Source organism: Leucoraja erinacea, chromosome 25 (assembly GCF_028641065.1).
Source record: "Leucoraja erinacea ecotype New England chromosome 25, Leri_hhj_1, whole genome shotgun sequence".
Lineage (NCBI taxonomy): Eukaryota > Metazoa > Chordata > Chondrichthyes > Rajiformes > Rajidae > Leucoraja > Leucoraja erinaceus.
In genome coordinates, this window is record NC_073401.1 from 28,191,980 (window position 1) to 28,263,303 (window position 71,324).

At 50.8% G+C, this 71,324-nt stretch overlaps 2 protein-coding genes across 3 annotated transcripts in view; both read right to left on the bottom strand.

Moving 5' to 3' along the window:
• Positions 1-1,421: 1,421 nt before the first annotated feature.
• On the bottom strand, positions 1,422-47,217 carry sgsm1a (small G protein signaling modulator 1a). Its single transcript, XM_055655666.1, has 25 exons — positions 47,178-47,217; positions 37,122-37,197; positions 33,706-33,868; positions 32,268-32,420; positions 30,816-30,883; positions 27,993-28,138; positions 26,537-26,668; positions 24,924-25,048; positions 23,783-23,850; positions 21,598-21,761; positions 19,617-19,746; positions 18,636-18,774; positions 16,826-16,890; positions 15,062-15,207; positions 14,016-14,144; positions 12,406-12,588; positions 11,424-11,495; positions 10,386-10,810; positions 9,594-10,332; positions 8,788-8,912; positions 6,788-6,870; positions 4,674-4,783; positions 3,981-4,077; positions 2,979-3,146; positions 1,422-1,880 (listed from the first exon to the last, which is right to left on the bottom strand). The coding sequence occupies exons 1-25, from the start codon at positions 47,211-47,213 to the stop codon at positions 1,792-1,794; spliced, it is 3,831 nt and encodes a 1,276-aa protein (XP_055511641.1). The 5' UTR covers positions 47,214-47,217; the 3' UTR covers positions 1,422-1,791.
• A 15,647-nt stretch (positions 47,218-62,864) lies between these two features.
• Positions 62,865-71,324, bottom strand: part of kctd10 (potassium channel tetramerization domain containing 10) — a 17,333-nt gene continuing 8,873 nt past the window's right edge. The window contains exons 3-7 of one of the 2 annotated variants that reach the window (XM_055655386.1): positions 68,395-68,564; positions 67,432-67,515; positions 66,140-66,192; positions 63,898-64,093; positions 62,865-63,551 (exon numbers count right to left, since the gene is read on the bottom strand). In XM_055655386.1, coding sequence (XP_055511361.1) covers positions 63,333-63,551; positions 63,898-64,093; positions 66,140-66,192; positions 67,432-67,515; positions 68,395-68,564 — 722 coding nt within the window. In that variant the 3' untranslated portion in view covers positions 62,865-63,332. Of the gene's footprint in view, positions 63,552-63,897; positions 64,094-66,139; positions 66,193-67,431; positions 67,519-68,394; positions 68,565-71,324 lie in introns of both variants that reach the window. The other variant, XM_055655384.1, reaches the window with a different exon arrangement.

The following is a 71,324-nucleotide window of genomic DNA, read 5'->3' on the forward strand; positions in this document are numbered from 1 at the left end:
CGGGAACATGTTTCCTGCCTCTAGCGTGTCCAAACCCCTTAACAATCTTATATATTTCAATGAGATATCCTCTCATCCTCTCAGCATATGATGGTCCCGCCATCCCGGGAGTTAACCTTGTAAGGAAGGAATTCCCAGCCCAACAAGAATTCTATTTCCCGACAACCTCCGAACTTGAAGACTTTCGTTGTAACTTTGCACCGCTGGAGTCTATTTATTTCTGTGTTTCTTTATATAAACTGAGCTTTTCTTGTTGTTCATTACAGGATTTACGGAGTACTAGGTTGTGCTGCAGCAAGTATTCAGGAGATCTGACAATGAAACACTCTAGATTCTAACAGGAACCCAAGGGGCACCTAGTTCCAAACAGAGGGTGGTGGGTGCATGGAACGAGCTGTCGGACAAATCTTTAGTCGGAGGATAGTTAATGTGTGGAAATCATTGGCACAGAGGCCTGCGGATATTTTTCAAGGCAAATTCTTGATTGGAATGGGGGGGGGGGGGGGGGGGGGGGGGGGGGCGTGGGTCTAGGGTTATGGGGAGAAGGCAGGAGAATGGGATTCGCCATGATTGAATGGCAGAGTGGACTCGATGGGCTGAATGGCCTAATTTTACTCCAATTACTTGTGAAGAGGCAGTCACTATTGCAACATTGAAGAATCAAGGGCCGGTGGGGCTAGTGTAGATGGGGCATGTTGGCCGGCATGGACAAGTCGGGCCGAAGGGCCTGTTTCCACGCTGTATCACCCTGTAATGTCGCCCGTCCACGTTGTCCAGAGATGCTGCCCGACCCGCTGAGTTACTCCGGCACTTTGTGCTGTTTTTCTTTTCCTGGTTTGTAAACCAGCATCTGCAGTTCCTCGCCCCTCCGCTCTCGAGCTTAATCCAGCGAAGGCCTGGGGCTGACTACCGTCCACGCGGCCTCTCACAAACTGCTCCAGGTCCCCGAACATTCCAGCCCTTCCACGTGGACGGTCAGACCCTGGTGGGGCGCAATAACACACGCACGCGCACGCACGCACGTACACACACCCGCGCTCGCACAAGCACACACACACACCCGCGCGCTCAGATACGCACACATGCACGTACACACACCCGCGCACACGCAGACACACACACACACACACACAGACACACACGCAAACACACACACACACATACACAGACACACACACACACACACACATACACACACACACACATACACACACGCAGACACATACACGCACACACACACACACGCAGACACACACACACACACACTCGCACACAGACACACACGCAGACACACACACACACACACACACACACACACACACACACACACACACACACACACACGCACACACACACACACACGCAGACACACACACACATACACACACACATACACAGACACACACACGCACAGACCGCCACGTGACAAATCTCGGGAGAGTACAACCTCCTCTCATGATAACCCAGGGACTGGTCGCCCGGCGGGAATCCTTCATCGGAGCGCAAAACGCGCGTCACGAGAAACGGAGCCGGCAGAAACAGCGGGCTCAGGAGAGGGAGGTGGGGGCGGGGAGAACGACAGGGGTGTTTAAGCTAGTCTGCGAGCGACAGGGGAGGGGAGTCGTGTACATCGTTGGCCTGCGACAAGGCGAGGCCGCAAGGTGTCAGCACAAACGCAACACGAGGAACAACGACGTAGAGATCGCCCGATAGCTTCACTCACAACGTGGCCCGCCGCGGGGGGAAGAGTCGGGGGTGACCCGTCTCACTGCCCCCCCCTGCTCCCCTTCCTCACTTATTCTCGATCAGCTTCTGGACTTTGTACACGAGGTCGCGGGCCAGCTTCAGAACCTGCTTGGTGTCGTGGTGTTCCGCCATCTCTGAAAGGCAGCAACAGGAGACAAGAATGACCCCAGGGTTCAGTGGGTTGGCACATGGCCAGCGGTTGCCGGCGCTCGGACTGTACTCGCTGGAGTTTAGGACGTTGAGGGGGAACCTCATTGAAACGTACGGACTAATGAAAGGCCTGGGTAGGGTGGATGTGGAGAGGATGTTTCCACTGAGTGGATGCGGAGAGTCTAGGACCAGAGGTCACAGCCTCAGAATTAAAGGGCGCTCTTTTAGAAAGGAGATGAGGAGGAATTTCTTCAGCCAGAGGGCGGTGAATCTGTGGAATTCATTGCCAGAGAGGGCTGTGGAGGCCAAGTCAGGGGATATTTTTAAGGCAGGTTCTTGATTAGAACGGGTGTCATGGGTTATGGGGAGAAGGCAGGAGAATGGGGTTAGGAGGGAGAGATAGATTGGCCATGATCGAATGGTGGAGTAGACTCGATGGGCCGAATGGCCTGATTCTACTATAGCTTGTGAACGTGTGTATTACTGTCACGTGCAGAAGTCCAGCGCACGACTTTGTCTCCCGCGGCCCAGCCCGGCCCTGACCGCACGCACGGTGGCGCAGTGCTTGAGTTGCTGCCTCACAGCGCCAGAGATATCGATTCTCTTGGATGTCCCCTACCCCCACCCACCTCCCCATCTCCCCTCCCAGCCTCTGAGCCTCTCTGCATCTCTTCTCTTCCATCGCCAATCCTGGCCCCCTGGCTTGGTCCTGTCCCCGTCCCTCCTTCCCCTCCCCACCCAACCCCCCCTCCCAACCTAACCCCCCCCCACCCAACCCAACAACCCCAACCTAACCCCTCCCCCACCCAACCCCTCCCCTCCCCTCCCCTCCCATCTAACCCCGCCTCCCAACCCCTCCCCCACCCAACCCCTCCCCTCCCAATCTAACCCCCCCCCACCCAACCCCTCCCCTCCCAATCTAACCCCTCCCCCCACACCCCCTCCCCTCCCAACCCCACCCCCCAACCCAACCCCTCCCCACCCAACCCAACCCCCACCCTCTCTCACCCAATCCCTTCCCACCTCTCCCACCCACCCTCTTTGTGAGGTTACCCCCCCCCCCCCCCCCCCCCCCCACTCACCGTTGAAGAACTTGATGATGTCGGTGAAGTCCATGTTATTCTCCAGGATGATGTCCCGGTACAGCTCCACTATGGACAAGGCGATGAACAGGACAAAGTGCGGGGACGAGGCATAGCTGGCCGCCCAGATGGTCTCCCAGACGGAGAACACGTCACCGTAGACCAGCTCTGCACGGGGGAGGAGGGGACAAGCGGGCGGGCTGCTGGGAACTGCGCGGGCACGGAGAGAGACCACCCCCCCCCATCCTCCCTCATGGTCCCACCACAGCGAGACCACCCACCCCCCCACCCACCCACACTAAGACACAACAACCAGTCCGCATCAACCAACCTGATCTCCCGGTGGCTCAGCACTTCAACTCCCCCTCCCATTCCAAATCCGACCTCTCTGTCCTGGGCCTCCTCCATGGCCAGAGTGAGTCCCACCGCAAATTAGAGGAGCAGCACCTCATATTTCTCTTGGGTAGTTTACACCCCAGCGGTATGAACATTGACTTCTCCAATTTCAGGTAGTCCCTGCTTTCTCCCTCCTTCCCCTCCCCTCCCAGCTCCCCCACAGCCCACTGTCTCCGCCTCTTCCTTTCTTCTTCCCGCCCCCCTCCCCACCCCCACATCAGTCTGAAGAAGGGTCTCGACCCCAAATGTCACCTATTCCTTCTCTCCATCGGTGCTGTCTCACCCGCTGAGTTTCTCCAGCATTTTTTGTCTACCTTTAATTCTGAGGCTGCGACCTCTGGTCCTAGACTCTCCCACTGGTGGAAACATCCTGCCAGTTATTGGGCAACCAAACCATCCTACCACAACCGGAGAACAATGCTGAACTACTATCTACCTCATTGGTGACCCTCGGACTATCCTTGATCGGACTTCACTGCCCTAAACGTTATTCCATGTGAGAGGGGAGGAGGTGGGTGGAGAGGAGTGGAAAGTGGGGAGGGTGGGGGAGATGGGATGGGGGGAGATGGGATGGGGGGGATCGGGGGGGGGAAGAGAAACACTGACCTCGCTTGAAATCCAACAGGAACCATCGGTAACTGAAGTAGAAGTGGGTGTAGTCTCCGTTCTGGTGCATTAACTCAAAGAGTTCGGAGTCGAGGATCTGCAAAGACGTACTTTGTTAGACAGCTCACCCTCGCTGCAAGAACAAGCTCAGCTCCCTCTCCCCCCCGATCCCCGTCCAGTCACTCACTCACTGCCCCCCGGATAGAGAGCGGGTACGGGGAGGGGGAGGGGGGGGAGGGAGGGGGGGGGGAGGGGGAGGGAGGGGGAGGGGGAGTGGGTGGGGGAGAGAGAGGGAGAGGGAGAGGGGGAGGGGGAGGGAGAGGGGGAGGGAGAGGGGGGGGGAGAGAGGGGGATGGAGAAAGGGGGTGAGGGAGAGGGGGAGGGAGAGGGAGGGGGAGAGGGAGGGAGGGGGGGGAGAGGAGAGGGAGAGGGGGAGGGTAGGGAGAGGGGGAGAGGGGGAGGGTACGGAGAGGGGGAGAGGGAGAGGGGAGGGGACGGGGAGGGGGAGAGGGGAGAGGGGGAGAGGGAGAGGGAGAGGGAGAGGGAGAGAGGGAGGGAGGGAGAGGGAGAGGGGGAGGGAGGGAGAGAGAGGGAGAGGGAGAGAGAGAGGGGGAGGGGAGAGTGAGAGAGGGAGGGGGAGAGGGAGAGGGAGGGGGAGAGGGAGAGGGAGGGGGAGTGGGAGCAGGGACGTACCTGGATGAGGGAACGCATGTTGGCAAAGTGAGTGTCCATGGCGCCTCCATGCGGGAAGTTCTGGTTCATCCTCTTCATCAGCTGCGTGAAGCAACTGAACGCCATCCACTCTGCAGGGGGCAGGGAGACACAAGCATCACCTTCCTGCAGTCACCGCTCCCCCCAGATGCCCTCAGCCACAGGCGTTGGGGAACTCACAGTTTCCTTTAGCCCAGCTCAGCTTAGAATAGTTTAGGTTAGTATAGTTTAATTTAATTTATCGTTGTTTAGTTTAGGTTGGTTTTGGTTTAGATTAGTTTATTTTATCAGTTTAATTTAATTCAGTTTAGCATTGCATAGTTCTTAGTACAGCATAGTTCATCTTAACTGCCGTAGAGGGAGTACAGAGAAGGTTCACCAGACTGATTCCTGGGATGGCAGGACTTTCATATGAAGAAAGACTGGATAGACTCGGCTTGTACTCGCTAGAATTTAGAAGATTGAGGGGGGATCTTATAGAAACGTACAAAATTCTTAAGGGGTTGGACAGGCTAGATGCAGGAAGATTGTTCCCGATGTTGGGGAAGTCCAGAACAAGGAGTCACAGTTTAAGGATAAAGGGGAAATCGTTTAGGACCGAGATGAGAAAAAAAAATTCACACAGAGAGTGGTGAATCTGTGGAATTCTCTGCCACAGAAAGTAGTTGAGGCCAGTTCATTGGCTATATTTAAGAGGGAGTTAGATGTGGCCCTTGTGGCTAAAGGGATCAGGGGGTATGGAGAGAAGGCAGGTACAGGATACCGAGTTGGATGATCAGCCATGATCATATTGAATGGTGGTGCAGGCTCGAAGGGCCCAATGGCCGACTCCTGCACCTTGTTTCTATGTTAACACAGCATAGTTCAACTTAACACAGCATAGGTTAGCTTTTGCTCAGCTCAGGACAGAATGAACGGGTGACGTTTTGGGTCAAGACCCTTCTTCATGGGAGCGGGAAACGAGGGATATGGAAAGGTGCCAAGAGCATGTGCAAGGTGTGAAAAGGACAGATCAAAGCAGACGATGATCAGGAAATGTGGAAGGTAGACAAAAATGCTGGAGAAACTCAGCGGGTGCGGCAGCATCTATGGAGCGAAGGAAATAGGCGACGCTTTGGGCCGAGACGCTTCTTCAAATGTAGAAGGGTTTGTTGTTGGCTGAGGGGAAAGGTGACAACGAAGGCAGACAAAGGGTACAATGAATCAGGAGGACAGTGAGTTCCGTCGGTGAACTAGGGTGGGGGGGGAGGGACGGAGAGAGAGGGAAATCAAGGGCGGCTTGAAGCTAGAGAAGTCAATGTTCATGCCGCTGGGGTGTTAGCTGCCCAAGTGAAATACGAGGTGCTGTTCCTCCCATTTGCGCTGGGCCTCATGGATGGATATGGACCATGTACGGGCAGATGGGGTGGGTATAACTTGGCGTCATGTACAGCATAAACGTTGTGGGCTGAAGGGCCCGTTCCTGTGCAGCGTTGTTCTGGGTTTTTTTAGTTCAGAGATAGAGCTCAAAACAGGCCCACCAAGTCCGCGCCATCCAGCGATCCCCGCACGCTAACCCTATGCCTCAGTGCAGAGGGAGACCAAGGAGGGAAGAGATACTTAAAAATTTTGGCCTTCCATCACAGTGAGGAGGTGCCTGGTGAACTCACTGTGGTGGATGTTAAATTTGTGTTTATTGTGTGTTCAGTTATTTTTATTATATGGATGACTGCAGGCACGAAATCTCGTTCAGGCCGAAAGGTCTGAATGACAATAAAGGCTACTTTGACTTTGATTTTTTTTGACAATTTACATCATCCCATAGGCCTAGTCAGTGATAAGATGTGTTTGTAATCTAACTCTACCGATGTGTTTGGGCTTGGAGGATCTCTCTAGTTCCTGAGGGTATAAGAATAGAACAAATTTTCCGACATAAATGAGTTAGTCTGGAGTCAGGAAACAGGAAATTCATGACAATGCACTCAATGTTAATTCAGAAATCAGATTTGGAATTATTACGGGCAATTCGAACCGATTTTAAGAAATGACCTTGGACATCAGTGGGCCCATCGCGGGGCGGGTGGGCGAGGATAATGGCGAATAAATAAACAACTTGCCGTTGTCCAGAACTACGAGGAGAGGAGCCAGCAGGTCGCACATCCCCTGCACATAACCAATCTCCAAATGCTGCCAGATGTAACTGCAAAATGAACATGCAGCTGTCATAGTCACATAATGATACAGTGTGGAGACAGGCCCTTCGGCCCAACTTGCCCGTACCGGCCAACACTTCCCTGCTGGTCTGAAGCTAGACTCTCAGTCTGGAGAAGGGTCTCGACCCGAAACGTCACCCATTCCTTCTCTCCACTTGTCATGCTGAGTGACTCCAGCAATAGGTGCAGGAGTAGGCCATTCAACCCTTCGAGCCAGCACCGCCATTCAATGTGATCATGACTGATCATCCCCAATCAGTTCCCCGTTCCTGCCTTCTCCCCATATCCCCTGACTCCGCTATCTTTAAGAGCCCTATCTAGCTCTCCCTTGAAAGTATCCAGAGAACCGGCCTCCACCGCCCTCCGTGGCAGAGAATTCCACGGCGAACATACAAACTCTGCGCCGATAGCGCCCGTGGTCAGGATCGAACCCGGGTCTAGCTGAGATATTTACTGGGGTGACTTATAAACCATATAACCATATAACACATTACAGCACGGAAACAGGCCATCTCGACCCTTCTAGTCCGTGCCGAACACATAATCTCCCCTAGTCCCATATACCTGCGCTCAGACCATAACCCTCCATTCCCTTCCCATCCATATAACTATCCAATTTATTTTTAAATGATAAAAACGAACCTGCCTCCACCACCTTCACTGGAAGCTCATTCCACACAGCTACCACTCTCTGAGTAAAGAAGTTCCCCCTCATGTTACCCCTAAACTTCAGTCCCTTAATTCTCATGTCATGTCCCCTTGTCGACTTCCCGAGAGATCGAAGGAGAAAGCTGGGGGGGGCTGTTCACTTTGACACAGAGAGGGGCTGTGAATGGACGGGCTGGTCAAGTGTGAAACCTTACAGGCATGGGCCTGGCGAGACAGAAATTGTTCCCATGGCAAAAACCATGGCAACGGAGTGAAGGTGATTAGAGAAAGAACACAAGGCGATTTGAGGACACACACATCTTAATGCAGCGAACACAGAGATCTCTGAAAGTGGCATCGCAAGTAGATATTGAGTGGTAAGGAAGGGTGTGTGATATCTGTAGGAAGGAACTGCAGGTGCTGGTTTGCACCGAAGATAAGACACCAAATGCTGGAGTAACTCAGCGGGACAGGCAGCCATCTCTGGAGAGAAGGAATGGGTGACGTTTCTGAGACCGAGAAAGGGTTCAGACCTCGAAACGTCGCCTGCTCCAGAGATGCTGCTCCACCCGCAGAGTTACTCCAGCACTTTGAGTCTTTCTAAGGTGTGTGGTGCGCTTGCCTTCATCTGTCGGGGCATCAGGCCACGTAGTTGGGTGTTTTTAAGGCGGAGATTGGTAAGATTCTTGATTAGTCCGGGTGTCAGGGGGGGGGGTTATGGGGGGAAGGCAGGAGAATGGGGATGAGAAGGGAAGATAGGTCAGCCAGGATTGAATGGCAGAGTAGACGCAATGACCCTGTCAGCCCATGACACCAGGGCTCGACAGCTCCAACACCCTGAGTCTCTGACCACACCGTGACCCTATGATCCCATTGACTCCTGACCCTATGACCCCCTGACACTATGACCCATGACATAACTCCATGAGTTATGACCCCATGACCCTGATATTATGACCCCATGACATGATGACCCCATGACCCTGATATTATGACCCCATGACGACCCCATGACACTATGACCCATGACATAACTCCATGAATTATGACCCCATGACCCTGACATTATGACCCCATGACATTATGACCCCATGACACTATGACCCATGACATATGACTCCATGAATTATGACCCCATGACCCTGATATTATGACCCCATGACACTGACCCATGACACGATGACCCCATGATACCACCACTCCAGGCCAGGGTGGGTGGGTGGGATTAGCGGGAGAGAGCAGTGCAGCCCACCTACCTACACATGACGTTGCGCAGCTTCTCCAGGTTGCTGGGGGTGAAGTAGCAGTAGTTGCGGTCGCAGCGCTGCACGTCCTTGTCGATGCGGTGCAGGTTCACCGTGTACATGTCCAGCAGCTCTTGCTGAAAGCACACACGCTCATCAGTGGCAGCAACACAACCAGGCCACTCGGCCCATCACGTCCACTCTGCCATTCTATCGTGGCTGATCTATCTCTCCCTCTCAACCCCAGTCTCCTGCCTTCCCCCCATAACCCCCGACACCCGTACTAATCAAGAATCTACCAATCTCCGCCTTAAAAATATCCACACTTGGCCTCCACAGCCGTCTGTGGCAATGAATTCCACTGATTCACTGTCCTCTGACTAAAGAAATTCCTCCTCTGCTTTCTGAGGAGGCAGAGATTTCCACAGACTCACAACTAACTGGGTGAAAACGTTTTTCCTCATCTCCGTTCCAAATGGCCAACCCCATATTCTTCAACTGTGTGGCCCCTGGTTCTGGACTCCCCAAACATCAAGAATATGTTGAAGAAGTCGAAGAAGAAGGGACTGAAGAGGGGTTTCGGCCCGAAACGTTACCTAGCTCCTTCGCTCCATAGATGCTGCCGCACCCGCTGAGTTTCTCCAGCACTTTTGTGTACCATCAAGAATGTTTCCTGCCTCTAGTGTGTCCAAATCCTTAATAATCTTATATGTTTCAATGAGATATCCTCTCATCCTTCTAAATTCCAGAGTGTACAAGCCCAGCCGCTCCATTCTATCAGTACATGATGGGGGGGAGGTTGAGACCAGGGTACTCACGTTGTAGGTGATACCAGTGGAAGAGGCCGGTGATGTTAGGGCGATGCCGGTCTCTGCTGCGGTCTGGTGCGGCCCCAAGCCCCTCTCCGCCCCTCTCTCTCCTCCGGGCAGCTCGTCCTCCATCAGCTCCCCTCGAGCCCCCTGGGGCCCCTCCACGCCGACCTTCACCGGCCCCGCGACGGGAACTACTTGCTGCCTGTCCTCAGCAGCCGCTGCCTCCGATCCCTCCGCCCCCAGGACTACTTCCGGACCGAATGACGCCCAACGGTCGCCCTCATATCCCTCCGCCCCCAGGACTACTTGCAAGCCGTCTGACGCCAATGGTCGCAATCCTTCCGCCATTGGAACTACTTCCAAGCCTTCTAACACCATGGGAACGAGTTCAGATCCATCCGCCATTGGAACTACTTCCGAGCCGTCTGTCGCCAATGGTCGCAATCCTTCCGCCGCCGGGACTACTTCTGAGCCTTCTGACCTCGGGACAACTACGTCCGATCCATCCACCATTGGAACGACATCCAACGCTTCCGACACAACGGGAACTATTTCCAATCCATCTGATGCCAGGGGAACTTCGTCCAAGCCCCCTGATGCCACTGGAATTAGCTCAGATCCATCCGCCGCCAGGACTACTTCCAAGCCCTTTGACCCCACGGCGACAACTTCCGATCCTTCCGCCGTTGAAAATGCTTCCAAGCCGCCTGACGCCAAGGGAACTGCATCAGATCCATCACCGGAACTCCGCCAGCGGAAGATCCATCCGCCACCGGAACTACTTCTGAGCCCGCTGACGCCCAGGGCAGATCTCCAAACCCATCCGCCACAGGAACTACTTCTGCTCCAACCGCAGCACAGTGCAAGTCTTCAGATCCCTCCGCCACCGGGACTACTTCCGGCCCCTTCGCCACGGGCGGATCTCTTCGCGATCCCTCCGCCCCAGGGACTACTTGCGTGGCGGGATCCGCCCCTTCCTCACCGCGCAGAGCGAGTCCTGCTGGCACCGCCTCTTCGCCCGGGGCCGGCGCCGCTTCACGCGCCCCTCCCTGCGCGCTCAGGCCCGGCTCCCAGTCGGCGGGGGCCGGGGGGAAGCCGCAGGAGGTCGGGGGTCGAAGGTCGGGGGAGCAGGGTCCCCGGGTCACGGGCTTCTCGCCGCCGCTGCCGCTGCCGCCATCTTTCTCCATTTGTTCCCCATCACCGTCTTCCACCGAGTCAAAGACCTGAGAGGAAAGGGGGTTCGGTGAAAGTTATTCCGGGGATAGTGGGGGGCTTGGCAGAACGCTGCCCGGATTGGGGGGGGGGAAACAGACGGATTGTTTTCTCCGGGAACATCAGAGATTGAGGGGAAATCTGATGGCCGTATATGGAATAACTTGACTTCACATTACTCAGTCCAACCTGTCCCAGCTGCTGAAGCCCTTTGACCCAGGCAATACTCTTGTAAACCTCCTCCACACCCTGTCCTGTAATGGGGGCGACCATAACTGCACGCAATACTCCAAATACCGCCTGACCAAAGTCTTAGAGAGGTGCGTCATGTCTCGTGCCTATAAGAGTCATTATTGATGTGGATTAGTATTGGGGTTGATATTGGTCCTGATGTCTCTCTCTCTCTCTCTCTGGGCGGTCACGGTGGCGCAGCGGTAGAGTTGCTGCCGTCCAGTCTTATTTTGTGTCTGTCTTCGATTCCCGCTCTACCTTGCGGCCACCTTCGCTCCGCCGGCCGCCGCGGCTGTTTGGGGGGGGGGGGGGGGTCTTGCGGCACGGGCGGAGACACGGGATCGGGGGAGGGGGACGGGGAATGGCGGGCGGGACGGAGCGAGCGGGGCTCACCTGCGTGCTCGAGCTGGAGTCACTCTGCAACCGGGCATGGTCCTGCCTCCCAGAGCTGCAACTCTGAGAAGACTGGAGCGAGAGAGAGGAGAGGGGGAGAGAAGGAGAAGGAGAGGGAGAAGGAGAGGAAAGAGGGAGAGAGAGGGAGGGGGGAGGGGGGGAGTGGGGAGGGAGGGAGAGAGGAGGGGAAGAGAGGGAGGAAGAGAGGGGGGGGGAGGGGGGGAGGGAGAGGGAGAGGGAGAGGGGAGGGAGAGAGGGGAGGGAGAGAGGGGGAGAGAGGGGGGGAAAAAGAGAGAGAGAGAGAGAGAGAGAGAGAGAGAGCGAGAGAGAGCGAGAGAGAGAGGGGGGGAGAGAGGGGGGAGAGGGGGGGGGAGGGTGAGGAAGGGAGGAGGGGAAAAGAGGGAGAGAGAGGAGAGAGGGGGTGGAGTGAGAGGGGGGAGAGAGAGGGGGAGAGAGAGGGGAGAGAGAGAGGGAGAGGGGGAGAGGGAGGTGGTGACAGGGAGAGAGGGAAAGGGGGAGGGGGGAAGGCACAGTAGAGAAGACATGAGAAGGCGGGTAATGAAGGGAGAGAGAGAGGGGGAGAGAGAGGGGAGTGGGGTGAGGGGGAGGGGGAGGGGGAGAGGGAGGAAGGGAGAGAAGGGGAAAGAGGGAGAGGGGAGGTGAGAGGAGAGAGAGAGGATGGGAGAGATAGTGTGTGAGACAGGGTTATAGAGAGAGAGAGGACAAGGGGGGAGATAGAGAGAGGGAGTGGAAGAGAGGGAGAGAGGGGGGAGGGAGGGGTGGAGAGAGGAGGGGAGAGGGGGGGAAGGGGAAGGGGGGGGGGGGGGGAGAGATATCAGTACCAATATCGACACCTGTACCAATCAACACCAATATCAGTAGCTTAGTTGCCTCTGGCCACCAGCCCCTTGTCCGCTGTTCACTCAGTAGCCCCCCCCCCCCCTCCTCCCCCCCCCCCCCCCCCCCCCGCCCCGGTCAATACCTCGGTGCTGACGGTGGAGTCCCGGTGCATCATGCGCTGGACCTGGGCGTCCAGGCTGACGGCTGAAGAGCACTTGGCCAGGGCGGCAGCGTGAGACTCCCGCTCCCTCTGCCGCACCACCGCCTCGCACGCCATCCACTCCCCCAGCGTCTGCTCGTAGCCGCTCCGCACACCCTGGTCCACCTGCGGGCGGCAGAGAGCGGCAGGCCCCCGTTAGACAACATGTACGTCCGACACCATCCGCAGGTAGGCAAAAGCGCTGGAGAAACTCAGCGGGTGCAGCAGCATCGACGGAGCGAAGGAAATAGGCGACGTTTCGGGACGAAACCCTTCCGGGTTTCGGCCCGAAACGTCGCCTATTTCCTTCCCGAAACGTCGCCTATTTCCTTCCCGAAACGTCGCCTATTTCCTTCCCGAAACGTCGCCTATTTCCTTCCCGAAACGTTGCCCATTTCCTTCGCTCCATCGATGCTGCTGCACCCGCTGAGTTTCTCCAGCACTTTTGTCTACCTTCGATTTTCCAGCATCTGCAGTTCCTTCTTAAACACTATGTCTGACACCCGTTCCCAAAGAGACCCACCCTTACACACCGCCACGAGGGTTGAAACACAGGCAATAGGCCATTCGGCCCTTCCAGCCAGCACCGCCATTCAATACGATCATGGCTGATCATCCACAATCAGTACCCCGTACCTGCTTTCTCCCCATATCCGATTCAGATTCAATTTTAATTGTCATTGTCAGTGTACAGTACAGAGACAACGGAATGCATTAGAGACAACGAAATCCCCTGATTCCGTTATCCCCAAGAGCTAAATCTCTCTCCCTCTATAAAACATCCAGTGAATTAGCCTCCACTGCCTTCTGTGGCAGAAAATCCCACAGATACACAACTCTGGGTGAAAAGGGTTTTTCCTCATCTCAGTGCTAAATGGCCGACCCCTTATTCTTAAACTGTGTGACCCCTGGTTCTGGACTCCCCCAAAATCGGGAACATTTTTCCTGCATCCAGCTTGTCCAATCCCTTAAGAATTTTATACATTTCCATAAGATCCACTCTTATCCTAAATTCCAGTGAGTATACAATAGGTGCACGAGTAGGCCATTCGGCCCGTCGATCTAGCACAGCCACTCAATGTGAACATGGCTGATCATCCACAATCAGTACCCCGTTCCTGCCTTCTCCCCATATCCCCTGACTCCACTATCTTTAAGAGCCCTATCTAGCTCTCTCTTGAAAGCATCCAGAGAACCTGCCTCCACCGCCCTCTGAGGCAGACAATTCCACAGACTCACCATTCTCTGTGAGAATTCCACAGACTCACCACTCTCTGTGAGAATTCCACAGACTCACCACTCTCTGTGAGAATTCCCCATATCCCGACTCCGCTACATTTACAAGCCGAGTCGATCCATTTTTTCATCGTACGCTAGTCCCGCCATCCCGGGAATCAACCTGGTGAACCTACGCTGCACTCCCTCAACAGCAAGAATGTCCTTCCTCAAATTAGGAGACCAAAATTCCTTCAGGATGTTCCCACAAGATCCCTTCTCATCCTTCCAAATTCCAGTGGATCCGAGCCCAGTCGGTGCGGTGAAGGCCAACGCACCTCCTCCCTCTCCGCCTCGCTCATGCCGAACTGGTAGTGTCCCAGCAGGAAGGGCCACACTTCCCGCCGGATCTCCGGATCGATCCCTCCGTAGTAAATCAGTCGGAGCAGCTCCACTTCCTCGTAGCCCTGAGACCGGAACACAAAACACGGCCGGTTAATTAGAGTCACGGAGTGATACAGCGTGGAAACAGGCCCTTCGGCCCAACTCGCCCACGCCGGCCGACTATGTCCCAGTCCCACCTGCCAACGTCCCGTTTGGCCCATGGCTCTCCAAACCCGGCCTATCCATCTTAGCCAATAGACAATAGGTGCAGGAGTAGGCCATTCGGCCCTTCGAGCCAGCACCGCCATTCAATGTGATCATGGCTGATCATCCCCAATCAGTACCCCGTTCCTGCCGTCTCCCCATATCCCCTGACTCCGCTATTTTTAAGAGTTCTTTTCTAGCTCTCCCTTGAAAGTATCCAGAGAACCTGCCTCCAGCGTCCTCTGAGGCAGAGAATTCCATGGACTCACAACTCTCTGTGTGGAAAAAGTGCTTCCTCATCTCTGTTCTAAATGGCTTACCCCTTATTCATCCTGTCTAACTGCATCTTAAACGTTGGGATAGTCCCAGCCTCAACTACCTCCTCTGGCAGCTCGTTCCTTAAGGATAAGGGGGAAATCCTTTAAAACCGAGATGAGGAGAACTTTTTTCACACAGAGAGTGGTGAATCTCTGGAACACTCTGCCACAGAGGGTAGTTGAGGCCAGTTCATTGGCTATATTTAAGAGGGAGTTAGATGTGGCCCTTGTGGCTAAGGGGATCAGGGGGTATGGAGAGAAGGCAGGTACGGGATACTGAGTTGGATGATCAGCCATGATCATATTGAATGGCGGTGCAGGCTCGAAGGGCCGAATGGCCTACTCCTGCACCTAATTTCTATGTTTCCGTACACCCACCACCCTTTGTGTGAAAACGTTACCCCTCAGATTCCTCTACCGCTGCGCCCCCCCCCCCCCTTAAGTGAAGGGTATTTCAGGGACGGTCTGATCTCACTCACCAGTCGGTCGTGGAGGAAGCGGCGCCAGATGTCGCGGGTGAGACCAGAGGCGGCGGTGGACGGCGCAGCCGGGCTGACGATGGTGTGGTTGACCAGCGCCGACAGGTGCTTCCTGACCGTCGACAGGTGCCTGCAGTACGCCAGCCCTGGAAACAGACCGAGGAACAGCGGCTGACGCAAGGGTCTCGACTCGAAACGCCACACAATCCTTCTCCCCAGAGGGAGAGATAGATCAGCCACGATTGAATGGTGACGCAAAACGCCGGAGTAACTCAGCGGGACAGGCAGCATCTCAGGAGAGAAGGAATGGCCGATGTTTCGGGTCGAGTTTGAACAAGGGTCTCCACCCGAAACGTCACCCATTCCTTCTCTCCAGAGATGCTGCCTGTCCCGCCTGCCCACATTTGGTTCACATCCCTCCAAACCTGTCCTATCCATGTACCTGTCTTAACTGTTTCTTAAACGTTGGGATAGTCCTCCCAGTCTCAACTACCTCCTCTGGCAGCTCGTTCCATACACCCACCGCCCTCTGTGTGGAAAAGTTACCCCTAAGATTCCTATTAAATCTTTTCCCCTTCACCTTGAACCTATGTCCTCTGGTCCTCGATTCCCCTACTCTGGGCAAAAGACTCTGTGCATCCACCTCTCTATTTCCTCTCATGATTCCATGTCATGTTTTTCTGTCCCCATTTTGGTCTATTCCTCTCGTGGTTTTATACGCCTCTACAAGATCGCCCCTCATCCTCCTGCGCTCCAGGGAATAGAGACCCAGCCTGCTCAACCTCTCCCTGTAGCTCACACCCCTCGAGTCCTGGCAACATCCTCGTAAATCTTCTCTGCTCCCTTTCCGGCTTGACAACATCTATCCTATAACACGGTGCACGATACTCTGAAGGGTCAGTCCCACTTGGCGATTCTTTTCGTCGACTGCCAGCATCATATCAAGGTCGCCAAAAGGTTTAGAACATTTTGAAAATCCAGAGGCGACAAAAATAATGTCGCGACACTTGAAAAAACACCGCGGGCCTGCACGTCGTCACGCCTAGAGAATTTTTCAGTGACCTGATACAGTCGGCGAAAAAAAAAAAAATCGGCAAATGGGACAGGCCCTTCAATGTCTTGTAGAACTGCAACATGGCCGCTCAACGTCCCGACTCAATACGTTTAAGAAGGAACTGCAGATGCTGGAAAATCGAAGGTAATAATATAATAATAATAATCTTATTTATATAGCACATTTTTAGTCAACTTGCATTGACCCCAAAGTGCTTCACATAATTACATTACATTTACACACAGGCAAAGGTGGGTGAAGTGTCTTGCCCCAAGGACACAACGACAGTATGCACTCCAAGCGGGATTCGAACCGGCTACCTTCCGGTCGCCAGCCGAACACTTAGCCCATTGCGCCATCTGTCGTCCCTGAAGGTACACAAAAAAGCTTTTTGTGTACATCTGAAGGTACACAAAAAAGCTGGAGAAACTCAGCGGGTGCAGCAGCATCTATGGAGCGAAGGAAATAGGCAACGTTTCGGGACGAAACCCAAAGGAAATAGGCAACGTTTCGGGTCGAAACCCGAAGGGTTTCGGGACGAAACGTTGCCTATTTCCTTCGCTCCATAGATGCTGCTGCACCCGCTGAGTTTCTCCAGCTTTTTTGTGTCCCTACTCAATACTCTGGCTGATGAGGGCCAACGTGCCAAATGGTGGCGGCAGCAAACGCAGGCTCCCCGTCTCACGGAGGTGGAAGGATACGGTACTTACATCCGTAGAAGGCCCTGGACAGGATCTGATACTTCATGTTGTCACAAAGCATCTTCAGAGGTGCCCTGGTCAGGGGAGAAATGGAGAAAGGTCAGATCAACGTCACATCAAAGAGGCATTCCGCATCGGGGCTTTGTCAGTGTAAGCCAGGGGTGGGCAACCTCGTTCTGCATCGGGGGGGCGGGACGCACGCCTGTGAGCGGATGGCGGGCACACATCCATCACGTGTACGCGTGGATCCCGCCCCGGTTGGCAGGCAGGCGTCAAATCACGCGTTCACAGAAGGTGGACAAAAACGCTGGAGAAACTCAGCGGGTGAGGCAGCCTTGTGCAACCCTCGCATGTCTCACCCGCTGAGTTTCTCCAGCATTTTTGTCTACCTTCGATGTTTCAGGTCACCGAAAATGTCGCGGCTTGATGATGTATGTAGCAATGTTACAAAATTTTGAGATTTAAAAAATTAAGTCTGCAATTTATCCCATCAGATAAAGCATAACAATAAGTTTAATTTGACACCTAATTCACTTTCATATCTCAAGTAATAAAAAAAGTTATGGCCATTTTCATACCCGGAAATTAGCATCCATTAGTTCCCTATTGATTTTCTATGGACATAACAAAAAAGCTGTGATCGAGGACAGTCAAAAGCCCATAACCTTCTTAAAAATTAAGAGAACTGAATGAAATTTTCAGTTATCATAGATTGAAGCATTCTGAAACAAATATAAAATAATCTTACTTGGAGGACCTGAAATTAAAGCATATAATTAGTTAGTTACCCAATTGTAGCTAATTTCAAACTTCAATTACTAGATCTAAACATCTATCCATTTCTTAATAAATGATTAACATTTTTAAATAGCCTAAGTGTCCAAATAATATTCACAAATAATTCACAATAAAACATGATTTTTAAACCTCATTTACATCAATTTATAGGCCAAATGGAAGGAATTTAGTGTTCAATTGCTGTAAATTAAAGTCAATTTAAATTGGCTTTCTAGTGGGTTCCTGTGAACGCGCTGGTTTAGAACGTTCACATTGCGCTGGATTTGTGCCCTCAAATGCCCAGAAAAATACTGCGGGATATAAAGAGCCCAAAATGAACTATTTGCTATAGAAAACTTTATATACAGGGTTCTTAAGAAGCCCCTTTTAATGTAAAAATAAGGTACATACCTTTAATTGTTTGCTTTATAAAACCCTGGGGCTGCGAGAGGTCGTGGGTTGAGAGAGTGGTTTTTAAACTACTATAACTATTATACAAGGCCATAAAAACTAATAATACCTTTTGCGACGGGGTCTTTCAGCGATTTTCCGTTAATGATTTACTAGGCTGAACATTTTCGATTGCAACAGCCTAGTAAAAATCGCATTTTAAACCCGCCCCCTCTAAACAGCGCCAAAATCACGCACACGGGGTGGGGGCAGATTCTCATCGACGATTCGGGTAGGTTTTGTAACATACCTAATGTACGGCGCCGCGTGACGAGGTATTGGCGCGCGGCATTTCCTCACGTGTCGCAACTTTTTTTTTGTCGCCGCTGGAGTTTGAAACGTTCAAAATCTTTCGCCGACCCTGATACGTCGGTTAACGACGTCGGCAGTCGCCGAAAAACATCTCCAAGTGGGACAGGCCCTTAACTCTCTCTTGAATACACACTGAACCTCGGTATAAGATCGCCCCTCATCCTCCTGCAATCTGCTATTCTCGCGCTCTTGGTACTGAGTGATGCATGATGTGTGAAGCGATGGTACTTCACTGTGCCAGGGTTGGGGTGAGGGTGGAGGGGGTGAGTGAGGACCCTACCTCTCGTGATTGCACCCGTTGGAGGCCCCTCCGTCCGACGAGCCGCCCTGCGAGCAGGAGGAGCACGACGACTTGCGTCCGCTGGGCTGCCACATGAGGGGGATCCCTCCTCCCGGAATGTCCATCAGGTCCTGGGGGGCTGCAGGCAGAGGGGGGGAACCAAAGCACACACCATCAGTCTCCGGGGGGGGGGGGGGGAGCAAGGCACGGGGGCGCAGCGGTAGAGTCGCTGCCTCACAGCGCCGGAGACCCGGGTTCGATCCCGACCACGGGCGCTGTCTGTACGGAGTTTGCACGTTCTCCCCGTGGGTTTTCTCCGAGATCTTCGGATTCCTCCCGCACTCCAAAGACACGCAGGTTTGTCGCTAAATTAGCTTGGTGTACATGCAAAACAATTGTCCCCAGTGTGTGTGTGTGTTAGGGTGCGGGGATCGCTGGTCGGCACGGACTCCGTGGGCCGAAGGGCCTGTTTCCTTGCTGTATCTCTAAACTAAACTAAATTAAACTAAACTAAACTAGGAAGAGGGTGCAGGTGACAAGGTGAAAGGTCATAGTTTATTCTAATTTAGTTCAGAGATACAGCGCGGAAATAGGCCATTCGGCCCACCGAGTCCGCACCGACCAGCGATCCCCGCACATTAACACTATCCTACACACACTAGGGGCAATATTACACTGGCACCAAGCCCGTTAACCTACAAACCCGCACGTGTCACGGGGAGAACATGCAAACTCCGTACAGACCCGGGTCTCTGGCGCTGTGAGGCAGTGATTCTACCGCTGCGCCGCTGTTTACCAGCCTCCAAGTCCCACTCACACACATCACCCAGACTCTGTATTGGCAAACTGAAGAAGGGTCTCGACCGGAAACGTCACCCGTTCCTCCTCTCCAGAGATGCCCCCGTCCCGTCGAGCTAGGCCAGCATTGCGCGCCTATCCTCTGCACTGGTGAACGGCGGTGGGTTTTTGAGGGACACTCACCGATGTCGGGGTTGGTGCCGGGGAAGATGATCCGGAAGACATAGTCCGTAGCCTCCTCCTCCTCCTTGTCCGAGCTCGACTCTGCCGATCCCGGGGGACTCCGTTTCCGCAGCTTCGGGAAGACCTTGCCCTGGAATCGAACCAACAGGGAGGTGAACCGGGACCAACCAGGGGCGGCACGGTGGCGCAGCGGGTAGAGCTGCTGCCTCACAGCGCCGGAGACCCGGGTTCAATCCCGACCACGGGTGCTGTCTGTACGGAGTTTGCACGTTCTCCCCGTGACCTGTGTGGGTTTTCTCCGGATGCTCCGGTTCCCCCCACACTCCAAAGGCGTGCGGGTTTGTAGGTGTAAATGTAAATTGTCCCCAGTGTGTGTAGGAAAGTGTTAGTGTGCAGGGATCGCTGGTCGGCATGGACTCGGTGGGCCGAAGGGCCTGTTTCCACGCTGTTTCTCTAAACTAAACTAAATAACTCAACCAGGTTTTTAAAAAATTTGTAGGAGGAACTGCAGAGATGGACACAAAATGCTGGAGTAACTCAGCGGGTCAGGCAGCATCTCTGGAGAACATGGATGGGTGACGTTTTGAGTCAGAAGAAAGGGTCCTGACCATAAAAGTCATCGATCGGTGTTCTCATAGAAACATAGACAATAGGTGCAGGAGTAGAGGCCATTCAGCCCTTCGAGCCTGCACCGCCATTCAATATGATCATGGCTGATCATCCAACTCAGTATCCTGTACCTGCCTTCTCTCCATACCCCCTGATCCCTTTAGCCACAAGGGCCACATCTAACTCCCTCTTAAATATAGCCAATGAACTGTGACCTCAACTACCTTCTGTGGCAGAGAGTTCCACAGATTTACCACTCACTGTGTGAAAAATGTTTTCCTCATCTCGGTCCTAAAAGATTTCCCCCTTATCCTTAAACTGTGTGAGTCCTTGTTCTGGACTTCCCCAACAGCGGGAACAATCTTCCTGCATCTAGCCTGTCCAACCCCTTAAGAATTTTGTAAGTTTCTACAAGATCCCCCCCCTCAATCTTCTACATTCTAGTGACGCTGCTCGAGTTAGCCAGCATTTTGTAAAAAGGCATCTGCAGTTCTTTGCTTTCCACCTATCACTCATCGGGCACTGCCTGCCAACCAGTCAGTGGGAAGACAAGACATGATTACAATTGAGCCGCCCACAGTGAAGAGATCCACTTTATTGGGAAAAACATGAATAAATGTCTCGTGCAAGACAAAGTCCGATCAAAGATAGTCCGCGGGTCTCCAATGAGGTAGATAGTAGTTCAGGACTGACCGCCTGCAATATCTTTGATTGGACTTTATCCTTGCACTAAACGTTACTCATGTTACTCCCTGTATCATGTCTTAAAGAAACGTGTAGAATTATAAAAGGACTGGACAAGCTGGATCAGGAAAGAAAAGTTCCCAATGTTGGGGGTGGAGTCCAGAACCGGGGGCCACGGTCTAAGAATAAAGGGGAGGCCATTTAAAACTGAGATGATAAGAAATCTTTTCACCCAGAGAGTTGTGAATTTGTGGAATTCTCCGCCACGGAAGGCAGTAGAGGCTAATACACTGGATGAATTTAAGAGAGAGTTAGATAGAGCACCAGGGGCTAGTGGAGTCAATGGATATGGGGAGAAGGCAGGCACGGGTTATTGATAGGGGACGATCAGCCATGATCACAATGAATGGCAGTGCTGGCTCGAAGGGCAGAATGGCCTCCTCCTGCACCTATTGTCTATGTTTCTATGTTTCTGTACACTGTTAATGGACACGATTGTAATCATGTATTGTCTTTCTGCTGACTGGTCAGCACGCAACAAAAGCTTTTCACTGTACCTCGCTACACGTGACAACAAACCCAACATCAAGCTCAGTGTCTCCTTCCGCAGATGCTGCCTGACCTGCTGAGTGTTTCCTGCATTTGTTCTGGTGAGGGTGATCGGGCGGGGAGAGGAAGGGTGCCTTACCTTTCCTCGCTGGGACCAGAGCGGGGGGTCGAGCTGCCCTCGCGGCAAGAGGCCATTCTCCAGGCAGGAGAGGAAGGCCAGCAGGTGCCCGCCCTTCGGGAAGCGCAGCGGTGGCCGCTGGATGCCATCTTGACTCACCAGGACCACGGTCCCGCCACTGTCGACTGTGGGGCAACAACAGGCGTCAACTCACTTACAGCCGCCGGACGGCCACAACTTTCACGGGGAGAAGGCAGGAGAATGGGGTTGAGACGGGAAGATACATCAGCCATGATCGAGGGGCGGGGAAGACTCGATGGGCTGAATGGCCTGATTCTGTTTCTTTGTCTCTTACGAGTAATGTGGTGTCTTCCCACTACTTGTGTTGCAGTGGTTCAAGACAGAGGCTCATTACAGCCTTGTGAAGTGGGGAAGGGGCAGGAAATGGTGCCAATGCCAGTGTGCTCATGTCCCGGGGACACTAATATGGTGGTCTCTCAATGGTCCATGTCCTCGTCTCTGACTAGTGCTCTATATGGCCCAAGGTCTCAATGGCCCGTGTTCTCAATGGCCCATGTTCTCATCACTGACTAGTGCTCTAAATGGCCCAAGGTCACAATGGCCCATGTTCTCAATGGCCCATGTTCTCAATAGTCAATGGTCTCAATGGTCAATGGTCCATGTTCTCAATGGTCCATGGTCTCAATGGTCCATGGTCTCAATGGTCTCAATGGTCCATGGTCTCAATGGCCCATGTTTTCAATGGTCAATGGTCCATGTTCTCAATGGTCCATGTTCTCAATGGTCCATGGTCTCAATGGTCCATGGTCTCAATGGTCAATGGTCCATGGTCTCAATGGTCAATGGTCCATGTTCTCATGGCCCATGGTCTCAATGGCCCATGGTCTCATTGGCCCATGGTCTCAATGGTCAATGGTCCATGGTCTCAATGGTGGCCCATGGTCTCAATGGTCAATGTTCCTTGTTCTCAATGGTCAATGTTCTCAACAATGGCCCCTTCACGTTGGTCCACAAACAATCCAGAGGTCCATGGCGCAATGGTCAATGATCAATTTGAGAGGTCAATGTTCTCAAAAACAATGCACCAGGTCTCAATGGCCCATGGTTTCCTGGCCCATGGTTTCAATGGTCAGGGTCTCCATGGTCTCAATGGCCCATGGTCTCATTGGCCCATGTTCTCAATGGTCAATGGTCTCAATGGTCTCAATGGCCCATGGTCTCATTGGCCCATGGTCTGGTCTCAATGGTCAATGGCCCATGGTCTCAATGGCCCATGGTCTCATGGGCCCATGGTCTCAATGCAATGGTCTCAGAGTTGCAATGCCCATGGTACAGCACCAGAGACAATGGCCCAGGTCTCGATCCTCACCACGGGTGCTCTCTGTGCGGAGTTTGCACGTTCTCCCCATGCCCTGCCTGGGTTTAATTGCCCCTCTCGTGTGTAGGGAGTGGATGCCAATGGTCAATGATCTCAATAGTGCATGGTCTCAATGGCCCATGGTCACAATGGCCCAAATCTGCATCTCGAAATGGTGCTCTAAATGGTCCATGGCCTCAATGGTCCATGTCCCAATGGTCCATGTCCTTGTCTCTCAATGGGAGCTCTGTATCTCTTAAACTAGTTCCACAATCCTTTGGTTCGTGGCAAGCCCTCACGTTTCACAAACAAGAGGAGTGTAGACAAGCCATCAGGTCACCAAAATTATTGATCCATTTGAACGACTTACAAACAGCACCAGATTCAAAGAAGGAATACTTTAACGGTTTCTTGACTCTGCTGGTGACAGTGAAGGTAACTCAGCGGGTCTCGGCGGCATCTCTGGAGAACATGGTGGGTCGCAGTGGAGCAGTGGTAGAGTAAATGCTGCCTTACAAAGTCAGATCACTCAGGTTCGATCAACCACGGGTGCTCAAGTGCGGAGTTTGCACGTTCTCCCCCAGGCCTGCCTGGTTTAATGCCCCTCAGACTAAACAAAGGATGCAAAAGTGGGTTAACATGGAACTAGTGTAAAGAGGGGTGATCGATGGTCGGCATGGACACGGTGGGCCGAAGGGCCTGTTTCCATGCTGTATCTCTAAACTAGACCACAATACGTTTGGTTCGTGGCTCAGTGGAACTCGTAGATCAGATCAGAAGAGTCGTCTAACGGTACAAAATTCAAAGAAGGAATTGTTGGTTCCTTACTCTGCTGGTGACAGTGAAGGTAAACGATCTCGGCCAGGAGAATGGTCATCGCGTAGTCCCAGTAAATGCTGCAAAACAAAGTCACATCACATGTAGGCAACCACTTCCAAGGTGGCACAACCCAGGCAACTAGTTGCTGCAGTCAGACTAAACAAAGTGCAAAATGTGTGTGTGTGTGTGTGACTAAATGTGTGTGTGTGTGTGTGTCCGTGTGTGTGTCCGTGTGTGTGTGTGTGTGTGTGTGTGTGTGTGTGTGTGTCCGTGTGTGTGTGTGTGTGTGTGTGTGTGTGTGTGTGTGTCTGTGTGTGTGTGTGTGTGTGTGTGTGTGTGTGTGTGTGTGTGTGTGTGTGTGTGTGTGTGTGTGTCCATGTGTGTGTGTGTGTATGTGTGTGTGTGTGTGTGTGTCTCTTGAATACATCTTGCAGACTGTCTGCCATATGCTGAGAGAATGGAGCAGCTGGGCTTGTACACTCTGGAGTTTAGAAGGATGACAGGGCATCTTATAGCACACTAGAGGCAGGAAACATGTTCCCGATGTTGGGGGAGTCCAGAACCAGGGGCCACAGTTTAAGAATAAGGAATAAGCCATTTAGAACGGAGACGAGGAAACACTTTTTCTCACAGAGAGTGGTGAGTCTGTGGAATTCTCTGCTTCAGAGGGCGGTGGAGGCCGGTTCTCTGGATGCTTTCAAGAGAGAGATAGATAGGGCTCTTAAAAATATAGCGGAGTCAGGGGATATGGGGAGAAGGCAGGAACGGGGTGCTGATTGGGGATGATCAGCCATGATCACATTGAATGGCGGTGCTAGCTCGAAGGGCCGAATGGCCTACTCCTACACCTAGTGTGTGTGTGTGTGTGTGTGTGTGTGTGTGTGTGTGTGTGTGTGTGTGTGTGTGTGTGTGTGCGCGTTTGTCTCTCTGTTTGTTGTCTCTCTGTTGTGTATGTGTGTGTGTGTGTGTGTGTGTGTGTGTGTGTGTGTGTGTGTGTGTGTGTGTGTGTGTGTGTGTGTGTGTGTGTGTGTGTGTGTGTGTGTGTGTGTATCTCTGTGTCCGTGTGTCGAGGGCATGTGTTTGTAGTAGGTGTGTGTGATGTAGGTGCAGGCCCCAGGTGCGCTGCTCGGGGCAGGTACAGGGCAGTTACCTCTTCTCATAGTCCAGGTCTCCCACGGAGCCGTTCATCAGCTGGTTGGGCGTCCACTTCAGTGTCATGGTGTCGGCTGTCTGGTGGAGCGAGAGGTAACCTGGGATAGGCTCCATGTCATCCTTCTGAGGAAGATGTATTCAAGAGAGATTTAATTCTTAAAGCCCTGTCCCACGGGACGAGTTCATTCCAAGAGCTCTCCCGAGTTTAAAAAAAATCAAACTCGTGGTAAGCACGGAGAATGAACGTAGCGGGTACGTCGGAGCTCGGGGACGTCTCTTAGCGGCACGTAACGCTAACGGCAGGTACTCGGGAAGACTCGCTAACGGCAGGTAAGCACGGGAAGACTCGTGAAGATTTTTCAACATGATGGAAAATGTCCACGAGAGCTCCGAGTACCGACGAGCGGCCATTACCGTAAATCTCCGCGTTCAAATCAGGGCAAACTCGGGAGAACTCTTGGAATGAACTCGTACCGTGGGACAGGGGTATTGGGGCTAACACAATTAAGGGATATGGGGAGCAAGCAGGAACGGGGTATTGATTTTGAATGATCAGCCATGATCAGCTCAAAGGGCCGAATGGCCTGGTCGTGCACCTATTTTCTAAAAGCAAGGCAAAGTGGGGTTACGGAAGGTTCTAGAATTTTGGGTGCCAGGTTGCTGAAGGAATGGCCACACAACCACGATGGGCCTGGTTCTGTTTAGTTTATTGTCACGTGTACCGAGGTACAGTGAAAAGCTTTTTTTGTACAGTCAGCGGAAAGACAACACATGATTACAATCGGGCCGTCCACAGTGTACAGATACATGATAAAGGGCAATAATTTTCAGTGCAAAGTAAAGTCCAATCGAGGATAGTCCGAGGGTTTCCAATGAGGTAGATAGTAGTTCAGGACTGCTCTCTGGTTTGTGGTAGGATGGTTCAGTTGCCTGATAACAGCCGGGAAGAAACTGTCCCTGAATCTGGAGGTGTGCGTTTACACACTTTTGTCCCTTTTGCCTGATGGGAGAGGGCTGACCATGGCGGACTCGGTGGGCAGAAGGGCCTATTTCCGTGCTGTATCTCCAAACTAAACTAAACTAAACTCTAAAGTTGCACAGTTGTTTAAGAAAGAACTGCAGATGGTGGAAAAATCGAAGGTAGACAAAAATGCTGGAGAAACTCAGCGGGTGAGGCAACATCTATGGAGCGAAGGAAATAGGCAACGTTTCGGGACGAAACCCTTCCGGGTTTCGGCCTGAAACGTCGCCTATTTCCAGAAGGGTTCGCTCCATAGATGCTGCCTCACCCGCTGAGTTTCTCCAGCATTTTTGTCCACCTCCAAAGATGTACAGGTTTGTAGGCTAATTGGCTTGGTATACATGTAAATTGTCCCTAGTGTGTGTAGGATAGTGCTGATGTGCGGGGATCGCCGGTCGGCGCGGACACGGTGCGGGGATCGCCGATCGGCGCGGACACGGTGGGGCGCGAGGCCTGTTTCTGCGCTGTATTTCTAAAACTACGAGACTAGCTGCCCCTACTCTGGGTGAGAGACTGAGCGCGCGTGTCTGGCCGGTCCGGTCAGCGGTTGTGCCGGTGAAGATCGCCGGTGCGGCCGGGCGGTGACTCACCGGCTGAACCAGGACGTTGTTCTTGCCGTAGAGCAGGGTGGCTCGGGAGTTCTGGTGCAGGGACTCCACGTAGTCGCGCGCGGAGAGGGAGAGGCGATCGTCCATGCTGCCGCTCGAATGCCTCTTCTGAATCTGGAAAGTAACGCAGGCATCAGCTCATCGAACAAATGCAAGGAGAGGACGTCTCGCTTCGTTTACAGGTACGGCGCAGAAACAGGCCCTTCGGCCCACCGAGTCCGTGTCCACCAGCGATCCCCGCACACTGACACTATCCTGCACACACACACACACACGCACACACACACACACACACACACACACACACACACACACACACACACACACACACACACACACACACACACACACACACACACACACACACACACACACACACACACACACACACACACACACACACACACACACACACACACACACACACACACAAACAGTTTTTACATTTTACACCAGTCCCATTAACCTACAAACCTACACGTCTTTGGAGTGTGGGAGGAAACCGAAGTTCTCGGTGAAAACCCAGGCAGGTCACGGGGAGAACGCACAAACTCCGTACAGGCAGCACCCGTGGTCAGGATCGAACCCGGGTCTCTGGCGCTGTGAGGCAGCAACTCTACCGCTGCGCCACCGTGCCCGCACCCATTTTTTTACTAAAGGGATTTACACATCCAGCGCGGAAACAGGGCGCTCCGGTTTCTCCCACACGCCAACCACGTACACATTTGTCAGTTAATTGGCTTCGGTAAAATTGTAAATTGTCTCTAGTGTGTAGGATAGTGTTAGTGTACGGGGATCGCTGGTCGGCACGGACTAGGTGGGCCGAAGGGCCTGTTTCCCTGCTGTATCTCTGAAGACTAAAAGTCTGGGCTGTGTCCACAACTCTCTGCTCTATCTTGTGGTCTCAGATAGAGATGTTCCCACAACGGCCTGTGAAGTAGCATCTTCACCCTGGCTACACAGATCAGTGTACTCACTGCTGCTGCTGGTGGTGGCAAGGGGGATAGAGAGGGGGAGAGAGGGGGAGGGGGGGAGAGGGGAGAGAGGGGAGAGGGAGGAGGGGAGGGAGAGGGAGATGGGAGAGAGACAGAGGGGAGGGGGAGAGAGAGGAGAGGAGAGAGAGAGAGAGAGAGGAAGATAGGGAGAGAAATAGAGAGGTGGAGGAGAGAGAGGGGGGGAGGGAGAGAGGGAGAGGGGGAGGGAGAGAGAGAGGGGGAGGGAGAGAGAAGGGAGAGGGAGAGAGACAGGGAGAGAGAGGGGGGGGGAGAGAGAGGGGGGGAGAGAGGGAGAGGGGGGGGAGAAAGACAGGGAGGGGGAGAGAGGGAATGAGATAGAGGGGGAAAGAGAGAGGAGAGAGAGGGGGAAGAGGGAGAGAGGAGGGAGGGAGAAGGAGGGAGAGGGGGAGGGGGAGAGGGAGAGAGGGGGAGAGTGGACTCACACAGAGTGCGGGTCGCTTGGTGGGTGAGTCCTGTCGACAGTGGGCGCTGTGGATGCGATGTCGCTGCACCAGCTCGTCGGCTGACGGGTCGGTCCAGAAATGGTCGGCCGTCTTCATCTTGGTGTATTCGAGGGCGCAGGGCCCGACTGGAGGGGGGGTGGGGGAGAGAGAGAGAGAGAGGGGAGAGTCAGTGATCGAGAGAGGGGGGCCCGATGGAGAGAGAGAGGGGGGGGCCGTGGGAGTGCGGACTTTTGCAACTTTCTCGGCGCCAGAAACGCGGCGATTCTTGTGTGTCGCCTCGGTGAGGCCTTGCCGCGGGATTTTACCGGGTTGTGCGCAAAACAAAGCCTCGCCAGGCCGCTCCAGACATTTCCAAGCTGCTGAGGACTGTTCACCCGATGCCACCGTTCCATCTTCATAGAAACATAGACAATAGGAGGAGGAGTAAGCCATTCGGCCCGTCGAGCCTGCACCGCCATTCAATATGATCATGGCTGATCATCCAACTCAGTATCCTGCACCTGCCTTCTCTCCATACACCCTGATCCCTTTAGCCACAAGGGCCACATCTAACTCCCTCTTAAATATAGCCAATGAACTGTGGCCTCAACTACCTTCTGTGGCAGAGAGCTCCAGAGATTCACCACTCTCTGTGTGAAAAATGTTTTTCTCTGTGAAAAATCTTCCCGGCAGGAGGGCCTATATAACATCGGGCCGCTGTTGCGGCGACTGGCTGTGGAGGCCTCAAATAATAATAATAATAATAGTAATAAATTTTATTTATGGGCGCCTTTCAAGAGTCTCAAGGGCACCTTACAAAAATTTAGCAGATAGAGGAAAAACATGTAAGGGGAATGAAATAAATAGTAGAGACATGACTAGTACACAAAGTAAAGACAGAATTCAATACAAAACACAGTATGAGGCAATTAATGCACAGATGAAAAGGGAGGGGGACGTGGGGCTAAGGATAGGCAGAGGTGAAGAGATGGGTCTTGAGGCGGGACTGGAAGATGGTGAGGGACACGGAATCGCGGATCAGTTGGGGGAGGGAGTTCCAGAGCCTGGGAGCTGCCCTGGAGAAGGCTCTGTCCCCAAAACTGCGGAGGTTGCACTTGTGGATGGAGAGGAGACCGGCTGATGTGGATCTGAGGGACCGTGAGGGTTGGTAGGGGGAGAGGAGGTCAGTGAGATATGGGGGGGCCAGATGGTGGAGGGCTTTGTAGGTGAGGACCAGGATTTTGTAGGTGATCCGGTGGGAGATGGGAAGCCAGTGAAGTTGTTTGAGGACTGGAGTGATGTGATGCCAGGATTTGGTGTGGGTGATGAGTCGGGCGGCTGCGTTGTGGACCAGTTGGAGTCGGTTGATGTAGGTGGAGCTGATGCCAAGGAGAAGTGAGTTGCAATATTCCAGTCGGGAGGAGATGAAGGCATGGATGAGTCTTTCAGCAGCGGGCGGTGTGAGAGAGGGTCTCAGTTTGGCGATGTTGATTGTTGATTCTGTGTTGATTCTGTTGTTGGGGGGGGGGGGGGGGGGGGGACACATTCATGTTGAATCCTACAGAGTATTGTGTCTTTTTTTCATTTTTTTATTTTATAATGGATGTATGGAAATCTAATTTATTTTCTCTGTGAGAAGCACTTTGGCCTCGACATGATTTGATTTAAAAGTGCTATATAAAATAAAAATGACTTACTTACTTACTTTCACTGTATCTCGGCACCAGTGAATGTAAAGTATCACTCTGGCTTGGTTGGGTTGAGTTCACGACAGGACTTTATTGATCCCAGGAGGGAAGTTGATCTGCCAACAGTCGTAAATCACACAAGGTACATGAAACGTGAAATTAAAGTGTCGAGTGGAAAGGATTGGGGGGGGGGGGGGGGGGGGAGGGTGCAAAGATTAAGGAGGGTGGGGGGGAGGGGGAATCAGTCTTAGTCTATCTCAAAGATCCTATAGCTGCGTTACACAAAAATGCTGGAGAAACTCAGCGGGTGCAGCAGCATCTATGGAGCGAAGGAAATAGGCAACGTTTCGGGACGTGCAACGTGTGAAAACAGGGAAGGAATGGGTGACGTTTCAGGTCGAGACCCTGCTTCAGGCGGATGTCGGGGGAGAGGGAGGTACATAGATAAGGACGTGCAAGGTGTGAAAACAGGGCAAAGGGAATGGAGATCAAGGAACATGTAGAGTAGATTATTGTGAGCTGGGGAATTTGTTCTCCAGCATTTTTGTCTACCTTCGATTTTCCAGCATCTGCAGTTCCTTCTTAAACATCCTATAGCGGTGCAATGTCGTACGCAACGGAGCAGAACTTGAAGTTCTTATTTGGCCTTCCATCACAGTGGGGAATGTGGAGGAGTCACTGTGGTGGATGTTCATGTTAAAATGTGTTTTTGAGTGATCTGTTGCTTTTAAATCTGTAGCCTCCTTTTGATCTGGTATTTTATTGGTTCACATGCTTGATCAATGGTGTTTTATCATTAACGTTTTATTATTATTAATGTTTAGTGTTTTCCGAGTCATTCGTAACTGTCGCTGTGTGTCATGTTGTCACTTGCGGACGGAGCACCAAGGCAAATTCCTTGTATGTGAATACTTGGCCAATAAACTTACTTACTTACTTAACCGTATGACTGACCTGGCCAGTGAAATTCCTCGTATATGTTGCAAAACATACTAGGCGAATAAAGTGTGATTCTGATTCTGATGTTTCATGGATTTTGTGTTTTTTTTATGACTGCTGGCAGATTCATTTCCCTCCTGGGATTAATAAAGTTGTATCGTACCGTATGGCAGGAGTACAATGAAAGAGAGCTCACCCAACAGGGAGCCCAGGATCGGCCCGTCGACAGGATCCATTAGCAGAGCCTCCTTCTCGTAATATTTACTGAGGAGAGGAAGAAAAAGGCATTGACGAAAATTAGCGGAAGATCGACGCGTAACGTTGGCGTAACTCAGCGGGACAGGGAGCGTCTCCGGGGAATGCGGACTACGCACGTGGGTCGGAAGGAACTGCAGATGCTGGTTTAAATCGACGACAGACACAAAAGGCCGGAATAACTCAGCGGGTCAGGCAGCATCTCTGGGTGACGTTTCGGGTCAAGTCTGAAGAAGGGTCTCGACCCGAAACGTCACCCTTTTCTCCTTTTCTCCCGAGAATTTGCCAGACCCGCTGAGTTACTCCAGCTTTTTGTGTCTGTTTGTGGATAGCTGATGTTTATCGGGTTGGGACCCTTCTTCGGGCTGATTGTGGTGGGTGAGGGGGGGGGGGGGATAAGAGGCGGGGGCAGGGCCCAGCCTGGCAAACAATGCATGGTGCTGGGGTAACTCACCAGGACGGGAAGCATCTATGGAGGGAAGGGATGGGTGACGTTTCGGGTTGAGACCCTTCTTCAGACTGATGTCGGGGAGAGGGAGGTGCATAGATAAGGACGCGCAAGGTGTGAAAACAGGGCAAAGGGAATGGAGATCAAGGAACACGTAGAATAGATCATTGTTAGCTGGGAGAAGGGAACAACAAAGCAAACAGAGATAAAATGTAGTCGGAGACAGTCAGACTGGTCGGAGAACTGGGAAGGGGGTGGGATGGAGATCATTAACTTGGGAATAGTATTGGGAACATTAGTATTGGGAACACAGAGCATTAACAGGAGTAATATTGGGAACATTATTATTGGGAACGCAGGGAGCATTAAGTTGGGAGTAATGTTGGGAACATTAGTACTGGGAACACAGGGAGCATTAACTTGGGAGTAATATTGAGAACATTAGTATTGGGAACACAGGGAGCATTAACTTGGGAGTAATATTGGGAACATTAGTATTGGGAACACAGGGGGCATTAACTTGGGAGTAATATTGGGAATATTAGTATTGGGAACACAGGGAGCATTAACTTGGGAGTAATATTGAGAACATTAGTATTGGGAACACAGGGAGCATTAACTTGGGAGTAATATTGGGAACATTAGTATTGGGAACACAGGGGGCATTAACTTGGGAGTAATATTGGGAATATTAGTATTGGGAACACAGGGAGCATTAACTTGGGAGTAATATTGGGAACATTAGTATTGGGAACACAGGGAGCATTAACTTGGGAGTAATATTGGGAACATTAGTATTGGGAACACAGGGAGCATTAACTTGGGAGTAATATTGCACTGAAAGGGCTGGCATGGAGTAGAGGGGCCAAAATGGCTTCACTCTCAGTCACTGAGAGAGAAGCAAAACAAGGCATGGATCTGGGGGCGGGTGCAGCCCTCCCTCACCTGCAGTTCTCGGCCAGGTGTTGCACGATCTTGTCCAGAACCTTCTCGAAGAGGGCGGTGCGGATCCACAGGTGCTTGAGGGCCTGAGCCGGCAGGTTGGGCATCTTCTGGGGTCTCCGCACACTCTCCTGCGGGATTGACCCTTGGGCCTTCCTGTGGGGGGGGGGAGAGCCAAGCCCGTGGTTTCAACGGAGCCGTTGTGGTCACGTGTGCAACACACGCTGAGAGATTCACTCCCTTACACAAGGTCCAGTGAAGAGGCCAAGTCAATGGACATGCTTCAGACAGAGATAGATAGATTCTTGATTAGTACGGGTGTCAGGGGCTATGGGGAGAAGGCAGGAGAATGGGGTTAGGTAGTGGATAGATTGAATGGCAGAGTAGACTTGATGGGCCGAATGGCTCCTATCACTTGGGTTTAGTCTACTCCACCATTCAATCATGGCTGATCTATCTCTCCCTCCTAACCCCATTCTCCTGCCTTCTCCCCATAACCCCTGACACCCGTACTGATCAAGAATCTATCTATCACTGCTGTAAAAATATCCACTGTCTTGGCCTCCATCGCCGTCTGTGGCGAAGAATTCCACAGATTCACCACCCTGTCCAAATGTGTTTTAAACTTTGTTATAGTCCCCGCGTCGACTACCTCCTCTGGCAGCTCGTTCCATACACCCACTGCCCTATGTGTGAAGAAGTGGCCCTTCAGGTTCTTGTTAAATCTATCCCCTCTCAATAAACAATAGACAATAGGTGTAGGAGTAGGCCATTCGGCCCTTCGAGCCTGCACCACCATTCAATGTGATCATGGCTGATCATCCACAATCAGTACCCCGTTTCTGCCTTCTCCCCATATCCCCTGACTCCGCTATCTTTAAGAGCCCTATCTAGCTCTCTCTTGAAAGTATCCAGAATACCGGCCTCCACCGCCCTCTGAGGCAGAGAATTCCACAGATTCACAATCATCTGTGTGAAAAAGTGTTTCCTCGTCTCCGTTCTAAATGGCTTACCCCTTATTCTTAAACTGTGGCCCCTGGTTCTGGACTCGCCCAACATCAGGAACATGTTTCCAGCCTCTAACGTGTCCAAACCCTTAACAATCTTATATGTTTCAATGAGATCCCCTCTCATCCCCTCTAGTCTTAGACTTGTGTTCCCTGGCTCCCACCAAGGCAGCAATGGAATCTCTACTGGAAATTTGGGAATTTGAGGAATAACACCGGTTCCATGTGATCCCATTTCTCACCGTACACACCAGGGACTATTCACCAACAAACCCGCACGTCTTTGGGATGTAAGGGGAAACCGGAGCAGCCGGAGAAAACCCACGCGGTCGCGGGGAGAACGTGCGAACTCCGCCCGCAGACGTGCGCAGTGGCCCGTGTTTGGGATTGAACCGGCTGGCCGCCGCCGCCGCTATGCCGACCGCTCACCGTACCTGCTCTCGATGACCTGCTCCAGCTCCTGCACCTTGCGGCACAGCCTCTCGGCCAACGGGAAACTCTTCGCCACCTTCATGAAGAGCGCGGCGATCTTGTTGCTGCGGAGAAAGCCCGCTGCTCTTCGCCGCAGTCCGTGCAGCACGCACGCTTCCACCGCCGCTGGGGGAGAGTGGGGGGGGGGGGGAGGGTGGAGGGAGAGAGAGGGGGGGAGGGGTAGAGAGGGGGAAGAGAGAGAGGGGGGAGGGGGGGGAGGGAGAGAGGAGGGGAGAGAGGGGGTGAGGGGGGAGGGGGGCGGGGAAAACGGGGGGAGAGAGTGGGGTTAGAGTGAGGAGAGAGGGGGAGGGGGAGGGAGAGGGAGGGGGAGAGGGGTAGAGAGGGGGGGTGAGATAGGGGGAGGAGAGGGAGGGAGAGAGGGGGGGGTAGGGAGTGGGGTTTAGAGTTTTTTTTTTTTTTTTTTTAGTGAGGAGAGGGAGGAGAAAGAGGGGGAGAGGGAGGGGGGGGGGGGAGCGAGGGGGGGAGAGAGAGGGGCAGAAAGAAGGGGTGTGGGAAGGGGTGTGAGGGGAGGGGGCGGGAGAGAGAGTATTTCTTTACGCAGAGGGTGGTGAGTGCCTGGAATGCGCTGGTGGTGGTGGAGGAAGATACGATGGCGGCGTGTGGATTGAGCCCGTGTCTCTGGCGCCGTGGGGCGCCACCGTGCCGCTCGGAGATGATTATCTAAGATGTATCTCAGTGCTTGTGTTGTAGCGATGCTTGTACTGAACTGTGTACAACAATTCACTTCACTGTACCTTGGTACATGTGACAAGGCACCGTACCAGTTTGGATCAGTTCAGTTTACAGTCACGTGTACCGAGGTACAGTGAAAAGCTTCTGTTGCGTGCCATCCAGTCAGTGGAAAGACAATACGTGATTACAATCGAGCCGTCCACAGTGTACAGATACAGGATAAGGGAATAAGGTTTAGTGCAAGGTAAAGCCAGCAAAGTCCAATCAAGAATAGTCCGAGGGTCACCAATGAGGTAGATAGTAGTTCAGGACCGCTCTCTAGTTGGTGGTGGGATGGTTCAGTTGCCTGATAACAGCTGGGAAGAAACTGTCCCTGAATCTGGAGGTGTGTGCGTTCGTTTTCACACTTCTGTACCTTTTGCCCGATGGGAGAGGGGAGAAGAGGGAGTGGCCGGGGGTGAGATTGGTCCTTGATGATGCTGCTGGTCTTGCCGAGGCAGCGTGAGGTGTAGCTGGAGTCAATGGAGTCAGTGGAAGGGAGGTTGGTTTGCGTGACGGTCTGGGCTGCGTCCACAATTGGCTGCGGTCGTGGGTGGAGCCGTGCGAGTGATCGTAAAAGCACCAGAGAACCATCGAGAGGGATGAGTAAGAAGTGGCGTTATGATTCCTGGGGGAACAATCTGATGAACAGGCCCGACAGGCAAAGGAGAATTTCCAAGTGAAATTAGATGAGCAATCTTCTTGGATTTATCTGAAGCTCTTTCCGCTCCGTTGCCGCGGCAACCGCCGGCTCCACAGCTCCGGATAAGCAGTTCACGCTGCCCTGAGCTGCCGCAGATAAAGAGACTCGGCTCCCAATATCCCTCTCGCCTCCGCCAACCTACCAGCGGCTGCCGACTGCCGTTCCCGGCCCAACCCCTTTAGTCCGGTTTAGTTTGGTGTAGAGACACAGCACGGAAACAGGCCCTTCGGCCCACCGGGTCCGCTCCGACCAGCGATCCCTGCACACACCGACACCCACTAGGGACAATTTTTACATTTATACCGAGCCAAATTAACCTACACACCCGCACGGGTCGCGGGGAGAACGTTCTGCCTGTGGGTTTTCTCCGGGAGCTCCGGTTTCTTCCCACACTCCAAAGACGTGCGGGTTTGTAGGTTAATTGGCTTCTGTAAAGTGCAAATTGCGTGTAGGGCCGTGCTAGTGCGCGGGGATCGCTGGTCGGTACGGACTCGGTGGGCCGAAGGGCCTGTTTCCGCGCTGAATCGCTGAACTAAACTAAAATAGGAACTCCAGGTATCGCAGGGTAGGGAAGGGATGGTGGATATGTACAGCCCTCTAACAAACAGGATGTGTGAGGAAATTGCTACTCGAGTACACATCCTTCAATTACAATATCGTTCATCTTTAATTAAAGTGGAGGCCAGACAGCCAGAAGCTTATTCATTGATTGTTGAGTAAATAGAGATGTTCCAGATATTCCCATCGGCAGAACATCAACCTCCACAAAGGTCGGCACGGTGGTGGAGTTGCTGCCTCACAGCACCAGGGACCCGGGTTCGATCCTGACCACGGGTGCTTGTCTGCACGGAGTTTGCACGTTCTGCCCGTGGGTTTTCTCCGGGAGCTCCGGTTTCTTCCCACACTCCAAAGACGTGCGGCTTTGTAGGTTAATTGGCTTGGTGTAAATGTAAATTGCGTGTAGGGCCGTGCTAGTGCGCGGGGATCGCTGGTCGGTACGGACTCGGTGGGCCGAAGGCCTGTTTCCGCGCTGAATCGCTGAACTAAAGTAAAAAAGGAACTCCAGGTATCGCAGGGTAGGGAAGGGATGGTGCGTATGTACAGCCCTCTAACAAACAGGATGTGTGAGGAAATTGCTACTCGAGTACACATCCTTCAATTACAATATCGTTCATCTTTAATTAAAGTGGAGGCCAGACAGCCAGAAGCTTATTCATTGATTGTTGAGTAAATAGAGATGTTCCAGATATTCCCATCGGCAGAACATCAACCTCCACAAAATTATCTCGACGGGGGCGGCACGGTGGTGGAGTTGCTGCCTCACAGCACCAGGGACCCGGGTTCGATCCTGACTACGGGTGCTGTCTGTGTGGAGTTTGTCCGTTCTCCTGGTGACCTGTGTGGGTTTTCTCCGAGATCTTCGGTTTCCTCCCACACTCCACAAAGACGTGCAGGTTCGTGGGTTGATTGGCTCGGTGTAAATGTAAATTCCGGCGGGGTGTCACTCTACTGTGCGGGGATCGCTGGTACCTCGGTGGGCCGAAGGGCCTGTTTCCCACCGCCCCCTCCCCCGAAAACTTATTATTATTTATTCAAATCGTTTGCTATGTCGCTCTTCAAGGGAGATGCTAAATGCATTTCGTTGTCTCTGTACTGTACACTGACAATGACAATTAAAATTGAATCTGAATCTGAATCTGAATCTGAATCTACCGACAAACCTGCACGTCTTTGGAGTGTGGGAGGAAACCGAAGAGCTCGGAGAAAACCCACACAGGCCACGGGGAGAACGTGCAAACTCCGTACAGACAGCACCCGTAGTTGGGATCGAACTTGTGAGGAAGTGACTCTACCGCTGGGCCGCCCTTCACCAGGCCCTCTCTTATTCCGAGCTATTTGCAAAAGCAATCGCTGAAATGGCCACACAAGGCGCAGGGAACTTACCACAGAAGGAGATAATATGGCTGCTGTCCTCGTGCACGAACTTCCTGGTCACCGCCTCCTCCATAATCTGCTTCACCTGCACGGACAGCAAAGAGGCGGCATCAACATCAACATCGATTCCAAACGCTCCAGAGAAAGTTTCCAAACGAAGGCTCGGCAGACGACGGGACTGGGAACACACCCGGAGGCTCGACGGAAACGCGGGAACCTGCCCTGGGGGACCCAAGGGCCCGACGGACCGCGGAACCAGGAACCCAGCCGGGGGTCCGAAAGGCTCGACGAACCCCGGGACCGGGAGGAGTAAGGGGTCAGTATGAGTGTGAACACGGGGGATGCCTCCAGCCCCGTCAAGGTCTCCAGCAGGAGGCGCCCACGGGACACAGAGATGGCTGTTGTGCCACCGCTAGTAAGAATTTCATTGTTCTGTTTGGGACAAATGACAATAGGCAACAGATACAGGAGTAGGCCATTCGGCCCTTCGAGCCAGCACCGCCATTCAATCTGATCGTGGCTGATCATCCACAATCAGTACCCCCGTTCCTGCCTTCTCCCCCTGACTCCGCTATCTCTAAGAGTAAGAGCCCTATCTAGCTCTCTCTTGAAAATATCCAGAGAACCTGCCTCCACCGCCCTCTGAGGCAGAGAACCTGCTCCTGAATCTCTCTCTCTCTCTCTCTTGGATGCCGTTTATCGGTGCAGTCACCGAACAGGGCACCGTGCCAGCAGTTGAACCACCCCGACATCAACTCCAAAGCCATTTATTTCTCCACAGACATCCGACAACTGCGAGCAGCTGAGCTCGATCAAACATCCACAATTACATTCATTATTCCAGCAAGCAACGTCTGCTTGTGGGCTGGATGCTGATAAAGAAAGGCCATCTGGATAAGCCTCAACTCATCCCAACTCTGCGCCCAACAGTGTTTGCTTTGAGTTTTGTAGATACAGCACGGAAACAGGCCCTTCGGCCCACCGAGCCCGTGCTGACCAGCGATCCCCAAACACCAACACTACCCTACACACACACACACACACAGTCTCACACACACACACACACACACACACACACACACACACACACACACACACACACACACACACACACACACACACACACACACACACACACACACACACACACACACACACACACACACACACACCACACACAATTTACAATTACAATGCAGACAATTAACCGACAAACCTGGACAAGGTTCATTCCCGGGATGGCGGGACTGTCACACGCTGAGAGAATGGAGCGGCTGTGCTTGTACACTCTGGAGTTTAGAAGGATGAGAGGGGATCTCATTGAAACATATAAGATTGTTAAGGGCTTGGACACGCTAGAGGCAGGAAACATGTTCCCGATGTTGGGGGGAGTCCAGAACCAGGGGCCACAGTTTAAGAATAAGGGTAAGCCATTTAGAAAACGGAGACGAGGAAACACTTTTTCTCACAGGGAGTGGTGAGCGTGTGGAATTCTCTGCCTCAGAGGGCGGTGGAGGCCGGATTTCTGGATGCTTTCAAGAGAGAGCTAGATAGGGCTCTTAAAGATAGCGGAGTCAGGGGATATGGGGAGAAGGCAGGAACGGGGTAGTGATTGGGGATGATCAGCCATGATCACATTGAATGGCGGTGCTGGCTCGAAGGGCCAAACGGCCTCCTCCTGCACCTATTGTCTATTGTTTTTGGAGTGTGGGAGGAAACCTGAGCACTCGGGGAAAACCCACGCAGGTCACGGGGAGAAGGTACAAACTCCATCAAGACAGTGCCCGCGGTCAGGATGGAACACGGGTCTCCGGCGCTATGAGGTGGCAACTCTACCAGTGTGCCACCGAGCCAATAGACAATAGGTGCAGGAGTAGGCCATTCGGCCCTTCCAGCCAGCACCGCCCCCAAAACACCTTTGATTCTTTCAATCTGTCATCTTATTCTGGCCTCCGGTGAAGTTTCAACCATTCAGCTTTTCTCTCTGGCACATGAAACGATAAGAAAATGTTTTTTTCCGTGGGTTTACAAGAACTAACTGTGGAAACCGCCTCCATATTCATTGTCGCAGTTCCCAGTCTAACGACTTCCCCCATCCATTCTCACATTCACAGATTAATTATCAGCTAATTGCACATTGATTCAGGCTTTCGACACTAAAATAAACTTGGAAGATTCGGTTGAATCTCTGCAAGTCCCTGCAAAAATTCACATGGAGTCACAGCGACAGAGTGATACAGCGTGGAAACGGGTCCTTCGGCCCAACTTGCCCACGCCAACCAACATGTCCCATCTACGCTAGTCCCACGTACCTGCGTTTGGCCCATATCCCCCCCCCAAACCTGTCAATAGACAATAGACAATAGGTGTAGGAGTAGGCCATTTGGCCCTTCGAGCCAGCACCGCCATTCAAAATGATCATGGCTGATCATCCCCAATCAGTACCCCGTTCCTGCCTTCTCCCCATATCCCCTGACTCCACTATCTTTAACAGCCCTATCTAGCTCTCTCTTGAAAGCATCCAGAGAACCTGCCTCCACCGCCCTCTGAGGCAGAGAATTCCACAGACCTGTCCTATCCATGTACCTGTCCAAATATATTTTAAATGTTGTGATAGTGCCTGGCCCCAACTACCTCCGCTGGCAGCTCGTTCCATTCACCCACCACCATTTGTGTGAAAACCCTGTCTCTCAGTTTCCTATTAAATCTTTCCTCCCTTCACCTTGAACCTATGTCTGCTGTTTAATGGAATCAAGGGATGTGGGGAGAAGGCAGGAACGGGGTGCTGATTGTGGATGATTAGCCATGATCGTATTGAAGGGCTTTGAACGGCACTGGCTCGAAGGGCCGAATGGCCTACTCCTGCACCTATTGTCTATGTTTCTATGTTTCTATTCACGTTGGTAGACACAAAATGCTGGAGTAACTCAGCGGGTGAGGCAGTGTCTTTGGAGAGAAGGAATGGGCGACTTTTTCGGGTCGAGACCCTCCTTCAGACCTTACTATTCCCATTATTCTCTTTATCATGTACCTGCCCACTGTAAATGGCTCGATTGAAACCGTGTATTGTCGTTCCTTGTGGCCCTTGTGGCTAAGGGGATCAGGGGGTATGGAGAGAAGGCAGGTACGGGATACTGAGTTGGATGATCAGCCATGATCATATTGACTGGCGGTGCAGGCTCGAAGGGCCGAATGGCCTACTCCTGCACCTAATTTCTATGTTTCGCTGAGTGGCGAGCACCCAACAAAAAGCTTTCCACAGCCCCCTGATGCGGGTGACAACAAACTAGACTCACACTCATCCCCCCGTAAATCTTCTCTGCGCCCTTTTCCAGCTTGACGACATCTTTCCTGTTCGGTTTTTAGCAGTGGTGACCAAAACTGAACACAAAACATCCAATTGTAAGCCCTGCCCCTGACCCACAGCATCCACTGCCCTTCTTTCAACAACTAGAATGTTCTAAGGAACGGTGGCGCAGCAGTAGAGTTGCTGCCTTTCAGCTGCTCACAGCACCAGAGTCCCGGGTTCGATCCCAACTACGGGTGCTGTCGTTTAGTTTAGTTTAATTCAGTTTAGAGATACAGCGCGGAAACAGGCCCTTCGGCCCACCGGGTCCGCGCCGGCCAGCGATCCCCGCACACTAACACTATCCTACACACACTAGGGACAATTTTTACATTTACACCGAGCCAATTAACCATCAAACCTGCACGTCTTTGGAGTGCGGGAGGAAACCAAAGAGCTCAGAGAAAACCCACGCAGGCCACGGGGAGAACGTACAAACTCCGTACAGACAGCACCCGTAGTCGGGATCGAACGTGGGCCACCGGAGCTGCATTCGATGCAAGGCAAAAACTCTACCGCTGTGCCACCGTGGCCCTCTGTCTGGTCGGAGTTTGCACGTTCTCCCCGTGACCTGCGTGGGTTTTCTCCGGGATATTCGGTTTCCTCCCACATTGTCCCCAGTGTGTGTGGGATAGTGTTAGTGTGCGGGGTTCACTGGTCAGCGCGGACCCGGTGGGCCGAAGGGCCTGTTTCCTCGCTGTATCTCTGCACGTTGTAAGCAGAGGAATCCGGAAATGGTTTAAAAAAACACTAAATCAAATAACAAATCGTGACAAACTGTGGATGATTGTGTTGCAACTGCTTTTTTTTTTAAAAACACTTATGGCTTTTAAACAAATGGCATCTCCAGTATTTTGACTTCTCCGACACAAGGGCCTCCATTATCCCGTCCTGTGGGCCTAACCTCAATTGGTTGCCGTGGCAACACCCAGCAGCCTCTCAACGCCATAGTCCAGCTGAATGCCTAGAGTTTAGAGATACAGCGCAGAAACACGGCCCTTCGGCCCAGCGGGTCCGTGCCGACCAGCCACGCAGGTCACGGGGTGAACGTACAAACTCCACACAGACAGCACCCGTGGTCAGGATCGAGCCCGGGTCTCTGGCGCTGTGAGGTAGCAACTCTACCACTGTGCCACCCTGCCAATATACAATAGGTGCAGGAGTAGGCCATTTGGCCCTTCGAGCCAGCACCGCCATTCACTGTGATCATGGCTGATCATCCACAATCAGTACCCCGTTCCTGCCTTCTCCCCATATCCCCTGACTCCGCTATCTTTTTATTTTAGTGCCACATCTAATGGAGCAAAATCACAGGAGCTGAAGCCTTTCACTGCCTAGAATTTAGTGTCCATAGAGATACAGCATGGAATCTGGCCCTTCGGCCCACCAAGGCCACCCATCGATCACCCGTTCACACTAGTTCCATGTGATCCCATTATCTCATCCACTCCCTGCACACCCGCACGTCTTTGGAATGTGGGAAGAAACCGGAGCACCCGGAGAAAACCCACGCGGTCACGGGGAGAACGTGCCAACAGAGCCCAAAGAAAGGTCCCGACTCAAAACGTCGCCTGTCCATCTTCTCCCCGAGATGCTGCCTGAACCGCCGAGTTACTCCAGCACTTTGTGTCTTTTCGTAAACCAGCATCTCCAGTTCCCATGCAAGCAACTGGGACACACAACCCTTGATTTTTTTTAGATTTTTTAGATTTTTAGATTCAATTTATTTGTCATTTGGACCCCTTGAGGTCCAAACAAAATGACGTTTCTGCAGCCATACATTACAAACAAATAGACCCAAGACACAACATAATTTACATAAACATCCATCACATTGCTGTGATGGAAGGCCAAAAAACTTATCTCTCCACTGCACTCCCCCCCACCGATGTCAGAGTCAAAGTCAAAGCCCCCGGCTGGCGATGGCGATTGTCCCGCGGCCATTAAAGCCACGCCGGGTGGTGCGAGGTCGCACACCGGGTCTTGATGTTAGAGCCCCCGGCGTGCGCTCGCACAGTCCCGCGGCCATTCCTTCTACGCACTTCCTTCTTACTCAAGATTATAATATAGTTATTTCATATTTAGTACCGAGAATTTATGCATGATGATGGCGGGTGGGTTGTTACTGTTTGTATTGTAAATTTTATTATTGTTAATAATTGAATACATTTATTTTTGTTAAAAAAAAGGTCCTTAAACTGACTGACATTTCCTCAGCGATAGGGCTGCACGGAGGCGCAGCGGTAGAGTTGCTGCCTGACAGCGCTAACAGCGCCAGAGACCAGGGGTTCATTCATGACGTACAGGTTTGTAGGCTAATTGGCTTGGCATAAATGTAAATTGTCCCTAGTACGTGTAGGATAGTGTTAGTGTGAAGGGCCTGTCCTTCTTCATTTGCGTGTCACGCAGATGGCGGGCGAAGATTTTGTACATCCCAAAATCCTGGGGTGCCGCGTGCGACCGTGCGTCACTGCTTACGTCACCGCGCGTCGTGCTTCGTGACGCGTAAATGACGCCCGACAGGCCCCAGTTTCCGCGCTGTCTCTCCGAACTAAACAAAATAATTCGGAGCAACAAGAGGTGACAGAAGCAGGGAGCTGTCCCCCACTGGAGGTGCTGAAACGCTTGCTCAATGCCTTCAATTCTTCCAAGGTCCAGAGGGCGTTGATGAACGGTTTGAGTGCTGCGTGCGGGAGGGTTCGAGATGGCGGCTGCATACAGGGCGGCACGGTGGCGCAGCGGCAGAGTTGCTGCCTCACAGCGCCAGGGACCCGGGTTCGATCCAGACAACGGGTGCTGTGTGTACAGTACGCTCTCTCCTCCACCCGCGAGGGTTTTCTCCGGGTGCTCCGGTTTCCCCCCACACTCCAAAGATGTACATGTTTGTGGGTTAATTGGCTTGGGTAAATTGTCCCTAGTGTGTAGGATAATACCAGTGTACGGGGTGATCGCTGGTCGGCGCGGACTCGGTAGGACGAGGGGCCTGTTTCCGCACTGTAACTAATCTATCGCAACGTGTAAGAAACAGTTAGACAGGTACATGGATAGGGCAGGTTTAGAGGGATACGGGCCAAACGCAGGCAGGTGGGACTAGTGTAGCTGGGACATGTTGGCCGGTATGGGCAAGTTGGGCCGAAGGGCCTGTTTCCACACCGCATGAGTGCAAGTGATTTCTCCTGAATGGCTGGGCTTTCATTTTTAAGGTCAAGTCTTCTTGCATTGAGCTCTCCCCATTAGAGCAGATAAGCCAGATTTTTATCATCATTTCATTGCCAAATCCAATGTAAAGATTCAATTAAATGACTCCATAACCCTCGACTCTCCAGGGAATCCAAGCCCAGTTCATATAATCGACTCTCCAAATTTAACCCCATGAACTTCTCACGAGAATGCAAAGGCCTTCAGAACAAATGTGCAGGAAGGAACTGCAGATGCTGGTTTACACCGAAGATAGACACAAAATGCTGGAGTTACAACCCATTACATTCTCCAAGTTCTTCTTCTTCTTTCGTGTGGCGTGCACAGCCTAAAGTTGTTGGATAACTTGTTCTATTTGATCTTCCGTTTGAGTTGATTGCATTAGTCGAAACAGGGCGGACCACATGAAGGTTGCAATCATCCACCCCTCTCCACCTTCAAGTAACCCTTGTTTTCCATCTCTCTCCATCCCTCCCCCACCCGAGTTCTCCGACTGTTTCACTGCCCTCCTGATTAATTTTACTGTTTGTACGCCTCGTTGTCACCTTCCCCTCAGCCAACAATGATCCATTTGACATTTCCTTGATCATCGTCTGCTTGGATCTGTCGTTTTCTCACCTTATCCTTCCACATATCTCCAGGCTCCCCCTCCCCTGACTCACAGTCTGAAGAAGGGTGTCGACCCAAAACATCAACCTTCTCTCCAGAGATGCTGCCTGTCCCGCTGAGTTACTCCAGCGTTTTCTGTCTGCCTTCAGAACAAACACTGCCAGACAACAGTGGAAGAGACACAAAATGCTGGAGCAACTCAGCGGGTCAGGCAGCATCTCTGGTGAACGTGGATAGGTGACGTTTCAGGTCGGGACCCTTCTTCAGGCAGCAGTGAGGTTTTCTTTACACAATCCCCCCCGAAACCATTTACTCTCATCCACATAGTCGCTACTAGCATTTGTAAACATTCACAATGTTGCGTTCTGCATCAAATTTACTTCCATTTGTCTTGCCAGTGAGACTGCGTAAAATTAATGCTTGGGCGCCAGGGTACTGAGTTCAATCCTGACCTCCAGTGGTATCTATGTGGGGTTTGCAAATTCTCTCCGTGACCTGCGTGGGTTTTCTCCGGGTGCTCCGGTTTCCTCCCACACTCCAAAGACGTGCAGGTTTGTAGGCTAATTGGCTTCTGTAAAGTGGAAATGATCCCTAGGGTGTGGGATAGGACGCTGGTCGGCGCAGGCTCGGTGGGCCGAAGGGCCTGTTTCCGCACTGCATCTCTAAAGTACCACCGCATGTCTCATTATATAACTGACAGGGGCTACGGGGAGAAGGCAGGAGAATGGGGTTATGGTAATTAGATGATCAGATAATCAGTTTTTAAATCAATAGATCAGTTCGTAATTAATTAGATGATCAGATAATTAGACAATTAGCTTAGTTCATGGTCATGTGAAAAGCTTTTTGTACCTTTGTTTTGGATAGGACAGGTTTCAGGGGGGGGGGGGGGGGGAGAGATAGAGATCAGCCATGATTGAACGGCGGAGTAGACTTCATGGGCCGAATGGCCTAATTCTGCTCCTATCATTTCAAAATTTTAAACAAGCAGATGTCACATGCATAACGTACATTGATGATATTTCATCGAAGAATTATATCACACGAGATAGCACAATCAGAAAGATATGGGGGGGGGGGTTGGGCAATTTTAGTTTAGAAATACAGCACGGAAACAGGCCCTTTGGCCCACTGAGTCCGCACCGACCAGCGATTGGCACTATATCCTACACACACCAGGGACAATTTACAATTACACCAAGCCAATTAACCGACAAACCTGCACGTCTTTGGAGCGTGGGAGGAAACCGCATATCTCTGAGAAAACCCACGCAGGTCACGGGGAGAACGTACAGACAGCGCCCATTGTCAAGATCGAACCTGGGTCTCTGGCGCTGAAAGGCAGCAACTTGTCTGCTGTGCCACTGCGACGCCCAAATTATCTGAGTTTCGAGAGCGTGCGATAAGCTCCCTGATCTGTACCCCACTTCACACCCTTGGCCTGCATCCTCTAACCCCAAAACCCTTAACTCACACTTGCATCCACGCGCTCCTTTCATTCCTGGACCGAAGATGCGGCTGCAGGGAAGGGTTCAGAGAAGAATTGCGAAGATTTTGCCCAGACTCAGGGTGAGCTACAAGGAAACGCCCAGCAGGCTGGGACTACCTCTAATCCTTGGAACACAATGGGATGAGTAGCGGTGTACAAAATCATGAGCGGTATAGATCGGGTAATTGCAGAGAATCTTTTACCCAGAGCAGGGGATTCAAGAACAAGGGGACATAGGTTTAAGGTGAGAGGGAACCCACGGGGCAACTGTTTTTTTCACACAAAGGGTGGTGGGTGTATGGAACGAGCTGCTGGAGGAGGTAGTTGAGGCTGGGACTATCGCAACGTTTAAGAAACATTTAGACAGATTTAGAGGGATATGGGCCAAACGCAGGCAGCTGGGATTAGTTTAAAACATTTAGAAAACATTTGGACAGGTAATTAGATGATCAGATAATCAGTTTTTAAATCAATAGATCAGTTCGTAATTAATTAGATGATCAGATAATTAGACAATCAGCTTAGTTCATGGTCATGTGAAAAGCTTTTTGTACCTTTGCTTTGGATAGGACAGGTTTCGAGGGATATTGGCCAAACGCGGGCAGGTGGGACTAGTGTAGATGGGGCATGTTGGCTGGCGTGGGCAAGTTGGGCCGAAGGGCCTGTTTCCACGCTGTGACAGTCTTTAATGGCAACAGTTAATGTTGTCCTTGTCAAACAATTGAAATTCACCAACAAAATGAAAATGTTGGCCTTTGCGATCTCTTTAAACATCACGCCCAATACAAACTCTGCAATATTTTCCATCACAACAATAAAACCAAGGGCTTACACATTAAAAAATCTCACAAATCCCTGCTGCCCATACACTCTCTCTGAGTAAATGACAATTGCCTCTGTAAATCTTTCAACTCGCACCGCAGAGAACAGAGATTAAAAAAATAAAGTAGAAACAATGTTTTATTTCCAGACAACCTCTCCATCTTTAAATGCAAACTCGAGATTCTTTGCAAGAACCCGGTGAGATCTGTAAGGCTTGTTATTCCTTTTTAATTTGATAAATATGATCAAATTGAGAATCGATTGGTCAGACACGTATTGCACTCTACATGCCAATAGCACCTACAGATTGCAAATGCACGGGGCAAGGTGGGTTTGCAATGTCTGAACTGAGAGAAACAATTATCTCCCAAATTAGTGACATTAATAAAGGGGGGGGGGGGGGGGGCAGTTGTTTCATGGATGGACGACAGCAACGGTCCTACTCCTTGTCAGTGGGTGAGTTTTGCAGGGAGACACACATCCACGTTTGTAATGGGAGATGTGCTTGCGTTTTTAGCTGCTGTGCACGGCCAACACGCTGCAGCGAGCTAGCAACTCTCCACATTTCATTGCAATGTACACAAACCCTTCTTCTTCTTACCTCCTTCTTGACTGTGCGCAACAACCTCTGACGCATCTCTGCATCTATTGCAACAGGGGGAAGGAAACAAAAAAAATATGTTTTTTTTTTGCAAAATATGCAATCAAAAATAAATGCATGCATCAAAAAAATAAAGCACGGCGGGCAAATAGGATGCATTTTTTGGGTGGGAGTGGGGAGAGAGAGCTCCGTTGTTGCATTGATGCAAAAGGCGCCCGTGTTTTTTATTTTGCCCCTCACTTACCTGCCATGATGATGATGATCCGGCCACTGTTTGCAACGCCGGCTCTTTGCAGAAGATGCAGCCCCGGATCGCCTGATTGACAGCTGCCCCCTCCCTCCGTGACGTCAGCGCCTCCGGGCAACGTTCCAGCCGGCGCCTGTGATTGACGGGCGGACACCAGGCAGCCCAGATTTAAAGGCACATCACCCGCTCCGCCGTCTTCCCAGCTGAAGCACTCTCTCCCTCTTACTGGCCTTGCTCACGCTGCAGTTCAGTTTCCTCAATTAAAACGATGCAGTCATTTATGATTGCAGGTTTGAATCATCACCTTGCACCCTGCCAGAGTGATAAGCTTCATTTTGCATGCTATCCCCTAAACAGAGCAGATAATACTATTACATAAATAAAAACCATATTGCATATAAAACCACACACACCACACACAATGTATAGGAAAGAACTGCAGATGCTGGTTTAAATCGAAGATAGACGCAAAATACTGGAGTAACTCAGCAGGACAGGCAGCATCTTAACTCCAAGAAGACCAAGGAACTCATTGTAGACTTCAGGAAGTCCAGAGGCGGCACGCACACCCCCATCCACATTAACGGGACGGAGGTGGAACGTGTTTCTAGCTTCAGGTTCCTGGGAGTCAACATCTCCGATGACCTCTCTTGGACCCACAATACCTCTACTCTGATCAAGTAGGCTCATCAGCGTCTCTTCTTCCTGAGGAGACTGAAGAAGGTCCATCTGTCTCCTCAGATCCTGGTGAACTTCTACCGCTGCACCATCGAGAGCATCCTTACCAACTGCATCACAGTATGGTATGGCAACTGCTCTGTCTCCGACCGGAAGGCATTGCAGAGGGTGGTGAAAATTGCCCAACGCATCACCGGTTCTTCGCTCCCCTCCATTGAGTCTGTCCAAAGCAAGCGCTGTCTGCGGAAGGCGCTCAGCATCGCCAAGGACTGCTCTCACCCCAACCATGGACTGTTTACCCTCCTACCATCCGGGAGGCGCTACAGGTCTCTACATTGCTGAACCAGCAGGTCGAGGAACAGCTTTTTCCCGGCGGCTGTCACTCTACTCAACAACGTACCTCGGTGACTGCCAATCACCACCCCCCCCCCGGACACTTATTATTATTTATTCAAATCGTTTGCTATGTCGCTCTTCAAGGGAGATGCTAAATGCATTCCGTTGTCTCTGTACTGTACACTGACAATGACAATTAAAATTGAATCTGAATCTGAATCTGAATCTCTGGAGGGAAGAAATGCGTGATGTTTCGGTTCGAGGCCCTTCTTCAGACTGATGTCGGGAGTGGGCGGTACAGAGGTAGAATGTAGTCGGAGACAGTAAAGGGCCTGTCCCACTTGGGCGTCATTTGCTCCTCATTTATGCGACATCCTAAAAGTTGTTTGGCGCTTTGTGACCACGCGCATGAAGCGTGGTGGCGTATGCCGTGACGCGCGGTAGCGCCCGGCTCGCCAGAATTTCGGGATGACGCTCAAAATCCTCGCGCGCCACCTGCGTGACGCTCAAATGACGCCCAAGTGGGACAGGCCCTTAAGACTGGTCGGAGAACTGGCAAATGGGAGGGGATGGAGAGAGAGGGAAAACAAAGGCTACTTGAAGTTAGAGAAGTCAACGTTCATGCCGCTGGGGTGTAAGCTGCCCATGATGAGAATGAGTCCATCGCAAGTGGGCGGCACGGTGGTGCAGCGGTAGAGTTGCTGCCTTACAGCGCTTGCAGCGCCGGAGACCCAGGTTCGATCCCGACTACGGTCACTGCCTGCGTGGTTTTTCTCCAAGATCTCCGGTTTCTTCCCACACTCCAAAGGCGTGCAGATTTGTCGGTTAATTGATTTCTTCACAGATGCTGCCTGACCCACTGAGTTACTCCAGCTTTTGGTGTCTGTCTTCCATGTACATATATACACACACATATATACATACACATATACACATCATACTACATACATATCAATACTATAATAAATAAATAAAAATGAATCCAGAGACCCGGGTTCGATCTCGACTACGGGTGCTGTCTGTACGGAGTTTGCACGTTCTCCCCGTGACCGGGTGGGTTTCCTCCTGGTGCTCCGGTTTCCTTCCACAAGACGTGCAGGTTTGCAGGTTAATTGGCTTTGGTAAAATTGTAACTTGTCCCTAGTGTGTGTAGGATAGTGCTAGTGTGCGGGGATCACTGGTCGGCACGGACTCTTTGGGCCGAAGGGCCTGTTTCCGTGCTGCATCTCTGAAAAAGTCAAACTCAAGTACAATAGATCGAGCAAAGGGGAAGATACAGAGTGCAGAATAGAGTTAAAAACCCAAAAGGCTTTTTTAACTTAGTGGGTCATAGAGTGATACAGCATGGAAATAGGCCCTTCAGTCCAACTTGCCCACACTGGCCAACATGTCCCAGCTACACTAGTCCCACCTGCCCGCATTTGGTCCATATCCCTCCAAACCTGTCCCATCCATGTACCTGTCTAACTGTTTCTTAAACGTTGGGATAGTCCCAGCCTCAACTACCTCCTCTGGCAGCTCGTTCCTTACACCCACCACCCTTTGTGCTAAAACGTTACCCCTCAGATTCCTATTAAATCTTTTCCCTTCACCTTGAACCGATGTCCTCTGGTCCTCGAATCCCCTACTCTGGGCAAGAGACTCTGTGCGTCTACCCGATCTATTCCTCTTATGTCACGTCAGTCAGCATCTCAATAGACAATAGTAGTAGGCCATTCGACCCTTCAAGCCAGCGCCGCCATTCAATGTGCTCATGGCTGATCATCCCCAATCAGTACCCCGTTCCTGCCTTCTCCCCTTATCCCCTGACTCCGCTATGTTTAAGAGCCCTATCTAGCTCTCTCTGGAGAACGTGGATAGTTAACGTCTCAGGTCGATGCTCTTTCTTCAAGTCAATATACAGGGATTGGAACAAATATGGATCATGATTAGATGGGATTATGTAATGGAGAATTCATTAGATTACCTAATTATGTATTAAACAGATGAGATTAGTTTGTCCTGCCATGATGCTGGGGTGGAAGATTGCAACCTTCACGTGGTCCGCCCAGTTTCAACTAATGCAATCAACTCGACGTGCACAAACGGAAGATCAAATAGAACAAGTTTAACAACTTTAGGCTGTGCACGCCACATGAAAGAAGAAGAAGCCATGATGCTGTGTATACACATTGTGGGCAGATGGGCCTGTTAAATTGCATTTATGTGTAGTATATCCCAGCTGTTTGTATAGCATGCAAAACAAAGCTTTCCTATGTTTTTTGTCAAAATGTTCATTCTCCCAATTTAATTCAAATTAATCTATCATTGACTCCATCAACACTTCACGCAGCCTCGGGTAATCAGCCGACATAATCAAAGACGGGTCCCACCCCGGACATTTCATTAGTTCGTAGGTTCTAGGAGCAGAATTAGGCCATTCGGCCCATCAAGTCTACTCCGTCATTCAATCATAGCTGATCTATCTTTCCCTCTCAACCCCATTCTCCTGCCTTACTCCCCATTAACCCGTACTAATCAAGAATCTGCCAATCTCCACCTTAAAAATATCCACTGACTTGGCCTCCACAGCCGTCTGTGGCAATGAGTTCCACAGATTCACCACCCTCTGGCTGAAGAAATTCCTCCTCATCTCCCTCCTTCTCCCTGCTCCTGTCGGGCAGAAGATCGAATCAGCCTGAAGAAGGGACCCGACCTGAAATGTCGCCCATCTATGTTCTCCAGAGGTTGATCCCTGGGATGGCGGGACTGTCATATGAGGGAAGATTGAAAAGACTAGGCTTGTATTCACTGGAGTTTAGAAGGATGAGGGGCGATCTTATAGAAACATATAAAATTATAAAAGGACTGGACAAACTAGATGCAGGAAAGATGTTCCCAATGTTGGGCGAGTCCAGAACCATGGGTCACAGTCTTAGAATAAAGGGGAGGTCATTTAAGACTTTTTCACCCAGAGAGTTGTGAATTTGTGGAATTCCCTGCCACAGAGGGCAGTGGAGGCCAAGTCACTGGACGGATTTAAGAGAGAGTTAGATAGAGCTCTTGGGGCTGGTGGAATCAAGGGATATGGGGAGAAGGCAGGCATGGGTTTTGATAGGAGACGATCAGCCATAATCACAATGAATGGCGGTGCTGGCTCGAAGGGCTGAATGGCCTCCTCCTGCACCTATTTTCTATGTTTCTAGCTGCTACCTGACCCGCTGAGGTACTCCAGCACTGTGTGTCTTTTTTTTGGTAAACCAGCGCCTGCAGTTCTCCGTGTCCCCTGTAAATATTCCCTCCTGTGATCCTCCCAGACCCTTTGATCACTACAACTTTATCCCCAAGTGTAAACAGACACCCTCCGATCCTGAAGGTCTCACCGGCATTAAATATTCATCACACAAACTCGAGCTTGTCCCTTTTATTGTAAACCAGCTTCTGCAGTTCCTTGTTTCTTGGTTTCCTGGTCCTCCAAACATATTCCAAATCGAATTTAGACAATAGACAATAGGTGCAGGAGTAGGCCATTCGGCCCTTCGAGCCAGCACCGCCATGCAATGTGATCATGGCTGATCATCCCTAATCAGTACCCTATTCCTGCCTTCTCCCCATATCCCCTGACTCCGCTATCTTTAAGAGCCCTATCTAGCTCTCTCTTGAAAGTATCCAGAGAACCGGCCTCCACCGCCCTCTGAGGCAGAGAACTCCACAGACTCAACTCTCTGTGAGAAAAAGTGTTTCCTTGTCTCCGTTCTAAATGGCTTATTCCTTATTCTTAAACTGGAGGTGGCGGAGAGATGGCGTTAAGCTAAAAAAGGTTCTTGGAGAATGGTATGTTAGCATTCATAGCAAAAGGATTTGAGTATAGGAGCAGGGAGGTTCTACTGCAGTTGTACAGGGTCTTGGTGAGACCACAATTGGAGTATTGCGTACAGTTTTGGTCTCCTAATCTGAGGAAAGACATTCTTGCCATATAGGGAGTACAGAGAAGGTTCACCAGACTGATTCCTGGGATGTCAGGACTTTCATATAGAGAAAGACTGGATAGACTCGGTTTGTACTCGCTAGAATTTGGAAGATTGAGGGGGGATCTTATAGAAACTTACAAAATTCTTAAGGGATTGGACAGGCTAGATGCAGGAAGATTGTTCCCGATGTTGGGGAAGTCCAGAACAAGGGGTCACAGTTTAAGGATAAGGGGGAAATCTTTTAGGACTGAGATGAGGAAAACATTTTTCACACAGAGAGTGGTGAATCTCTGGAATTCTCTCCCGCAGAAGGTAGTTGAGGCCACAGTTCATTGACTATATTTAAGAGGGAGTTAGATGTGGCCTTGTGGCTAAAGGGATCAGGGGGTATGGAGAGAAGGCAGGTACGGGATACTGAGTTGGATGATCAGCCATGATCATATTGAATGGCGGTGCAGGCTCGAAGGGCCGAATGGCCTACTCCTGCACCTATTGTCTATGTTTCTATGGGGCGTCCTTAAATATAGTTGCATCTGGTTGGGTAACTATGGTAGGGTGAAGACTATTCCATGCTTTAATTGTGCGGGGGAAGCTGCACAAATCTGTCTTGGTAGCCGGTATCTCAAATTGGATCGAATGCCCACGTCTGCTCCTCACTCTTATATTGATTACAAGCTGAAAAGGTTTGCAGAGAAGAGGTACAAGGATATTGCCAGGACTCGAGGGGTCTGAGCTACAGGGAGAGATTGAGCAGGCTGGGACTCTATTCCTTGGAGCGCAGGAGGCTGAGGGCCGATCTTATAGAGGTGTATAAAATAATGAGTGGAATAGATCGGGTAGATGCACATAGAGTTTGGAGAGGGGGCAGAAGAGGTTTGCCAGGATGCTGTAGGAATGAACTGCAGATGCTGGTTTGCACCCAAGATAGACACAAAATGTTGGAGTAATTCAGCGAGACAGGCAGCATCTCTGGAGAGAAGGAATGGGTGACATTTTAGGTCGAGGCCTTTCTTCAGACTCGACCCGAAACGTCACCCATTCCTTTGTTCCAGAATCCTTTACCTGGAGCAGGGGGATCCAGAACCAGACGACATCGGCTCAAGGTGAGAGGGGAAAGATTTAATAGGAACCTGAGGGGCAACTTTTTCGCTCAGAGTATATGGAACAAGCTGCCAGAGGAGGTAGTAGAGGCAGGTGTTATCAGAACATTGAAAGGAACTTTGGACAGGTACATGGATCAGAAAGGTTTGGAGCAACATGGGGCAAATGTGGGTAGAGTTATCGACGATAGACACAGTGCGCTGGAGTAACTCAGTGAGTCAGGCAGCTCCTGGGAAAAGTTGGCAGACAGCGCCACCTGGTGAGTGAAATGTATTTCATCTTTGGAGAGTGGTTCAGTCACTGCTCCCCCTCTGTGTCTCCTGCTGCCCCCCGTTCTTCGACCATGTTCAAAGAGGGCGGCACGGTGGAGTTGCCACCGCACAGCACCAGAGACCCGGGTTCAATTCTGACCTCGGCTCCCGCCTGTACAGTTTGTACGTTCCCCCACGTTAACAGCGTGGGTTTTCTCCGGGTGCTCCGGTTTCCTCCCACACTCCAAGAGACGTACAGGTTTGTAGGTTAATTGGCTTCTGTAAATTACCCCATAGTGTGTGCAGGACAGAACTGGCGTATAGGGGTAGACACGGAGTCCTGGAGTAACTCAGTGGGTCAGGCAGCGTCTCTGAAGAATTGAAATAGGTGACGTTTCAGGTTTTCTCCGGGTGCTCCGGTTTCCTTCCATCACTCCAAAGACGTGCAGGTTTTTAGGTTTAATTGGCTTCAGTAAAAATGTCAATGGTCCCGTGTGTGTGTGTAGGATAGTGCTGGTGTACGGGGTGATCGCTGGTCGGCACGGACTCGATGGGCCGAAGGGCCTGTTTCGGCGCTGTGTCTCCAAACTAAACCAATATTAAGCCAGGATTGCGGAAGTCATTTAGAATTCACACGGGAATTCAAACAGCCCATAATGGCCACTTATTTCATCACGGGCTATTACTGCTTCGACTTTTGCTCAGCTCAATATTGCCACCGCATAATATACAGTATGTACGGCAGTAAAAACAAGACAGAAACTATATCAGAGTGAAGCCAAACGCAAATTGGAGGAACAGCATCTCATATTTCGCTTGGGCAGCTTACACCCCAGCGGCACGAATATTAATTTCTCTAACTTCCAGTAACCCTTGCATCCCCTCTCTCTCCATCCCTCACCCATCCAAGCTTCAATAGACAATAGACAATAGGTGCAGGAGTAGGCCATTCAGCCCTTTGAGCCAGCACCGCCATTCAATGTGATCATGGCTGATCATCCCCAATCAGTACCCCGTTCCTGCCTTCTTAGTAAATACTTTATTGATCCCCTCAGGGATCTCCCCATATCCCTTGCCTCCGCTATCTTTAAGAGCCCTATCTAGCTCTCGCTTGAAAGCATCCAGAGAACTGGCCTCCACCGCCCTCTGTGGCAGAGAATTCCACAGACTCACAACTCTCTGGGTGAAAACTTTTTTTCTCACCTCGGTCTTAAATGGCCTCCCCTTTATTCTAAGACTGTGGTCCCTGGTTCTGGACTCGCCCAACATTGAGACCATTTTTCCTGTATCTAGCTTGTCCAGTCCTTTTATAATTTTATATGTTTCTATAAGATATCCCCTCATCCTTCTAAACTCCAGTGAATACAAGCCTAGTCTTTTCAATCATTAAATTTAATTTCATGTTTCATAGAGTTTATGTGTTTTAATGATTGTTGGCAGATCAATTTTCCCCTCCGGGATAAATAAACTTATTTCGTATCGTGTCATAGGATTAAGGTAAAGTAAAAATAAAATAAAACCTGATCGTAAAGCTTTGCTGTTTAAAACACCATCTTCTGATGCTTTGGCCTTGCCAATCCTATTATTCATTGTAGTCATTGACTTTAAATGCCATTAATGTAGTCCGTGTCTGCATGACATGTTTTTTTTCAAGCACCATCTCTTCAAACTACCGCTGCTTGGCCATCCGTGGTTTGCTGGGTGTTAAGATAATGGATTCTGGGCAGGGGCTCGTTAGCAGTCTGTGTTCTGTAATGCAATCATTTCGATCAGAGAAGCTGGAATAATAGCATTGTGAACTTAATGCGTTTGTACTGACATGTAACAGTGGTTGGGTTCAATCACTGATACTCGTCGTGTTAATAAAACCCATCGATGCAGCAATGGTAAAAATTACATTCCTGGCTTTTCTCTTTTTAGAAACATAGAAATTAGGTGCAGGAGTAGGCCACTCGGCCCTTCGAGCCTGCCCCGCCATTCAATATGATCATGGCTGATCATCCAACTCAGTATCCCGTACCTGCCTTCTCTCCATGCCCCCTGATCCCTTTAGCCACAAGGGCCGCATCTAACTCCCTCTTAAATATAGCCAATGAACTGTGGCCTCAACTACCTTCTGTGGCAGAGAATTCCAGAGATTCACCATTCTCTATGTGAAAAGTGTTTTCCTTATTAAGATAGCAAGCACACAAAAGCTAGAAGGAGCCAGTGGGCTCGTAGAATGTAGACAAAATGCATAGAAATTTTGTTTGGTAAGAACATGTGGGCCGAAGGGCCTGGTCCTGTGCTGTACCGAATAAAATAGAATGGAATGCCTTTTATTGACATTCAAAGAGGTTTGAACGAAATTTCATTCCTCCAGTCATGACATTACCAAAAAAAACCAAGACACACACTTAACGCAAACATCCATCACAGTGAATCTTAAACACCTCCTCACTGTGATGGAAGGCAAAAGTCTTATCTCTTCCCTTGTTCCTCCTTGTTCCCTTTGTGTAGGAAGGAAGCACAGATGCTGGTTTAAACCGAAGGTTGACACAAAAAGCCGGAGTAACTCAGCGGGACAGGCAGCATCTCTGGAGAGAAGGAATGGGTGACGTTTTGGGTAAGACTGACGAAGGGTCTCGAACCGAAACGTCACCCGTTCCTCTCCAGAGATGCTGCCCGTCCCGCTGAGTTACTCCAGCAGTTTAGGCGTCTATCTTCAGTGTAAGCCAGCATCTGCAGTTCCTTCCTACACAGTGCAGCACAGGAACAGGCCCTTCGACCCACAATGTTCGTGCCTAACTAACTAGTTAAACTAATCTATTCGCTACAGACTGGAGATACAGCCTGGAAACAGGCCATTCGGGAACGGGGAGTGGAATTAACAGGACGACTGGTCAACTTGAGTTATTTCTAAACTAACTTAGTTTAGTTAATCTAACTAAGTCTTAGTTATCCCTAATCTAAGACCTCAGCTGCTGTGAGATTTGTATTGACACCGATTGAGGATTGTGAAATTTCATGGTAACTATTACTAAACCTAGAGGGCGGCACGGTGGCGCAGCGGTAGAGTTGCTGCCTCACAGCGCCAGGGTCCCGGGTTCGATCCTGACTACGGGTGCTGTCTGTACGGAGTTTGCACGTTCTCCCCGTGACCTGCGTGGGTTTTCTCAGAGATCTTCCGTTTCCTCCCACACTCCAAAGACTTGTAGGTTAAGTGGCTTGGGTTTGTTTACTTGGTATAAGTGTAAATTAGTCCCTAGTGTGTGCAGGCTTGTGCTAGTGTGCGGGGACCGGTGTGAACTCGATGGGCCGAAGGGCCTGTTTTCAGCTATCTCTAACCCAAACGAGTGTTTTAATTATACAGTAATTTAAACATTTGAATGCAAATCCCCACCTGCTGTGGTTGAGTTTTCACCGGCTGGACAACTTGCTCCACCTGACCACTTACTCCTTTCTCTGGCTGCACACCCATCTCTCCCCCCCTTCCCCCTCCTCACCTTACTCTGGCTTAAACCATAGACACAAAAAGCTGGAGTAACTCTCAGCCAGCACTGCCATTTAATGTGATCATGGCTGATCATCCCCAATCAGTACCCCGTTCCTGCCTTCTCCCCATATCCCCGGCTCCGCTATCTTTATGAGCCCTATCTAGCTCTCTCTTGAAGGTATCCAGAGAACCGGCCTCCACCGCCCTCTGAGGCAGAGAATTCCAGGCTCACCACTCTCTGGGTGAAAAAGTGTTTTGAGTCTGGGGTTGCGAGAAGTTCCCATCCACTAGTGGGAGAGTCTAGGACCAGAGGGCACAACCTCAGAATTCACGGACATACCTTCAGAATGGAGATGAGGAGGAATTTCTTTAAGCAGGCGGTGGCGAATCTGTGGACTTCCATCGCCACAGACAACAGAGTTGCTGCCTTAGGGCGCCAGAGACCCGGGTTCGATCCTGACTGCGGGTGCTGTCTGTACGGAGTTTGTCCGTTCTCCCGAGTGGGTTTTCTCCAGTTGCCCCGGTTTCACCTCCTAAACTCCAAAGACTTGTGAGTGTGTTCAGTGAATTGGTTACGGTAAAATAGTAAATTGTCCCTAGTGTGTAGGATATGTACAGGGTGATCGCTGGTCGGCGCGGACCTGGTAGGCCGGTGGGCCGATGGGCCTGTATCTCTAAACTCTAAAGATGGCTGTGGAGGCCAAGTATATCAAATATTTTACAGAACTGCTCACTCCGTTATTGAGATTCTTGAGCAGGTAGAAACACTTTGAAGTCCACTCACGCGTCACTTTTAGATCTCGTATGCTTCAGAAAAATCTCTGGTTCCTCTGCACTCCAAATAATATAGAGCTAATGTCTTTAGCTGCTCATGTTAGGATATCTAAATAAAGCAAACTAGAAAGATATGAGGCATATGTTAGATATGGTCCATGGGGAAGCTGTATAAATAGGCATGCCTGTAAACAACGTTTGCTATAACAGTATTTACAGCTCTCTGGTGTTTTTCCAACTTGCTCCACCTGGACACTTATCCTTCTCTGGGTGTGCACCCGTTTCTCCCCTCTCTCCCCCCCCCCCCCCCCCCCCCCCCCAACACACACACACACCTATATTCCTTTCTGCAGAAGGGTCTCGACCCGAAACGTCACTCATTCCATCTCTCCAGAGATGCTGCCAGTCCCGCTGAGTTACTCCAGAGTTTTGTGTCCATCTTCCTATCCCTGGCTACACATTTCAGGTCTTCTATCATTATCTCACACTTTGTCATCATTTCTGGTCACTTGCCCATCCATCCCCCCCCCCCCCGCCCCATATCCACCCATCACTTGCGTAGGAAGGAACAGCAGATGCTGGTTTACACCAAAGATAGACACAAAACGCATAGTAACTCAGTGACCCTTCTTTAGACTGAGTCACCTATTCCTTTTCTCCTTTGTGTTTAAGAAACATAGAAATTAGGTGCAGGAGTAGGCCATTCGGCCCTTCGAGCCTGCACCGCCATTCAATATGATCATGGCTGATCATCCAACTCAGTATCCCGTACCTGCCTTCTCTCCATACCCCCTGATCCCCTTAGCCACAAGGGCCACATCTAACTCCCTCTTAAATATAGCCAATGAACTGGCCTCAACTACCCTCTGTGGAACTCCAGAAGGAACTGCAGATGCTGGAAAATCGAAGGTACACAAAAATGTTGGAGAAACTCAGCGGGTGCAGCAGCATCTATGGAGCGAAGGAAATAGGCAACGTTTCGGGTCAAAACCCTTCCTTGAATTGATTGGGAGGTGGAGCATGATATACCCAAGCAAGAACGGCCAAGTTAAGCAGATCATAAACATATCCTCCTAGAGGCAGGCACGCAAAAGTATTTATAAATATTACAATTTATTCGCCTTTAATAAAGGTGGATTTTTTTTTTTACACACATCTGTACAAAATGCAGATTTTTAAAAATGTACTATGATTATAAAACAATGAAGTGGAATAGAAAAGGAGACTGCGTGACAATCAAAAACTTTGAACAGATCAAACTAAAACGGCTATCAAAAGATTTCAAAAGAAAAATCTGTCAAGTTCATTTGAAAATATAATTGAAAATTGTAGCACGGTTGCACAGAGCTGGTGTCATTCTGCGAATACATGACTGGATTGCACGGGGGCGCAGCGGATAGTGTCGCTGCCTTACACCGCTTGCAGCGCCGGACACCCGGGTTCCATCCCGACCACGGGTGCCGTCTGCACGGAGTTTGCACGTAATCCCCGTGGGATTTCCTCCGGCATCTTCGGTTCTCTCCCGCGCTCCAAAGATGCCCAGGCTTGTTGGCAAATTGGCTCGGTGTAAGAAGTGCAAGTTGTCCCCAGCGAGTGCGTGGAATAGTGTAAGCGTGCGGGGATGGCTGGTCGGTGCGGATGCGGTGGGCCGAAGGGCCTGTTTCCGCGCTGTATCTCTGAAAACCAAAACTAAATAAGTTGCGACGTGAATGTCGGTGGTGTAAAAGTGAGCATCGTTGGTGGTGGGGAATAAAGCACGATCCTTTCTCAGATACAGACGAGCACTGCCAGAGAAGGTGAGATGTAGACCTAACCCAGACAACCATGTGTGTGCTGGTAACAGAGTGGATCTGCAAGCACGCATGACAATCGCGCCACACTTTCAAATCTCTATTTTGTTCACTTCCGTTTGGAGATACAGCGCGCAAACAGGCCTTTTGGCCCACCGAGTCTGCACTGACCAGCAATGTCCACTAAATTTATACTATCCAACACAAGGGACAAGTTAAGGGCCTGTCCCACTTGGCGATTGCCGGCATCATTGACTGACGTATAAGGTCATCGAAAAATACGCGGTGTGATGACGCATGACGGGCGGTGTTTTTTCAAGTGTCGCAGCGTCTTTTTTTGTCGCCGATGGAGTTTGAAATGTTCAAAATCTTTTGGCGAAACTGATAAAGACGCTGGCAAAAATTTACATTTACACACAGCCAAGTGACCTACAAACCTGCACGTCGTTGGAGCGCGGGATGAAACCGAAGATCTCGGGGAGAAAACCCACGCGGGTCACGGAGAGAACTTACAAAATTTGTACAGACAAGTAGCCGTGGTCAGGATCGAACCTGGGTCCCTGGCACTGTGAGGCAGCAACGCTACCCGTTGCACCACCTCGCCGCCCGACAGCAACAGCTCTTACTTTGAACTATGATATCTTGCACTGAAGGACATTCCCTTATCGTGCATCTGTACACTGTGATCGGCTCAATTGCAATTGTGTATTGTCTTTCCGTGGCTGGTCAGCACGCAACAAAAGCTTTTCACTGTACCTCGGTACACGTGACAATAAACTAAACTGAAACCCTCCCTATTTCCCCGTGCCTTAAACTCAAGTTCACTGGAGCTTTCTAAAAGCAGGAACACACAGAGTTAATGTCGTAGCTCAACTAAGCATTTGAGAGCGTTCTGCACTAGTATCCATTTTCTCATTTGTCATGTGTAAGAAAGAACTGCAGGTGCGTGTAAAATTGAAGGAAGGCACAAAGTGCTGGAGAAACTCAGCGGGTGAGGCAGCATCTATGGAGAGAAGGAATGGGTGACTTTTCAGGTCAAGACCCTTAAGAAAGAACTGCAGATGGTGGTATAATCAAAGGTGGACACAAAATGCTGGAGAAACTCAGCGGGTGAGGCAGCATCTATGGAGAGAAGGAATGGGCGATGTTTCGGGTCGAGAATCGACCCGAAACATCACCCATTCCTTCTCTCCATAGATGCTGCCTCACCCACTGAGTTTCCCCAGCATTTTGTGTCTACCTCCTCATTTGCCATGCGAGCAGGTACAGGAGCCTGAAAACCAACGTCCAGTTTCAGGAACAGCTTCTAGCCGACAACCAGCAGGCGACTCGAACACCATAAACTCCAAGTAAACTCTGAACTGCCTTCGTTGCACCATGGATTTGAGGGCATGGTTTTTAATTTTTGCACCATATTGACCGTTTTTATGCAGTTCATTCATTTATTGTACTGACAACTCAGTACTACGGTTACACATCTGTTGTGCTGCTGTTTCTCAGAAGCATTTGTCTCTAAATATTTTGCCACAGGGTGGATCGCTGCCTCACAGTGCCAGAGACACGGGTTCGATCAGAATCCCAAAATTGTATTTCTTAATTGAAGGAACCATCTACAAAGAACAGCTTAAGTCTTTTTTTCCTCCAAAGACGTACAGATTTGTCTGTTTTATCGGCTTGGTATAATTGTAAATTGTTCCCAGAGTGTGTAGGTTAGTGTTAAAGCACTGTCCCACGGTACGAGTTCATTCCAAGAGCTCTCCCGAGTTAAAAAAAAAAAAATCAAACTCGTGGTAAGCACGGAGAATGAACGTAGCGGGCACGTCGGAGCTCGGGGACGTCTCCTAGCGGCTCGTAACGCTAACGGCAGGTACTCGGGAAGACTCGCTAACGGCAGGGTAAGCACGGGAAGGCTCGTGAAGATTTTTCAAAATGTCCACGAGAGCCCCGAGTATTGACGAGCGGCCATTACCGTAAATCTCCGAGTTCGAATCGGGGGCAAACTCGGGAGGGCTCTTGGAATGAACTCGTACAGTGGGACAGGGCTGTAAGTGTGCGGGGATCGCTGGCCGGCGCGGACTCGGTGGGTCGAAGTGCCTGTTTCCGTGCTGTATCTCTAAACTAAAGGTGTGCAACTGAAATTATTGCTCCCCAGAGAATCTACAAAACTGGAATCTAGAGCCTGATTGTAATGCATTCAGCTTTCCCCTCCATCCACAAGTAGTGAAGGTGGTGGCAAGACATATTACTGTGCTTCCAAACCCAGCATTGTGACTTGCAAACTTAACCGCGGTGTGGTTTAGATCGAGAACATGTTAATTGCCTGCTGGTTAATTAATGTTAACCTTCCATATTAACCTTGTGATATTGAGAGAAAAATATTGGAGTAGAATGAGGCTTCAGGATTGGTATGCAAGTTCCAGCGATGGACACAAAATGCTGGAGTAACTCAGCGGGACAGGCAGCATCTCTGGAGGGAAGGAACAGGTTGACGTTTCGGGTCTGAAGAAGGGTCGCCCGTTCCTTCTCTCCAGAGATGCTGCCTGCCCCGCTGAGTTACCCCAGCATTTAGCGATTATCTTTGGCGTAAACCAGCATTTGCAGTTCCGGTTGGGAGATATGTTGGGAGATATGTTGGACCCTGACATGATACCCATTGACACAAGTATCTTTAGGTATTTTATTCAAGTTATTTATTAAAAATATCTCGCAGTGATAAAAGTGTAGGATTGCAGCCTTTCTGAGACGGCAAGGCAATCCAAACTGCAGGGGGATCTGCCCGATTGCTTCTATAAATCAAAATGCCAGTGTTGAAATAAATAGTTAGGTTGACTCGGTGATGCCAGTGAAGAGTTTAAGCTCAGAGTGGTGAATATGAGGGAAGATCTTTGCCCAGCAGGGTATTTTTTACATCTAAAATGGGAAGGGGGGGATCGGGATAGAGTAGTTTGAAATTAGAAGGGCCAGGCATGAGATCACATGATCTTTGTCCCATCTGTAGCTCAGCTGATGTGCATCGCCACACTGTCTTCCCGCTCATTCCCAGCGGCGTTGGGGGTGGGGGTGGGGGGGGGGGGAGGGGGGGGGGGGGGGGGGGGGGGGGGGGGGGGGGGGGGGGGGGGGGGAGAGAGGGGGGGGGGGGGGGGGGGGGGGAGAGAGCGCAGCGTCAAAGGCGCAGGTACATTTCTCTCGAGTAACATTCTGCGCAACGTTCAAAGCAAAAAAACAGTACCTCGCTCCTCGGGGACCAGTTAAGGCTAGAATTCAGCTGCGTCGGCCAGCATCCTAAGCTAGAGTTTTAGCAGCAGCTTCTCTGCAATTCTCCATACTTCACCTGCTGCGTAAGGCTGCAGTCGGGCCGGTTTGTACGGAATGGCTTGAGCCCATTTTGCACTGTCAAACGTTGCAAGATCTCAGTTAGGCAAGAATGTTTTCAGTTCTCCCCCCACCCTCTCTTTCTTCCAGAGGAAGATGGAGGGTGGGGGGGGGGAGGGGGAGGGGGGGAAGGGTTAGGACCGGGCTGCTGCGGCTGCTGCTCGCTGGTCTATTCGCCGTCTCACTGGTGGAGGTGCGAGCGGTCGTCTGGGCGCTTGATGTGAATCCTGCGGACCCTCTCGATCCGCTCCCGGTCCTCCTCGTCCTCCAGGTGGTGCGAGCGGCCGGCCGCCCCCCCGGTCGCCTCCAACAGGGCGTTATCCGGCCCGCGGCCGTCCTGCGTCTCGTACAGCAGGATATTCAGAGTCTCCTCGTAGATCCGGGCCTCAGGGAACTCCACCTGCGTGAGGGACACACGCCGTCAATGCACAGGAAAGAACTGCAGATAATAGGCAATAGATGCAGGAGTAGAGGCCATTCGGCCCTTCGAGTCAGCACCGCCATTCAATGTGTTCATCCCCAATCAGTACCCCGTTCCTGCCTTCTCCCCACATCCCCTGACTCCACTTTCTTTAAGAGCCCTATCTAGCTCTCTCTTGAAAGCATCTAGAGAACCAGCCTCCACCGCCCTCTGAGGCTGAGAATTCCACAGACACACCACTCTCTGCGAGAAAAAGTGTTTCCTCGTCTCCAATTCTAAATGGCTTCCGCGCTTTATCTTTGAACCGAACTGATCAGAAACGCACCTTGGTCTGTTTCTTCTCCGTGGCGTATACGATGGAAGTGCAGCAGACTTCAGCGATCTTTCGGCCCTGCCCATAGAAGGACCAGCAGCAGATCTCATCGCCCAGGACGTCCTTGATGAAAAGCACTCTGCCGTTGAAGCGCAGAGACAACTTGTCGAACAGCTCGATGTTCTTCAGCATGTTATCGTCAGAGTTGCTGAAAACACACAAGGAAACGCACTTCATTTTGTGTGTGCCAGTTGATCAGAACCCAGAAACCTCATTGCTTGGGAAGGAACCGCAGGTGCTGGTTTAAACTAAAGATGGACATATAATGCTGGAGTAACACAGCGGGACAGGCAGCATCTGCGGAGAGGTGCAATGGGTGACGTTTCAGGTCAAGACCCTTCTTCTGACCCGAAATGTCACCCATTCCTTCTCTCGCCAAATTTCATTTCTTAATTGAAGAAAGCTTCCACAGAGAACAGTTTAGTTTTAGTTTGGGGATGCAGCGTGGAAACAGGCCCCTCGGCTCACCGAGTCGGCTCCGACCAGCGATCCCCGCACACTAACACTCTCCTGCGCAGACTAATCACAATTTTACATTTACACCAAGCCAATTGACCTACAAACCTGCACGTCTTTGGAGTGTGGGAGAAAACCGAAGAGCAAGGGGTTGACCATTTAAGGGTAAGGGGTAAGAATAAGGGGTCGGCCATTTAGGACGGAGATGAGGAAAAACTTTCTCACCCAGAGAGTTGTGAATCTGTGGAATTCTCCGCCTCAGAAGGCAGTGGAGGCCAATTCATTGGATGTTTTCAAGGGAATGTTCTTAAAGATAGCGGAGTCGGGGGATATGGGGAGAAGGCAGGAACAGGGTGCTGAATGTGGATGATCAGCCATGATCACAGTGAATGGCGGTGCTGGCTCGAAGCGCCAAATGGCCTACTCCTGCACCTATTGTCTATCTCGGAGAAAACCCACGCAGGTCACGGGGAGAACGTACAAACTCTGTACAGACAGCACCCATAGTCGGGATAGAATCCTGGACTCTGGTGTTGAGGTAGCAACTCTACCGCTGCACCACCGTGCTTTTGTTTGATGCTCCATTTGATCAGAACCCCTAAATTTGATTTCTTAATTAAAGGAACCAGCCACAGAGAACAGCTTCATGCTTAATGCCTCTGGAGACTTTGCGCCCCACCCTAGGTTGCGGTTCCCGGAGGTTGCGGGTGGTTCCCGGAGGTTGCAGGTAGTGGAAGCAGGTAGGGAGACTGACAAAAACCTCCGGGAACCGCATGGAAACCTTGGGCGGGGCGCAAAGTCTCCAGAGGTTTCCATACAGGTTTCCCAAGTGGAAGTCTTCTCCTGCAAGTTTCAGGAATGAGGAGTAAATTTAATTGATGAAGCTTCTTTGACATCTCAAAACGCTTCACTATTATTACAATGCCAGTATTGCATAATCAATTCCCACAAATGCAATATCATACTGTGAATACAATAACTGTGAAGCATTTGCGATGTTCATAACATGTGAAAGGAGCTTTATAAATCAAATTTATTTCTCCTTCCTTAAACTTGCAGGAGCTGAATTAAGCTCTTAAGCCCTAGAAATCCGCTTCTTTAGTCAAGCAGCTTCAGAGCATGCATCTTTGATCAAGCTGCTAGTGATCTGTGCTAACACCTCCTTGCGTAACTTGGTGTCAAATCCTGTTTGATGGCACTTGTGTGAAGCACTATGTTATGTTGTACGGAATTAAAGTTGCTGCGAGGTACAAGTGTTAAGCTGGGGAGTCACAAGAAACTGTGGAGCTGGAGTCTTGGGCAGGTCTTGGGGGTGGCACGGTGACACAGCGGTAGAGCTGCTGCCTCACAGCGCCAGGGACCCAGGATTCACGGGAGCTGCCTGCACGGAGTTAGTCCATTCTCCCTGCAACCGCGCGAGTGCTTTTCCGGATGCTCCGACTTCCTCCCACATTCCAAAGCCGCGTGGGTTTGTAGGTTAATTGGCTTCTGTAAATTGTGCTGCTGGTTAGAGCTGGTGTACGGGGGCGATCGCTGGCCGGCACGGACTCAGTGGGCCGAAGGGCTCGTTTCCACGCTGTATCTCGTTAACCTAAAGAATAATTCATACAACGCAACCTCTGGAGATGGGACCTATTGGCCACAAGTTTGTACACCACCCATTAAATCACTTTGAGAAGGACACTGCTCTCCGCTCATGCAGGGAATGTCCACGCATCAAACAATGGCGTACACTTACCTGGTGTAAGAATATTTGTTGTTGCTTCTGTTGTACAACAGCTTGACTGAAGGCTAGAAAGAGAAAAGAACATTTCACAATATTTGAAAGAATATTAAACAGTTAATTAGATACATCGATCAGAAACAACTCACAGACCGCCAGTCTAGTTACCCAGAGTTTTGGCAAATGCTACTAGGACTGGCCAGTGGGGACAGGAAACAAGCTGTCAGAGGGGGTGGATGAGACCGATAATATAACAACATTTAAAAGACATTTGGACAGGTACATGCATAGGACAAGTTTAGAGGAATATGAGCCAAATGCAGGAAGACGGGACTAGTGTAGATGAGGTCTCTTGTTTGGGATGGGCAAGTTGGGCCGAAGGGCCTGTTTCCGTGCTGTATGTTTCAATGCTCCAGGCTTTTAAGGTCTAATACCTTGAATGTTCGCTGCTGTAGTTGAGGACTGCTCTCTGGTCACGGTAGGTTGATTCAGTTGCCTGATAACAGCTGTTGAGATGAGTTTACTGTCACGTGTACTGGTGTACAGTGAAAAGCTAACCAGTCTCTGGAGATAGACACAGAAAGCTGGTGTAACTCAGCGGGGCAGGCAGCATCTCTGGAGAGAAGGAATGGGTGACGTTTTAGGTCGAGACTCTTCTGAAGTCTGAAGAAGGGAACCCGACCCAAAACTTCACCGATCCATGTTCTCTAGAGATGCTGCCTGACCTAAACGAGCATCCGCAGTTTTTTGTATCATCGGGATACATGGGGCTTTGTTTTGTCACCTCATGACTCTATTGCAACTGTTCAAAGGGCAAATTTAATGAGTCATTTTGAACAGTGAAACAGCGTGGGTCCAGGGACTGAGATGATGCAGTGTTAGTAGTGATGACACATCCAGACAGGCCTGGGTAGAGTGGATGTGGAGAGGATGTTGCCCCTAGTGGGAGGGTCCAGGACCAGAGGTCACAGCCTCAGAATTAAAGGACGTTCCTTTCGGAATGAGATGAGGAAGAATTTCTTCAGTCAGAGGGTGGCGAATCTATGGAATTCTTTGCCACAGAAGGCTGTGGAGGGCAAGTCAATGGATATTTTTACGGCAGAGATAGGAATCTTCATTGGTCAGGGGTGATGGGGAGAAGGCAGGACAATGGGGTTAGGAGGGAGAGATAGATCAGCCATGATTGAATGGCGGAGTAGACTTGATGGGCCGAATGGCCTACTTCTATTCCTATCGCTTATGGGCTTCAGACACAAGACATGGGTGCATCACACCTTCCTCAAGGGGACCATTCCCAACGTTCTAACCTTATTAGACGTTGCTATCAACCGTTGCTCCTCCTTGTTTGATGTGATGACAGGAACTTTGCAGAAGGGCTCATATGTTTCTTTCTGCTGCAAGGCAAACGGACATTTCAAATCTGAAAGCATTTCCCCAACGTTATAAACACAAAGCATGCCTCAAAATTGTAGATTACACAAGAGTGATTACACAAAAACAAAATAGAGCAGATTTAAAATGGAGGCAGCGACCGAGATCCAGTGTGGCACAGCGGTAGAGTTGCCGCCTCACAGCGGCAGAGACCCAGGTTCGATCCTGACTACGGGTGTCGTCTGTACAGAGCTTGTACGTTCTCCCCGGTTTCCTCCCACACTCCAAAGACGTGCAGGTTTGTAGGCTAATTGGCTTTGGTAGACTTGTAAATTGTCCCTAGTGTGGGTAGGATCGCTGGTCGGTGGGCCGAAGGGCCTGCTTCCGGACTGTACCTCGTAACTCAACAGGGCCTGAGACATTCTCCAGGTGAACGATCGATTTGCTTTCACACCGTAAAGCTACAAAAAGCGTAGCTACGATGTGAGGATGTTACCAGGACTCGAGGGACTGATCTATCGGGAGAGGTTGGGCAGACTTGGCCTATACTCCGTGGAGCGCAAGAGGATGTGGGGTGTATAAGATCATGAGAGGAATAGATAGGGTGAACGCACAGAGCAGGGGAATCATGAACCAGGGAACACAGGTTCAAATTGAGAAAGAAAAGATTTAGCAGGAACCTGAGGGGCAACTTTCATATTTCAAGAAATGGAGAAGCTAATTTTCAAATTGGAAAGGGCACAGGGCGGGACAGTCAGACGGGTAGGTATGTTGTGGATAAGTCTTCTTCCCAATCTGTGTGACAACTAGAATGCATTGGGTCACTGTCTGGTGCTCTGCGGGCAGGCAGCAGACACCTGTAAAGCTGTGCCACCCACAGAGTGTGAAGGTGAGTTTACCTGCAGGGCAGATTGGCACTCCTCCACCAGTCCCTGCACCAGGTAGTATTTCGCCTCAGCCAACAGCTCCTCGATCTCGCGATTCGTCTCCGGGAGAGGCACCGCGCCATCGCGTAGGTAATTCAGAACGGCGCCAAAATGCTTGCCGCAACGGTCAATCAGAATCCAGCCTGCAAACACACAAGGCAAGGTGCTCATGTTAGATTGGAGGGAACTGCAGATGCCGATTTAACCCGAAGATAGACAATTTTGCTGGCGGGGCAGGCAGCATCTCTGGAGAGAAGGAATGTTATTGTGACTAGCGGTGTGGCTCAGGGTTCAGTGCTGGGCCCGTTACTGTTTGTCATCTACATCAATGATTGGATGAGAACGTACAGGGCAAGATTAGCAAGTTTGCTGATGATACACAAGTTAGTGTTTTTACAGATAGTGAAGGTGGTTGTGAACGATTGCAGCAGGATCTGGATCGATTGGCCAGGTGGGCGGAGGAATGGTTGGTGGAATTTAACACAGAGAAGTGTGAGGTGTTGCATTTTGGGACGTCGAACAAGGGCAGGACCTACACAGTAAATGGTAAGCCTCTGGGTAGTGTTGTAGAGCAGAGGGATCTAGGAGTACAGGTGCATGGTTCCTTGAAGTTCAAGTCACATGTGGATAAGGTGGTCAAAAAGGCATTTAGCACTTTGGCCTTCATCAGTATTGACCACAGAAGTGGGGAGGTCATGTTGCAGTTTGTACAAGATGTTGGTGAGACTGCATTTAGAATATTGTGTTCAGTTCTGGGCACCATGTTACAGGAAAGATATTGTCAAGTTTGGAAGGGTTCAGAGAAGATTTACGAGGATGTTGCCAGGACTAGAGGGTGTGAGCTACAGGGAGAGGTTGAGTAGGCTGGGTTTCTATTCCATGGAGCGCAGGAGGATGAGGGTGCACAAAACCATGAGAGGAATAGATTGGGTGGATGTACAGAGTCTCTTGCCCAGAGTAGGGGAATCGAGGACCAGAGGACATAGGTTCAAGGTGAAGGAGAAAAGATTTAATAGGAATCTGAGGGGTAACATTTTCCACACAAAGGGTTTTGGGCGCATGGCACATGCAGCCAGGGGTGGTAGTGGAGGCTGGGACTATCCCATCGTTTAAGAAAAATTTAGATAGGTACATGGATAGGAAAGGTTTGGAGGGATAATAGACAATAGACGCAGGAGTAGGCCATTCGACCCATCGAGTCTACTCCGCCATTCAATCATGGCTGATCTATCTTTCCCTCTCAACCCCATTCTCCAGCCTTCTCATCATATCCCCTGTACTCCGCTAATCAAGAGCCCTCTGTCCTCTCTCTGCCTTAACAATATCCATTGCCTCCACAGCCGTCTGTGACAGAGAATTCCACAGATTCACGAACCTCATGACTAAAGAATTAGGACATTCTCCCCATCTCTTTTCTAAATTCAATCTTCTATCTCCCTCTCAACCCCATTCTGGGCACAATAAATAACACAATCTAGAATCTTACCGACCTCTGTTTCATGCCTTGCGCTACCACAAGGTCTGTGTCAATATAGATATTTTCCAGCAAACATTCCAAACTAATCACATTAGTGGATTTGATGTAGTCCCTATCAAAACAGAGAAAACAAATCTGAAGAAGGGTTTCGGCCCGAAACGTTGCCTATTTCCTTCGCTCCATAGATGCTGCTGCACCCGCTGAGTTTCTCCAGCTTGGATTTGATGTAGTCACTATCAAAACAGAGAAAACAAATCATCAGGCTAATCATCAATCAACTGCTCGACATCGGTGAGACCAAGCGAAGGCTTGGCGATCGCTTTGCCGAACACCTCCGCTCAGTTCGCACTAACCAACCCGATCTCCCGGTGGCTCAGCACTTCAACTCCCCCTCCATTTCCGAATCCGACCTTTCGACCCTGGGACTCCTCCGTGGCCTGGGTGAGGTCCAGCGCAAATCAGAGGAGCAGCACCTCATATTTCGCTTGGATAGTTTACACCCCAGCGGTATGAACATTGGCTTCTCCAATTTCAGGTAGTCCTTGCTGTCTCCCCCCTTTCCCAGCTCTCCCACAAGCCCACTGTCTCTGCCTCTTTTTTCTTTTTCCTGCCCCCCCCACCCCCACATCAGTCTGAAGAAGGGTCTCGACCCGAAACGTCGTCTATTCCTTCGCTCCATAGATGCTGCCGCACCCGCTGAGTTTATCCAGCATTTTTTGTCTACCATCAGGCTTATATAAATGACTTGTGGCTGGGATCCAAGGAATGCATTACAGAAGCGCAGGAACAAATTGCAGGTTTTCAGGACAAACAAGGCAACTAATCCAAATTATAACCCAGTGGTATGAATGTCGATTTGTCCAATTTCAAGTAACTCCAGCATTCCCTCCCCCCATCCCCCACCCATGTAGTCCTACTGGTTCCATTGTTTGCATCCCTCTCGTTAGCACATGGTCCCCAGCCAACAATGGACCATTGTGGACTCCACCCTTCCAGAGTTCACCTGACACTGGCCCTGTCTTGTTCTGGCCTTTTCTCGTCTCGTGCTCCACCACCTACCCATCCACCTCTACCTTTCAGTCTGAAGGGTCTCGACCCGAAACGTCACCCATTCCTACTCTCCAGAGATGCTGCTCGAGCCGTTGAGTTACTCCAGCATTTGGAATCTATCTTTGGTGTAAACCAGCATCTTTGGTGTAAAGGTTCATTGTATTTCTCCTGTTAGGACAATATACATGACACACAAACTTAAAAAATAAATATGATAGAGGCCGGTATCAGGCAAAATCTACCCCCATTTCTATTCTCTCATCCGTTTTTTTTTGTTTAAACTCCACCTCCTTCCTGTTCCTACCCGACCTCCACTCCTGTTCACGCCTTTCCTCAGCAATCCTTGTTTTGTTTAATTGTAGGCAGATCAGCAACA

Bases quoted from the DNA above. Each gene is read 5' to 3' on its own strand.
- sgsm1a (XM_055655666.1), bottom strand. From the start codon at position 47,213: ATGCGTCAGAGGTTGTTGCGCACAGTCAAGAAGGAG. The intron at 23,851-24,923 runs GTAACTGCCCTG...TTTGTTTTGCAG, and splicing joins GACCTGGACTATGAGAAGAG to CATTTACTGGGACTACGCGA. The intron at 15,208-16,825 runs GTAAGTACCGTA...GTCTGTTTCCAG, and splicing joins GTCCAGGGCCTTCTACGGAT to GGCTGGCGTACTGCAGGCAC.